Source organism: Hibiscus syriacus, unplaced genomic scaffold, assembly GCF_006381635.1.
Source record: "Hibiscus syriacus cultivar Baekdansim isolate YM2019G1 unplaced genomic scaffold, ASM638163v2 tig00111377_pilon, whole genome shotgun sequence".
Lineage (NCBI taxonomy): Eukaryota > Viridiplantae > Streptophyta > Magnoliopsida > Malvales > Malvaceae > Hibiscus > Hibiscus syriacus.
In genome coordinates this window covers 278250-349393 of record NW_024063073.1, presented here as the reverse complement: position 1 = coordinate 349393, position 71144 = coordinate 278250, and the positions used below count along the sequence as shown (strand labels likewise).

General features: G+C 34.0%; 7 protein-coding genes across 9 annotated transcripts; 3 read left to right on the top strand and 4 right to left on the bottom strand.

Moving 5' to 3' along the window:
* Positions 1–11959: 11959 nt before the first annotated feature.
* LOC120159833 (probable glutamate carboxypeptidase AMP1) lies at positions 11960–17138 on the top strand. 2 transcript variants are annotated; one of them, XM_039170367.1, is made up of 10 exons: positions 11960–12977; positions 14111–14353; positions 14866–15018; positions 15102–15170; positions 15485–15572; positions 15686–15769; positions 15893–15981; positions 16311–16424; positions 16534–16668; positions 16856–17138. In XM_039170367.1, exons 1-10 carry the CDS (start codon positions 12024–12026, stop codon positions 17036–17038), a joined length of 2112 nt encoding a protein of 703 aa, XP_039026298.1. In that variant the 5' UTR covers positions 11960–12023; the 3' UTR covers positions 17039–17138. The 2 variants fall into 2 exon arrangements, with proteins under 2 accessions (XP_039026298.1, XP_039026299.1); XM_039170368.1 differs by having other exon boundaries at positions 16534–16679; positions 16856–17008.
* Positions 17139–19161: 2023 nt separating this feature from the next.
* LOC120159838 (ubiquitin carboxyl-terminal hydrolase 12-like) lies at positions 19162–38993 on the bottom strand. The gene is made up of 33 exons (XM_039170371.1): positions 38800–38993; positions 38463–38526; positions 38137–38284; positions 37865–38022; positions 36448–36713; positions 36142–36360; positions 35955–36063; positions 35764–35879; positions 35374–35472; positions 33253–33362; positions 32902–32976; positions 32355–32433; positions 32131–32277; positions 31935–32015; positions 31685–31804; positions 30385–30507; positions 29906–29983; positions 27461–27465; positions 22985–23072; positions 22802–22906; positions 22644–22712; positions 22464–22571; positions 21514–21569; positions 21245–21422; positions 21054–21155; positions 20891–20962; positions 20578–20643; positions 20372–20437; positions 20077–20163; positions 19856–19972; positions 19662–19736; positions 19496–19579; positions 19162–19394 (listed from the first exon to the last, which is right to left on the bottom strand). Exons 1-33 carry the CDS (start codon positions 38827–38829, stop codon positions 19353–19355), a joined length of 3342 nt encoding a protein of 1113 aa, XP_039026302.1. The 5' UTR covers positions 38830–38993; the 3' UTR covers positions 19162–19352.
* Positions 38994–42371: 3378 nt separating this feature from the next.
* On the bottom strand, positions 42372–44183 carry LOC120159802 (40S ribosomal protein S5-like). Its single transcript, XM_039170345.1, has 4 exons — positions 44027–44183; positions 42969–43240; positions 42679–42882; positions 42372–42602 (listed from the first exon to the last, which is right to left on the bottom strand). Exons 1-4 carry the CDS (start codon positions 44129–44131, stop codon positions 42548–42550), a joined length of 636 nt encoding a protein of 211 aa, XP_039026276.1. The 5' UTR covers positions 44132–44183; the 3' UTR covers positions 42372–42547.
* Positions 44184–45061: 878 nt separating this feature from the next.
* On the bottom strand, positions 45062–45661 carry LOC120159819. Its single transcript, XM_039170356.1, has one exon. The coding sequence runs from the start codon at positions 45659–45661 to the stop codon at positions 45062–45064; it is 600 nt and encodes a 199-aa protein (XP_039026287.1).
* Positions 45662–47804: 2143 nt separating this feature from the next.
* Positions 47805–49016, bottom strand: LOC120159789 (40S ribosomal protein S28). Of its 2 annotated transcripts, none has more exons than XM_039170336.1 (2): positions 48924–49016; positions 47805–48186 (listed from the first exon to the last, which is right to left on the bottom strand). In XM_039170336.1, the coding sequence occupies exon 2, from the start codon at positions 48165–48167 to the stop codon at positions 47970–47972; it is 198 nt and encodes a 65-aa protein (XP_039026267.1). In that variant the 5' UTR covers positions 48168–48186; positions 48924–49016; the 3' UTR covers positions 47805–47969. The 2 variants fall into 2 exon arrangements, with proteins under 2 accessions (XP_039026267.1, XP_039026266.1); XM_039170335.1 differs by having other exon boundaries at positions 47805–48169; positions 48924–49000.
* A 3492-nt stretch (positions 49017–52508) lies between these two features.
* On the top strand, positions 52509–57215 carry LOC120159828 (homogentisate solanesyltransferase, chloroplastic-like). The gene is made up of 10 exons (XM_039170363.1): positions 52509–52805; positions 53350–53471; positions 53569–53715; positions 54084–54309; positions 54770–54843; positions 55255–55347; positions 55571–55688; positions 55861–55923; positions 56177–56209; positions 57064–57215. Exons 1-10 carry the CDS (start codon positions 52581–52583, stop codon positions 57136–57138), a joined length of 1176 nt encoding a protein of 391 aa, XP_039026294.1. The 5' UTR covers positions 52509–52580; the 3' UTR covers positions 57139–57215.
* A 4903-nt stretch (positions 57216–62118) lies between these two features.
* On the top strand, positions 62119–66111 carry LOC120159804 (eukaryotic translation initiation factor 3 subunit C-like). The gene is made up of 4 exons (XM_039170346.1): positions 62119–62176; positions 62506–62561; positions 62708–64492; positions 65046–66111. Exons 2-4 carry the CDS (start codon positions 62538–62540, stop codon positions 65979–65981), a joined length of 2745 nt encoding a protein of 914 aa, XP_039026277.1. The 5' UTR covers positions 62119–62176; positions 62506–62537; the 3' UTR covers positions 65982–66111.
* The last annotated feature ends 5033 nt before the right edge of the window (positions 66112–71144 follow it).

Below are 71144 nucleotides of genomic sequence, written 5' to 3'. Positions count from 1 at the left end.
CTGAATGGATCCAAGCTAGAGTTGATCAATTGAACCTTATTGAGGAGAAAAGATTGAAAGCTATTTGCCATGGACAGATGTATCAAAAACGGATGATGAAGTCTCATGACAAAAAAGTACATCCAAGAGCATTCCAAGAGGGTGATCTAGTACTAAAAAAGATCTTACCTATACATAAAGATTTCCGTGGGAAATGGATGCCTAATTGGGAAGGGCCATACGTTGTAAAAAAGGCCTTTTCCGGAGGAGCATTGATCTTAGCAGAAATGGATGGAAAAATTCTGAAAAATCCAATAAACTCGGATTCTGTCAAGAAATATTATGCTTGAAGAAAAAAATGAAGAAAAAAAAAGAAAAAAAAAGAGAAAAAAAAAGAAAAAAGGGGGGTCAAGGTGAAAACCCGCAAAGGGCATTTTGTAACCTAAGGAAGGATTTGAGTTGAAAACCTGAAAAGGCGGCTCAAATGAAGTTTGCTATTAGGCATCCGGCAATTGAACTCTCTTAAGATTTTGACAGTTTGGAAGAAACTTCACATCTACAAGCATTTCGACAACGTTTGAGATCTTTCAGACAAAAGCTTACATCATTTCTCTAAATTGTGTCAATGTGATTAATCTAGAAATACTTATGCTTATAATTTGTTGAGACATTTGAATTTTTATCATTCTTATGCTTGCCATAACTTTGAATACAATTCTATTTATTTCAAGTTCAATTTATTTGAGATTCAATTTATTTTTGAAAATTCAATTTATTCTGTTATATTGAATTAACATAATTTTGAAATAAGTTAAAGATTTCTGAATATCACTTTATGTTAATATTTTTAAATACATGGAATATGAAATAAGCAAATCATCATCATCTTAAAACCATGAACATTAAGATTGTTACACGGGATGCTACCGACAACAAGGTTGAATTTGACAAATCTACTCATCAATTGCTCCAACTAATCACCATTCAGTTCTTGCACATCTGTTTTTAAAGATATACTAAGACAGTAGAAGGCAACATTTGTAGCATTGATTCCAGCAAAAAAGAAACAAGACATTGATATCACTGGGAAACATGTCCCTATACAGATCCTTGTGTATGGTTTTTAAGGAAACTTAGAAGCATTTCCACCTCATCAGGTTCAAGTGAAGCAACTTTATTCCTTCCAACCCATACTAGATTCCATTTTCAGCACTCATCAAGAACATACTTCTGGACACTTGAAGGTGGCTCATTGTCATAAGCTTCAAGAGCATTACAGATCCTTTCTGTCAATTTGGCACTTCCTGTACATGTTTATAAACAGTTCAACTTTATTCTTGGATCACATGAAAGCCATCATTTCTTTGTCAATGGAAAAGCATCAGCACATGGAGGAAGCAAAATAAGAGAAAATCTGTTCTTAATTGGCAGAATTATGAATATAGCCCTTTTCAGTGTAGTAGCATGGAAATACTTCGAATCTACAAATTCTGGCTCTACATCAAATAAGTATTGTAATATCCTAGTCCAAACATTAACTGAAAGATGAATTTGCCAATAGCATCTTCCGGAAGTGTTCTTTGAGTTATCTGATCTGGTTGGACAGAACAATCATTGAATTTAGAAGATGAATTTGTTAATAGCATCTTCTGGAAGTGTTCTTTGAGTTATCTGATCTGGTTTAGCAGAACCAACCATTGAATTTAGAAGATGAATTTGTTAATAGCATCTTCTGGAAGTGTTCTTTGAGTTATCTGACCTGGTTTAGCAGAACCAATCATTGAATTGGGAAGATGAATGTGCTCATAGCATCTTCTGGAAGTGTTCTTTGAGTTATCTGATCTGGTTTAGCAGAACCAATCATTGAATTTAGAAGATGAATTTGTTAATAGCATCTTCTGGAAGTGTTCTTTGAGTTATCTGACCTGGTTTAGCAGAACCAATCATTGAATTAGGAAGATGAAGGTGCTCATAGCATCTTCTGGAAGTGTTCTTTGAGTTATCTGATCTGGTTGGACAGAACCAATCATTGAATTTAGAAGATGAATTTGTTAATAGCATTTTCTGGAAGTGTTCTTTGAGTTATCTGATCTGGTTTAGCAGAACCAATCATTAAATTTGGAAGATGAATGTGCTCATAGCATCTTCTGGAAGTGTTCTTTGAGTTATCTGATCTGGTTTGGTAAGAACTACAGAACCAATCATTAGAATTAAAAGATGAACTGCATGATCGTCTTCATTAAGAAGTTTCTTTTCAAGCTTCTTTTGCTTATTCCTTTCCCAAAAATCATAGCACAAGTTTCGCCTTTGCTTGTAACTGGGATCATCACATAATGGCTTCCCATCTTTTACCGGAAGAAAGCTATTTGAAGTTTCAACCTCTGAGAATCACATGTTTGTCAAGTATAACAGTTTATTCTCTTCATCAGAATCAGAAGTCAAGATTTCTCGGTATTAGAAGAACTATCGATATCTGTGAAATCATCTTGAAAGGTCACTTCATAATCAGATGAATTGTTATCAGAATCAACATGTTGCCTGAATACAAGCTTTTCAAGAGCCTATACTATTGAGTTTTATTCTCAAGAGGTTTTGTGACATTATATCTACATCTATATTTGTCAAAGATGATAGATTCTTTGTTTTGAAGAAGAAAGATCTATTGGGTTTTTACAATTGAAGAAATACTCAATTCACCAATCTGAAATCAAACAACTTAACATTCATGCATCATATTTAGGCATTTGCAAAAATAGATGCTTTTTCATTCATTTTTATTCTTGTTGAATTTTTAACAGGAATTTCAAAGATTTTAGCAAAGATTCAAATCTATCATTTGAAAGATTAGCTTTTCCAGAGAAAGTTCATAATGAGAAGAACTCATCTGAAGAATGAAGAAGAAGTTCATAATGAGAAGAATTTGTTCAACCTTTTACCTGAATCCATCATTTGAGGGATCAGCTTTTCCAGAGAAAGTTCATAATGAGAAGAACTCATCTGAAGAAGGAAGAAGAAGTTCATAATGAGAAGAATTTGTTCAACCTTTTACCTGAATCCATCATTTGATGGATCATCTTTTCCAGAGAAAGTTCATAATGAGAAGAACTCATCTGAAGAAGGAAGAAGAAGTTCATAATAAGAAGAATTTGTTCAACCTTTTACCTGAATTCATCAATTGATGGATTATCTTTTCCGGAGAAGTTCATAATGAGAAGAACTCATCTGAAGAAGAAAGAAGAAGTTCATAATAAGAAGAACTTGTTCAACTTTTTGCATAATTCTATCGCAGAAGGAGATAGATTAGCATCAGCCTTTCTAGAGAAAGTTCATAAGGAGAATAACTCATCAAGAGATTATTCAACCTTTTGAATGACTCTATCACAGAAAGAAAGAGGCCAGTATCATCCCCAGCAGAAAGTTCATAATGAGAAGAACTCATCTGAAGAAAGAGAAGAATTTATGCAATATCTCCATTATGATCAAGTGAAGCCAAATGGATAAAAAAATTTATTATCTTTTCATCTTTGCCATATTCTTGTTAACACAAGAATGAGCAAAGAGGGGCAGCTGAAGATACTAATTTTTTACCCATATCATTATCATTATTATTATTATTATTATTATTATTATTATTATTATTATTATTATTATTATTATTATTATTATTATTATTATTATTATTATTATTATCATTATTATTCTTATTATTAAATATATTAAATATATATATAAATAATAATTACAGACCAATTACAACTGGACCGGCCCAGTTACAAACAAACCAGAACCGGTTCAGATCAAACCAGAAACCCTAAACATTTGGGGTTCTAGTTAGGGTTTCCTAACCCTAATCTAGTCGGTCGCCTCATCACAGTCGTTGGATCTGAGAGATCCAACGGTCCAGATTGCCCCAGATGGAAACCCTAGGGTCTGATACCCTAGGGACACGCGGCCGCCGCTGCTATCTCGCCGCCTCCGCCGCTGCCACGTCCCAACCGAAGGCTCCAGAAGTTCCAACGCCAGCCGTCCACGCCATGGCTACGGGGTGAGTCACCACTGGTAGTCCGGTGACTCACCGAGACCCCATCTTCGGACCGGTCCGATGGCCACACCGGTGGTGGCTATAAAAGCCACCACCCCAACCTGAAAAAAGAGGACGAAAACAGAGACAGAAAAAAAAAACGGAGAGACAGAGAACACAGAGAGACGGAGAAAAAAAACAGAGAAAAAAAAAGATATACTAAAAAATATACCAACGATCTCAGTCAACATCAACGCAGCAAGAAAAAAAAAAGAAGAGAAGAGAGGAAAGAAGCTTACTCTGTCATCGGAGAACCCCAACCGTCGCCGGATACAACGAAAACCGAAGGTATTTTTGTAGATCTGCTCCGATTGGGAGCTTTTTAAGGAAAAAGAACACCGGAAACGGTTTTAGACCGTCCCGATCTATATTTTGGTGGATTTTTGTAATTTCCGGCCACCATTAACGGTGGCCGGCAGCGGTGGTCGGAGCCCGGTAGCGGTGGCTGACCAGGACGGCTTCTCTCATTTTAGAGAGAAGCCAGAGAACTCGTCTCTCTCTGTTTGAGAGAGAAAGGAAAAAAAAAGAAATGAGATAGCTGGCCCGAAGGGCCAGCCTGTTTGGGCATTAAATAACCCTTCCCAAACGACGCCGTTTTGGGGAGGGCTATTTGTGTAATTTTATAAATGTTAAACCCTTTCCGTAATCCCTATGTTTTATATGTTTTACATTTTAGTCATTAAATTGAATTTATAATATTTTTAATTCAGTCTTCGAATTTTAATTTCTTTTATTTTAGTCCTTTATATTAAAATAATATATTTAGGATAAATAACAGATTTAATCCCTTAATTTTAATAGATAATATTTTAATCCCTAGTTTATATTTTTAATTTATTTTAATCTTATATTCGAATTTTAAATAAGTTTATTTTAATCACTAAATTATTAAATAAGAAAATAGCATGTTTAATCCTCATAATTCTGATTAATTATGAATTGGTTTTTTTTATTTTTAATTTTACTATAATTTAGTCCTTTATTTTAAGTATTGTTTATTGCTTTTAAATATATGGCTATAATTGTATTTTTTATTTTACTTGTTTATATATATTTAAATATTTTTATTATAGTCATAAATATATATATATAATAAATAAATATTTATTTTAAATAAATTATTTTAATATTTATTTTTCAATATCGAAGAAAAGGACAGTCTTAATACAACTGGATGTCCTATTCTGGTATTTTAAAATAAAAAAATATATATATAAAAAAATATTATCAATATCAAAGAAAAGAGCTGTCTTAAGGCACCTAGAAGTTCTTTTCTGATATTTTAAAATAAATAATTTTTTTTTATATATAATTTTGAAATAATAAAATTATAAATTAAATATATTTTGAATTTTTAAATTTTAATAATAGAGACAATTTATAATTAAAAAGTACCAATTTTGGGCGTTGTAGGGGTGCTAATCTTTCCCTAAACGTAACCGACCACGAATCCCTTTTTATTATTAAAAAGAATGAATTTTTGGTTATAAACGCAGATCAGTTTATCTTTTAATTGATGTTTTCTTAAAAACTCTTTTAAAAGATATTTTTTAGGTATTCGACCTACCTGACCCAAAAGGCCGATGGCGACTCCCAAATTATTTTCAAAACCATTTATTCACATCAATTTCCCCGCCAAAATAAATATTTCGTGCCCGGACAAAAACCGGTTACGACAGGTTCAAGGGGACAGTTCAGTGTTCAAGTACGAGAGAAATTTCCTCAAATTGAATTGTTACACTCCAAATCTAGTTACGACCGAGTCTTTAAGATGCAAGAGGTTCCCTAAGTAGTAGGAAGCAGACTCGCCTAGAGTTTTTTCTGAGTCGTCACGACAGGTTAAAGACGTGGAAAGGGTGCAAGATATGAAAAAATAGTTTGTTGGGCGAATCCGGTAGCCTGAGCAGGAGGGCCTGTGTGCCAGTGGACCAATCTCAGTTAGTGACCGAGACGACCAAAGGTCTGCGAGAGCAAAGGAGAGTGACATCAGCTTTGCCACTCCAGCCAAGTCAGAGTGCAGGTGCAGGGTCTCGTAGGAGATCGTCAGCTTCCCCATCTATGGCAAGCTTTGAAGGTTCTAATAGAGCCATTAGGTATCCAGAGTGCGAGCCTTATGGCAAAGATCATCGAGGAAGATGTTTCAAGCTTTCTGATTTTGTGGTCTTATTGCAACAGATTGGCACGTGCTTGGTGTTAGTAATTACATTCCCGGTAATGGTTCATCTTATTTGTGAAATCATCAAAGGGAAGCCGAAGAAAAATCATTGGTTTCAGAAGCATCACAACGATAATGCCGAAAGTTCGATTACAAGTTCAGGGAAGTCCGGAATATACATCAGTAGAGCGGTTCTGGTGATCGGATTGGCGGCATTGGCGGCGTTCGTCCCTGGTTTCAGTGTTCTAGTCTCACTCGTCGGGAGTAGTGTATTGGTCTCTTTTGTTTTGCCAGCCTCGTTTCACCTAAGGTTGTTAGGTGCATCTTTGAGTTTGGCAAAAGAGTTTGGATGTTTTTATTTTGTTGTGCGGACTGCTTTTTGCAGTCTATGATACATATACCACCATAGTTGCAGTCTATGGTGCTTAGCGGTTTAAGAAGTATTGTTATCCCTAAAAGTCATAAGTTCAAATAGTTGTAACTGTAAGTCTGTGTATGTTGTCAATAACTAAAAAATATTATAAATATATAATATCTTTTAATCACCTAAACCATTAAAACACAACTTTTTTTAGCTTAGTATATTTTTAGGTGTCTAAACTATACTTCAAATTGACTTTTGGTGTCTAAAGAATTTTTAACTAAAAATAAGTGTCTAATGTTTTCTTCGTTACATTTTTAGAAACACATCATTATATTTTTTGAATTTTTAATAAAAAAATATTATTTTTTAAAAAAGAAAAATTCAAAAAAAAGTAAAACCCTATGTGTCGTCCCTCTCCTTCCCATCTCCCCACCTCTGGCGACGACGAAAGGTCACTACCGATTGAGTTTTGTTCAGAACAAGACGAGGAACACAATGGTGGTTGTCATGTAGCGTAAGACTAGTTGTAAAGTGGGTAGAGGATTGAGTTTTGGTCGTGGTGGCGAGACAATTTTGATGGTGTCAATGATGACAATCACTGATCAACGGTGGCCAATTGGCGATAGGATTTGAGGGGGTTTGTTTTTTAATTATATATTTTTTGAAAGTTTATATGTATGATATGTGTCAGATAATGGTCAAATTTAGCGGCTATTATGGTTCATACACCTAAAATTGTAACATTGAAAATATTAGGCACCTATTTTTAACATAAAAATTCTTTAGACACAAAAAATCAATTTGAGATATAATTTAAGAACCTAAAAATGTATTAAGCCATTTTTTTTCTAAAACAACTAATTTTACCCAAACTATTATCGTATCAAATAGTTTTTACCATTATGGTGTTTCCTAGATGTGGCAATGATGTTATTCGGATCGGGTTCGGGTTGAGTCATTTCAAATCATGTCATTTCAAGTTAGAATTGCATTTGGTTCGGGTCAGATCGAGTTCGGGTTTAGTTTGAGTCTATGGAAGTCAAGTACTGGGTCGGTTTGTTTTTAGGTCAGGTCAATATCGGATCGATTGATTTCGGTTCGGGTCAAGCTTTAAATTTTCAGGTCAATTCAGGTTGGTATCGGTTCAGATCAACCTTTAAATTTTCGGGTCAATTCGGGTTAGTTTAGGTTCGGATCAACCTTTAGATTTTCGATTACTTAATTGTATAATATAAAATGAGAATAAAATATATATCATTATGCTATTATTCTCATTATTAAAAATATATGATAATAATAATAATAAATTATTTCTTTATTAAGACTCGATTATCGGGTCAAAGTTCGGTTCGAATCGGGTATGAATAAATTAAATTAAGGTTGTTTTCGGTTCGAGTTATTTTTGGTTTAAGTTGCTTTTAATTCGGATTGATTTTGGTTAAACTATAATTTGAGTCGATTTCGGTTCGATTTATTTTGGGTTTCGAGTTAATTTTAGATTTTTATATTCGGGTCTGAATTGAATTTCAGTTCAGGTAATCGGATACTGTCAAATTTGACAGGTCTAGTGTTTCCGTTTTGCTTTTGAATGTAATATCAACGAACAATGATTGAATTTTATTTCTTTTTTCCTTTGGACGTAAATAGGAGGGGTAGAGGTAGTTGTCTTTTTTAAAAAGTTAAAATTATTATATATTTTAATATTTTTGTATGTATTTTCTATTGAAAATTAATTTTAATTTTCTTTAAATTTTTATAAGTTCAAGTTCATCATTTTAACATAAAATAAAATTATGCGATTGTTCCTATATTTTTCCATTACCTTACACTCTTCACAGACTACGTTTGAAAGTGCTACTCATGCTCGTTCGAACTAGCATGAATCATTGTGATTGAATATTGATATCATTTCTTTAAGGTTTAATATGAAAATAAGTGCTTAAATTATATTATTTTTTAAATTTAAGTATTTAAAAAAATCGTTTAAAGTAATATCTAACGTTTCGGACGTTATCTTTTTGAGTGATTGATCTGTCACAATCTTTAAAAAATATGTTATCTAACACATGTCATGCTTATAGAATTTTAAATTAAAAAACTTGTTATTATAATTTTATTTTAAAAAACCCCCAATTATTTTTTCAATCTAAAAAAAATCTAAAAACCCTAACTCCAAACTTCTTCACCCACGGTGGTTGTCGTCGATGTTCCCTTGGTCATCATTCTTTGTCGTCGGCCACTTCATCTAATCGAATTCCAACAAACGGTGAGAGAAGTTATCGCCCTTTGCTAAAATTATCTAACTGGAGTCGTCGTCTTGCAATCGTACATTTTTTATTACAATTGCCGCTTGAAGCATGGGGATTCAATTGGTGGGTGTTTGGGTGATTGCTTTTTGTCAGGGTTTCGGCCATTTGGTGGAGGTCGATGGTGGAAAGAGATTTGGAATTAGGATTTTTTTATGATTTTGAGGTCTTTTGGTAACTTTAAAAAAAGTTTAGGTTTTTAAAAGATAAAAAAAATTCAAAATTTTGTAAACAAGGCATGTGTCAGATAATGAATTTTTAAAGACCATATTACGATGTAGGCATTGAAAAGAATAGCGTCGGAAATATTAGATACTTATTTAAGTAAAAAAATTTATTTTAAGCACTTAAAGTTAATTTTACGTATGTTTCGAACACTTATTTTTACATTAATACTCTCCATGTGTGTTTGGAAAATAGATATCTTTGCAAAAGGGAAAAGCATCATCCATCGTACGGAAATCATCCACTAGATATAAAAGATGAAAAAGGAAGACGTTTAGTGCTGAGCCCCAATAATTGAGATCTGTACGGAAATCATGCTCCAAAAGTTTTAGATTAGGGATGGTAACAGACCGGGTTCAGGCCGGGTATTGGTTCCCTCGTCCCCGTTCCCGTTTAAAAAACTCGTACCCGTCCCTGTTTAAAAACTGCGGGGATTTAAACAGGGATCTCCATCGGTAATCGGGGAAAACCGCGGGGAAACGGGTATCCCCGTTTAGCATAAACGGTTATTTAAACGGGTATCGGGCCGGGTATATATATATATTTAAATTAAATATATAAATATTATATATATATTTTTTTAATTTAAATTAAATTTATTAAAATTATATATAATAATAATTATTTTTAATATTTATCGGGCCGGGTATCAGGCCGGGTATTGGGCCGGATAATCGGGACGGGGATTACTAAACCCGTCCCCGTCCCGTTCCCATTTAGCATAAACTGTTTTTCCCCGTTCCCGTTTAATTCGATTTTCCCCGTCGGGTTCGGATTTTTTTTCCATCCGTACTTTAGATCCTAATTACATCAATAGATTTTGAAAATCTAATACCCTAAACTAGTGGTAGTGGAGGAACAAGTAAAGGATTAGAGGAGAGGTTAGTGGTCTCCTTAATTTTTTTTTAAGGATTTTCGGTATATTTTATAAATTCGACTCCTAATATAAAATCTCGACGAGACCATAGGTTAATGCATGTAATGTCCCTAATCCATTCCACATGGTCCCATACCAAACCATCCAACACATTCATTCACCCATCCTATTATACTTTTTGATGCCGTATGATTTGTATTTGGGCCTAAAATCACTAAACCACAACCGAATTTTAACAAGAAAGTTCCGATTGCCTGCTCATATTTTGGTCCCGTCATTTCTTTTGTAAAGAAAAAGGTTTTAGGTGTAGTTGATGTGTGAAGTGGTCCTCTAAAATTCATAAAACAGATGGGCCAATGATGAACGCATAATTTTTCTTTTAAAGTACGAATTCTTAAATTACAATAAAATTTTACGATCACAATAATAGTTTCAGTACATAGTTAGAAATTTTTTTATAATTATTGAAATAAAATTAAAAATTTAAGATTACACAAATATCATACAATAAAATATTAAATCTAATCAAGAAACTCGAAAAAGATAGATACAAATAAATTTGATCACATCGACAAGCGAAATATAAAAAAAGATCAAACTATTGAAAGATTACGGATAAACAGTAAATCAGACTCGAGCGGCGTGAAAAACTATTCACAAACTTAAATCATGTATCCAAAATCAATCTGATGGTCCAAAATAAGAAGATCAATAAGATATCATTTTCATATTGATCAATCGTAACAATATCAAATCAACCTTTAAAATAAATAAAAGAAAAAATTGCCAAAGAACGATAAAAACGTACCAAAAAGTATACATCTTCTATCCATCTGTGGGCCCACCAAAAGCAGGGTTACAGTGTTGAGATGAGCCGAGTGCAGTTCCATTTCATGCATGAAATGACAACGCGTCTCACCATCACATCACACACGTTCAATTACATCTTCCACCTTGCATTATATAATAGGGTGAACTACAAGGTTAGTACTTAAAATATTATTTTTATTCATTTTAGTACATAAACTTTTAATATTTTCAAAATTATACCTAAAGTTTAATTTTTATTTTATTTTAGTATCCATCCGTTAAAAACTTAACGTGTTTAATATTTAAACTATCAATTTTGGACCATTTTAATTCCTAAACTTTAATTTTTAGTTGTGATAGAGAGACATAATGAAAGTACCCCAACTTAACACATTAGTTTTGATCGATTATCAGAATTAAATTATCTCTTTGTAAAAATAAAAGTTAATCTATTCGCCGTCTCGATTGAGTAGATATTACTGTTAAGCCTTGATTCAACTTTTTTGGGGACTAAAGCCAGAATGTGGGTTGGCATGGGTAAAAAAATTGCCAAATTAAGGTGTGATATAGAGATTAATTTCTGGTCTAATGTACATGTTATTCAACACGCCGGAAATCGACCAGAACACATGACGTCTTCGGAAAGTCGACCGAAGCACACTGTATTTTCAGGCTCCTCCGTTAACAAGAACCATCTCTAGTGCAGTTACCTCGCCGGTTGAGCGTCTTCGTTCCATCACTTTCCGTTTTCATTTGAACGGTCAAAACGTTTGGAGACTTATTTTCTAGACAAAATCACTCATTTCGATCAACATATAAACCGGATGACGGTCGGTCAAACATCTCTATGTTACCGGTGTCGAAGATGTCAGATGCTCCAACGACTTTTCAAAGATGTCAAATATCTAAACCGACTTTTGTCGTACACTGTTCATTTCGCCGTGGGTTAGCTATTCGACGGTTTAAAACTAAAGGATGGAACGTGGTCTCTCGTGGAATAGTCACGGAAACCGCATTTTTTTTCCGTCGAAGCAAACATGGCATAATCCGTTTGGGTGCTGAATTGACTGATTTATATAAAACCTGTTCAAAGTTTTGGCACCTTCTGTAAACCAATATATATACTTTTTAATTTTTATATTAAACCTGGGGAGTAGCCACCTTTGCTAATCAAAGCCCCCTGCTTTCTCATCGAATCCAAAGAAAAGAAAAGGAAAGAAAAGAAAATGTCTCAAAATCTTACAAAACCAAACAGCGGCTTCACTTCAAAGCGATTCCCGCTCTGTACTTCTGTCTTCCTCATAATCCTCGTCGTCGTAGGTTTCTACACCGTCCATCACCCGCCCAGAAACCCCAAAAATGCGCTCCTTTTCCAGCGATTGTTCCTCTCTTATGCCACCAACTACACAGTCTCCTCTTACCTCCGATCCCTCACCTCCCACCCTCATCTCGCCGGGACCAAGCCTTCCCTCGAAACCGTCCACTACGTCAAAACTCACTTCCAAAACCTTGGCTTCGAGACGCACACGGTGCCGTTTCGGACCCTTTTGTCCTACCCCCTCCATGCTTCCGTTTCAATGCGTTTCATTAACGGCACCGTCTTTGACTTGCCTTTGAACGAAATGGGTATTGCTGATTACGATGCATCTTCCGGCTTGATACGACCCTACCATGCGTTTTCTCCATCGGGAACGGCGCTGGGTGAGGTTGTTTTTGCCAACCACGGGACGGAGGATGACTACGATGCGCTTGGACGGATGGAGGTTAACGTTAGTGGCTGCATAGTGATGGTTAAAAAAGGTGGCGGTCTGGGTAGAGGGGCCGTCGTTGAAATAGCTGAAAAAATGGGCGCTTTGGGGGTGCTAATGTACGCTGAAGGGGATGTTTCGAGGGACAGCTTTGGGTCTGGAGTTGAAAGAGGGACAGTTATGAAGGGAGTTGGGGACCCCTTAACCCCTGGATGGGCTGGGGTTGAAGATGGGGAGAGGCTGGGGTTAGAGGACAATAGGGTTTCCCTGAGATTCCCTGGAATTCCATCTCTGCCCTTGCCTTTTAAGAGTGCTCAGCTTATCTTGGAGTCTCTTGGGGGTCCTTTGGCTCCCCAGGAATGGAGGGATTCCGGCCGGTCTAATTTGTCCCGGGTCGGACCGGGTCCGGTTACGGTGAATTTTACTTACCAGGTTGGTTTTGGCTGGCTGGTAGATTGTTGATGCTAATTTCTTTTGGTCTTATTTTTTGTCAGTGCACACTGTTGTTTGTTTTATTTCTGTGTATGCTATCTACAGTGGGAAAGTCGTTGACTTTTGTGCTCGATGTCAAATTGAATTTGCAAAGATTGCAATTTGAATTGGTATTGATTTCAATGTTAAATTTTGACTGAAAACAGAGCTTCTTTTGCCGGATTGCACATCTTGACCTGTGTTTTTAATTCGAAAAGCTAGTTCTGTAAATTAGAGTGGTTATTGATGCTTTTTGAAGAAGTTGGTGTGATCTAATTTTAGCAAGTTTCAAATCATTGGCAAGTGAATAGCCCTGTAATTCATGGCTTTTATTGAGTATCTAATTGTTTATGCATATTTGGTAATTGAAGGAAATTTGCATTGGTTGGGCCAGAGTTTGGTTTGTCTTTGCGTGGTGTATGAGTGCCCACTACCACTTGCATGTTTTTCTGTCTCCGGTTTCGTATCTTTTTCTTATTTTGTCATGGAAGCTAGTAATGTTTGACTGGAAAAATGAAGTTTTTATATGTTATATGCAATGAATTCAGATCAATCTGCTCCACTTGTCCTCACTAAGCTGAAATCTGAACGTATAATCTACTTCATTATGCTCAAGCGTTATGGATTTTGATTTGTTTCCAGAAGGGAAAGTACGTTGAGCGATATCAATGTGCTTTATTGATTCCTCACTTTGGACTTCCCACTATTGGAACTAGTTCATTCTACTTTGGTCGGAAAAAACACACTTCTAGTTGATTCTAGTTATACAAATTTAGCACAATCTACTTCATTATGCTCAAGCGTTACGGGTTTTGATTTGTTTCTATAAGGGGAAGTACTTTGAGCGATATCAACGTGCTTTATTGATGTCTCGCTTTGGACTTCCCACAATTGGAACTAGTTCATTCTTCTTTGGTCTAAAACACACACTTCTAGTTGATTCTAGTTATACATATTTAGTTATTTTTGATCATTTATTATTCATATTCTTCTTTGTGGAAAGCAGAAAGACCATTACCTTTTAAATTCTTTTCTCTGAAAAGATCTTCTACATCTATATATCTGGATTCTTACCTTTTGGTTTATTCTTCTAGGGAGAGAAAAAGTTGGCTACAATTTATAACGTATTCGCTGTCATAAGAGGGTCGGAAGAGCCTGATCGTTATGTGCTTATGGGAAATCATAGAGATGCATGGACGTATGGTGCCGTTGACCCCAACAGTGGGACTGCAGCACTTCTTGATATTGCTCGAAGATACGCCCTTTTGATGCGAAAGGGTTGGAACCCTCGTAGGACAATTATCTTTTGCAGTTGGGATGCTGAAGAGTTTGGAATGGTAGGTAATGTTCCTCTCTGTTTAATACTAGTTTGAAAAATGCTATGCATGTGGCGCAAATTTGGGCATCAAACACCAAAATATAGACCGAAAGAAAATCATTATATTTACCAGCGTCAAAAGTTTTAAACTCCAAAAGCTGGGTCAGAGGGGTTAGCTTATGTACTATTTGGGCATATTTATGAAAATTGATGAATGAATAGTTATTAAAAGGTTATATAGAAACCGTTTAACCTCACTTGCGGAGCTTAAATTTTTTTTGATGTCCTTGTATAGAATGATAATCCATCTTCCAGATTCTCTTTTTTCCTGATGACATAGGATTACTTGAGAGGAAATTATCTGGTTTAATTGTAGATGCGATATGTATAGTATTCCGGTTTTGAGAAGTATGCATTTTGCAGCATACTTGAACATGTTTCAATAGTCATCAACTTGATAAGGCTTATATTTTATTATTATTTGGCCCATTGGTTCTACAAAGTTAATTATCTGTTGCTATTTTTTTTCAGATCGGTTCTACAGAGTGGGTTGAGCAGAACCTTGTGAATCTTGGTGCTAAAGCTGTGGTGTATCTTAATGTTGATTGCGCAGTGCAAGGGCCTGGATTCTTTGCTGGGGCAACTCCTCAGCTAGATAATCTTATTTTTGAGGTCACAAAGAAGGTAGATAAGAGGTCGAAAAAAGTGGATTACTTGTTAAGACTTGGTTTATTATACCCTTCAATTGACGTTGAAACTAATTTCAGGTCAAGGATCCGGATTCGGAGGTTGCTACAATATATGACAAGTGGACAACCATGAATGGAAAAAGCAATGTAGGGCCACATAATCTGTCTTTCTAAATTTTGTGTTCGTTTATTTAGTTTTAAGTATACATTGAATTTCGTACTGATAGATCGACCTTTCCCATGCTCACAAGTTCAATTGTTTGATTATGCATTCTCTTCGGAAGTGCGTGTATATTCTGATAAAATTGCTTGGACCTTATCATGTCACAAGCTTCTATTATTTTCATGTGTTTTGTTTAGTTGAGGACTGACCACTTGCAATTGTACTTTATTCATGTATTCTGATATAAAATTGAAGTTTGACATATAGATTAAAAGAGATGGTCTTGATTGTTTAGCAGATTGAAAGACTCACTGGCGTGGATTCGGATTTTGCACCATTCTTACAACATGCCGGGATTCCTTCTGTTGACATATACTATGGAAGAGGTACATTGTTATAGCAACAGTCTTTGTTTGAAAGTTTGAACATAATGTATCTTTAGCCGTTCATAATTCATTAGTGCTACAATTTATACTACGAAATTCTTTCTTCTATCCAGATTTTCCCGTATATCATACTGCCTTTGATTCCTTCAGTTGGATGATAAATCACGCGGATCCATTCTTTTGGCGCCATGTGGCTGGTTAGCTTTCTTTTCCTCCGACACATCCCTTGACGAATTTCGAATATTCACTTGATAATCAAACCGTAAAAACTTTCTTATCAACTTCTCAAGATAACACTATTTTTTGTCCAACATGTCCAGTGGCTGGAGTTTGGGGTCTTTTAGGCCTTCGCCTTGCCGATGATCCAATTCTACCTCTTGATTACCTTTCATATGCTAAACAGTTGCAGGTAATGAGTTATTCTCTCGATATGTTTGTTCATATTTCCAAGTGTTTCATTTCTACGATACAAAGTTGTTAACTGTTAGTTTAAAATAACTTAAAATTTGGACCCTGGTGATTGGAATATATTCCCTCAAGTACTTCCATTTAAACTAACGGTTCACCCATTTGCACTCGGAAGCATCGAACATGAATAATATATGCTTTCTTTTAGATCGGTTGGCTTTTTTCCTTTTCCTTGCTGGCTTTTCAAAACTTTGTTGAGGTTAGTGTGTAAGCACCTAACCATCAAGGTCGAGTTAGATTCTGAAACTATTTTCTGACCATCTTGTATAGGGGTATAAAGATACCTTGAGCAGAGTTTTGGATGCTAGCATATCCCTCGAACCCTTAACTGCGTCGATTCAGGACCTTACATCTGCAGCTAAACAAGCTAACAATGAAACAAAGGTAAAAGGGCTAAGTTTATAGGAATTCTACTTGTATTAAGGAGGAAAGATATTTCAAGTTGTCATTTCTTATCGACTAATTCTGTGGTACCTTCCTTTGTGGATGGTAGAATCTAATGGCCGGAGAATCTACCGATGATCTCTTAGCTCTGAAGATCCGAGCATTGAACGATAGGCTGATGCTTGCCGAAAGAGGCTTCCTAGATACAGATGGAATTAAAGGAAAGGAGTGGTTCCAGCATCTTGTAAGCATCTTGTAATTCCGATATAGTAAATATGATTTGCTTCTTTGATTTATGGCTTTAACTTCCGCTGCAAGTTTGTATAGCTTGAAGTTTTGACATCGTATTTATCACCTTGAAACATTAAGGTTTCGATGGTGAATAAATCGACCGGTGCACATGGATATAACTCCTCTCCTGTTTGATTCAGATATACGGACCTCGCAGCAACCACAGGAGCGAATTTGATTTCTTCCCTGGAATATCAAACGCGATAGCGGAATCGACAAGACTGAGCGAAAGGGAAAGGGATGAAACAATTCAGCATGAAATCTGGAGAGTTGCCAGAGCCATCCAAAGAGCAGCAGCTGCACTGAGAGGAGAAGTCTTCTGAGAGCATGAAATAGAAGAGGAACAGAAAGGGAGGCACAAAGTTGTAGATATATGAGCGGTAGTGACCGTTTAGTTTATTGCTAATACGTTTTGAACATTTTGAGGAAAAATATATAGTGTTTGCTTCGTCAGTTTTTATTTTTATTTTTAATATTCTAAAATTATTTTTCTTTCATTTTTAAAATGTTACAAATTTGATGGTAATTTACAGTAGATGGTATTTTTCACGTTTTAAAAATGAAAAATTATCTGATCTAAATTATTTAGTATGAAAAACATAATATTTTCGGTTTCAATGAAAGTATTATTCTGTTCATCCTAAAAAGTTACATATCTGGTAATGATTTCAATTACAACCTATAATATAACATGAGTTTATCAATTGAATAAAATTTACGATTGATTACTGATTACTTTCAGTTTCAACAAAAAAATAATATTATCATGTCCATTATAAAAAAATTTATATATCGATAATAATTTCAATTATAATATATAAAATTACATGTCAATTAAATAAAATTTAATTCTAAAAATGGGTCAAAATATCTCTTGCTCCTCTTAATCCATAAACTCCAACATATGATCGAGAAAAAAATACATTATGCTTCGGCTGCCTGTTCTTCCTTAAATATCAGTTGCGTAGCTCTTTCCTCCACGGTGTGGGACTTTGTTCAGCTCCCGACAAAACAATCGCTATTTGAACCAACGGAAGATGGATTGGATATTTACCCTTTCAGAACATGAATGAGCTTAAATTATAATATTGTCATCTTCGTCTCAAAAGATTGATGACTCTGATTTATCCTTGGAGAGAACATGAATTTTTTTTTATTAAACTAAGGTGATTATAAAGTAGTATATGTTTTAAATATTCTCAATCATTTGATCATGAACGCTCAATCACCCTATTCCGGTCGCTGGTGCTTGAATTTATGATATTCAGGAACAACAACGATTCATTTAACCACTTAGGTAAGTTGATTCGTATAAAAAACATGAAGTTTTCCGAGTCTTGAATGTTGTTTATATTGATTGTAAAAATGACCACTTGATCTTTTGCTGTCCTTCACAAACTATCTCTGAGCCTAAATTGCAGGTACAGTGGAGACAAACCAAGCAACTTCAACGGTACAGATAAGCCAGACACCACTGAAGTAAATGGAGGTAGAAATCACCGAGTTTTACTACACTTTTAAGTTGCCCTCGACGGCTTGACCATCCATTTATTGGATTTATGACTGACTAGCAATAGCATGTTCTAAATAGGGTAAGTAAAACTCTATTCGATTCAAAAAATCAGTTTTTTTGACTTGATTCGAATTAATTTCGAGTTTTAATTTTATAAACTCGATTTGCTAATCAATATTATCATTTATCTTACACCATGTGACGTTGCAGAAGAGGAAAAGGACCCAAATCACGTTAAAGTTCAAGCTAAGAGGACAGTGTTATCACGAACATATACGCGATTCTGTGTTAAATGCAACTTATAAAATTTTAGCATACAAAATATATTATCAAATGAAAATACAAGATGATAATATATCACATATAAAAGATGTGAAGATATATATATATATTGTAAATTGCTATAAAAAATGCGTTAAATTAAAATCAAATAATATCATAATACTATAAATATTTATCATTAAATTTAAACAAAAAATCAAACATTTCAACTTGACTCGAATTTTTATAATTTGGACTAAAAAAATTCAAATAAAATCTAATTATAAAATAGAACTTATCAAATCAAATAACTTGAATTATTTTTACTAAACTCGATCGAACACTCGCCCCTAATTTTACTCGAATTTACATTATTGAGCCACATGAAAATTAGTCACCGGTTTATAGGGAATGTTAAAGAAAACAAATAAATCTTACATTCAGCTCAATTCTGGATTTCTTTTCACTGTACTTTTAACAAAAGGCCAATTGTTGTTTACTTGAGCTAGAGCTATCAAATGAACTGAACTAGCCAACCCACCTTTATTTTATTTTATTTCTTATTAGCAGTGAGAAATTTTAATCTAAATTACAATTCAAACACAAATACTAATGAAATCTTAAACAAAATCAAATTCATTTTTTATTTGTATAAGACGCTGCTAAAGAATCTTCACATGTGCTGCTAAATTACACAAGACCTCCAAGCAGAAACTGTATTAAAACTCCCAAAAAAAAGAACCACTATATCAAAGATAAATATCCCCTCAAATGTGCAAAAGTCCATACCTACAAAACAACGCCCATCATTTGAAGAATCTCCCCGCTTCAACTACGATGCTAACGGATAACTACCTGTTCTATTAGTTGTATATTTTAACAGGTTTCTCGAATGCGTGACGGTTCTGCAACAGTCGTGTGCAATACATAATTAGAACTCCAATATTGCAAAAATAAACAGAAAACGCGTTAATTTGCATGACATGTAACTGTAATTCTAGCATACCTGATTTACATAAGCTCTCCTAGGACTGTTATCACAGTGCTCTAACCCAAGGTATTGCTCCCAGGCACCATAAACATCTCTTCTCTGAAGAGTACACACAAATAAATACAACATTATATAGGGTGATCAAATGTGAGGACAAAACACCAAGGAAACCAAGACAAACCTGAAAACGATTGAATAAAATGTCGGAGTCCTCTAGGTACTCTGGTCGCCCCGAAGGCAAGAGTGCAAACTTCCACTAAACAAGGAGATGGTAAAGGCATCAGGAAAGGGAAGTCAAAAACTGATTTGCTTGAGGGGAAAGATAAAAGGAAATAAACGAACAGCATATGTGAGTAAAGATTAGCATAAAAATACCTTGGAAAACTCTTCCTCAGGAACCTGCAATTTCGCTTGTATCCGCGCTTTAACATCTGCCAGAGTTTCACCTTCATGAATGACCAAGAAAAAGGGCTCGCCAAAGTTTTGTACTTGCTGTTGAAAAAAGAGAAACAAAACAATAATTCTTAGAATATCCAAATTGTGCCAAGTAAAGTCATTACACATGAATATTTGCCAATTCATTCATAATTGGCTACCATATGATTTGGGCCAGTCTCTTTGGTAAAGTGGTAAACATGGATCAACCTATCCTGGGGACCAAGATTCTTCTCTTCTTCTGGGATCTGAAATTTGATAAAACGAAAAAAGTTTGTTATATTAATAGATGTTGCAAACATGCATGGTATATTATCGGAGATGCTGACTCCATTTTTGACTAATCACTTCCGAACTTATTCCCTTATAACTTCAATAAAAAAAAACAGTACAACATTGTCTATCATTTTAGACATGAAATTTCAGCTTCAACAGAGTAGAAAAAGGAAAACTTACCTCTTCAGCACGCAATGTCCAATACTGGTCATTTATGTTATCAATCTTTTCAATGGGAGAAAATATCTGAAAAACACGGGATAGGATATTAATCACATAAGAAAAGCATACACTCTCTCTCATTCCAAAATGACATTTAAAATTCATTTTGACTAAATTATATCTATAAACAATTGAAATTGCAACCAGAAATAACCAATATCAACCTTATAGATCTTGTGATGGAAGATTTCAAGCAGTCTAAGCTCTGCAGTTGGATGTGATAACTCTACCTGTTTGTAATCCAGTATTGATCAGCAAAACTGTTATTTACGGTTAAAGTTCTGTGACAAGAACAAAGAAATACTACTAAAGATGAACTCCTCAGGTGGGAGATTATACATTAAGACACAATAGCCTGAATATTTCAGTTAAATATCCATCAAATTTATGAGAAGGGAATATGTGCAAAATTCTAGTTGGTTCTCAAATGTGTATTCATAAGATAATTAGTTTAAAATAAAAGTAGAAAAAAGTTACCTTTGTCTTAAGGTCATCAATTACATCTCCTACAGTGCTCTGTTTAGGCAACCTAATACTGTGATCTACCACCTAAAAATCATATTAAATATTATTACAGAAAACCACATAACAAAATGATCCTAAAAAAAGGGTATTGTGAGGAGTAACTGGAGATATTTACTTCGTCCTTAGTAGCATGATAGAAAGCAACTTTTAGATTCTTCAGACCTTGCAATTCTGGCAAAGGAATATCCAAAACTTCATAATACAAAATGTCAGATGTCTGTAAAGGAAGAAAAAAACAAAATAAGCAGTCAGTATATTTTGCTTAAATGGAACAAATACAGAAATATCCAATTTCATATAGGCTACCTGGTTATGGTGGACCAACATATCCGACAGATGCTCTATGCCTCGGTATTTAATAGATTGAGGCTTAGGTTGTTGAGAGTAACAATTGTGAGATGTGAGTCTGATTTTGGATGGATACTCCACACCAAGTTTGCAAGCAACTCTTTCCACAACATCATCATAAGTATGTATCTTTGATCTTGCATGTTAGAGAGGAAACTTCACTATAAGTATTTGAAAACAATATGGGATAACTATACAGAAGAGAAGTTTGTATTTGGGGTTCTTACAGTTCTAAACAGAAGTCATCTTCCTTTGGTTTATCCAGAGATCGGAAACGAACAATCTAAGAACATCAAATCACAAGCAACTTAATTGATTTAAATCAATCTCACAACAAACTTTTTTTTTTATAAAAAGGAAGGCCTCGTTAAAAACCTCCTTCATAACAGTCAAACAACAAAGACTCAACGGACATTGAAAAGAGGAAAAGAGTGCCTTAGATATTTTATTGCATAAGAACCAAGTACAATAAGATCACACTACCACCCAAAAACGATGGCAGCCCACACAACACAGTGCAAAACAGCACTACCTACATGAATATGTTTATACCCTACAACAAACTACCTCATAGGTTAATCAACCAATTACAAACAATTATCATTCCCTAATGTTCCCGATATACCAATAATAGAAAAACAACAACCCAAATAATTCCCCAAATAATCTCACAGCAAACTGAACTAGACCTGGTGAAAATAAGGGGGAAATGCTTATTAGGAGAGAAAAACCAAGAATGCGGCTGCTACAAAATCAATCTAAAACATTTTGCAAAATGGAAGCCATGTTGTCAGGTTAAATTGCAGTTTCTAGTCTTCAACAATGCTTAATGATGATAGCTTTCTTGTCAACCAACCGATTAAATTAACCATAAAAAATTCACATTATGCTAGACCTTATTTCCCTTTTAAGATCCCACAGTTATCATAAAAAAAGATTTCATGTCAAGGAAAAGGGTATTCTAGGAACTCAGTTTAGATAACTCTTTTGCTCTCGATCACTAGATTCTAAACTTTTATTAGGATTTCTATTACGTCACATGAATGAGGACAGAGGGCATACAGCCGTAAATATGAACAGTATCAACCTTCCAGAATAAAATCAGATGACAAAAAAAAGCAAAAGATCAATAGCAGATTCAGAAAGTCAACAGAGACAAGAGTTCGGGAAACTGTACCTGGCGGTTGTGCACATATTCCAGAAATGAAGGCACATATGGATATTGGCATGCTTCTACCTTTTCAACTGGAGACTTCTGAAAGCATATGATATCCCCATCTGCTATCTGCAAGCAAAGACATGATCACTGGAAATTTACATTAAAGAAAAGAAGTTGACATTCTAAAGCAAAATATACCTGACTAGAGCGGAATGAGCATCTCTTATCCAGGTGCTCACACATCACACAAGGTTCAAACTTTATTTCCTAAAAGTTGCAAAATTGCAGGCAAGAGAAAGTGATTTAAAAAATTATTTTCGTGAGCATACAAACACAAGAGTTAAGCAGTAACAAACCTCATACAGTTCTACTTCTTCATCAGGAGTGAAGTCAGCCATTTTATTTATCTTTGCTATATATTCTATAGGCTTACCAGAAAGTTTTACCATAAGCCTACCTACGTAACTGAAAAAGAATAAAATGCAAGTCATAAAGAATGAGGAGAAGACATGATATACAAGATAAAATGGAAAACATAGATACCGTAATTCTCCTTTCATCGGTTCATAAAGCTTGAAGAAAAGCAGAATATCTTCCCTTGTTTTTTTTTTGATAGGAATAGGATGTCTCATTTAAAACCTCCTTCTAAGTAGTCCATTGCCGTAAGGCAAGAACCCTCTAGAAAAAGGAGGAAAAGAGAACATCAATTTATTAAAAATGAAACACTTACAAAAATAACATACAGAAGAAAACACACTCCTACAAAAATACTTAAGACAAGAAACACTCCTACAATACCTCACCACATAGAAAACACACTCCAACTAAAATACCAAAGACTAGAAACACTCAGCCAATACCCTCCTTAGCCAGCTTATCCGCCTCACAGTTACAACACCTAGGGATCCACCTGATAACGATCTGATTTCGAGAAACAGCAGACACTATCTCCTTCACAAAAATAGATAGGTACAAAGGGACAGAATTTTGATATTTAATCCATTCCACTGCTGTCTTTGAATCACTTTCAACAATAAGCCTACCCTTCGAAGCCCAAACAGATGAAACAAAGATGTCAATGCCTTTCTTGATAGCCTTTAATTCTGCTAGGATGGGAGTATTAGGACCAACATTTATCGAAAAAGAAGTCAGAATCACCCGATTCCAGTTCCTAAGAATACCCCCAATACCAGCCACCATCCCCAAACTACTCACCGCTCCATCAACATTCATTTTAAAATAATCCATAGGAGGAGGAATCCAGCAAGACCCAATGCTGTTCAAAACCTTGAAGTCTGGAAAGTTGTCTGCCACAGAGGGGTCACCAATTAAAAAATCAACTTGAGTTGAATACCGAGGAAACTTTGCAACAAACCACTTAGCTAGTCTGAAACGAACAGTAAAAGATAAAGAAATTCTGTCTAACTTTCCCTTGTCGAAAATGATCTCGTTCCTTAACTTCCAAATGGACCAAAAAACTGCCCCTGGAATGAACTTCCAAATAACTGATTTTGGCCTCAAAACAGCCCATGAACTGAGCAGTTTAGGGGGGTCTTGTGGAATAGCAAGCTGAATATCCCAGTACCCTATAATTTTCATCCATAATTCCCAAGAAACAGGACAAGAGACAAACAAATGTTGAACTGATTCTGCCCCTTGATTACACAACGGGCAGAGAATGATCCCCCCTACATCGATCCCCCTTCTCAGCAACTCCACTCTCACAGCAACCTTTTGATGAGACAACTGCCAAAGAAAAGTCTCCACTCTTGGTGGAACTAACCCCAGCCAAACAACTTTCTCCCACTGAACTGATTCATCAATAAAAACAGAAAAGGAATTCCTACACGCTTTAACAGAAAACTGCCCATCTTCCGAACCGACCCACAACAAGAATCCTCCAAAGACTGAACCAGATTGATGTTTTTAAGACTGTCCAATAACCCAACCAACTGCTCAACTTCCCAATCACACAGGTTTCTCCTGGTCATAATGTTCCAAACCCACCCAGACGAGCCGAAACTCCCAAAATCAGCTACCTTACCCAATTTATTTGAGGAAAGAGCAAATATTCTGGGAAACAAGAGTTTCAAAGGAAAATCCCCATTCCACGTATCACTCCAAAAGTAAATCGACTTACCATTACCTATTTGAAGCTTAGCGTGAGATCTAAGGCAGCTTCCAATGACATCATCCTTTAAATAGCTGTTCACAATACCCCTCCATATCCAAGAGTCCTTTAAAGAAAAACTCTATTGATATCCATCGAATGACAGCTTACATTATGTTTACTACATAAAAATTTCTTCCACATCGAATTCTTATCATTGGCAAACTTCCAAACCCACTTTCCCAACAAAGCTCTATTAGTAACCTTCAAATCCGCCACTCCCAATCCTCCTCCACTCAACGGCCTACATACATAATCCCAGCGCACCCAATGCATTCTCTTCTTGTCTTCCCTACTCCCCCATAAAAAATCCGACATCAATGAATTCAACTTTTGAGAAATAGTAGCAGGCATCTTAAACATAGATAGGAAAAAAATAGGTAATGATGATAATACCGACTTTATTAACACCAATCTACCAGCCAAAGATAAAGAAGTAACTTTCCAACCAGCCAATTTCTTATTAAAATTGGCAATAACCGGATCCCACAACTTTTCCGAATTCATTCTTGCCCCTAAAGGAAGGCCTAAGTACTCCGTTGGAAAAGAACCAATAGCACAGCCAATATTCGTAGCCCATTCTTCAAGGATGTCACTTTCCACATTAATTCCATAAAGTTTGCTTTTAACTAAATTTAAATGGAGCCCCGTCATTAAGCCGAAAATCCTCAAAATTCTTCTAACATTCTTAATCTGTGTAATAGACGCTCTACAGAAAATAATTAAGTCATCTGCAAACTGAAGGTGGGACAAAGAGAAGGGATTCTGATTTTTACCAAAAGAGAAACCTTGAAACAGACCCAAGTCCACTGCTTTAGACAGCATCCTATGAAGTAATTCCCCGACTAAATTGAACAGAAGAGGAGAAAGGCTACAACCTTGCCTCAAGCCTTTAGCAATAGAAAACTCTTTAGTAGGAGACCCGTTCACTAATACCGAGATAGAAGCTGTGGAGATACACTGTGATATCCAAGAACACCATCTCTCTCCAAAACCCATCTCCCTCATAAGCCTTTGAATAATATGCCATTCTATTGTATCATAAGCTCTACTGAAGTCCACCTTGAAAACTACCCCTTTAAGTCCTTGCTTCCTCCAAGAATCAATTCCTTCATTGGCTAGAAATGCACAATCCAACAATTGTCTACCCGGAATAAACGCGAACTGAGACGGACTAATGATATCCTTGACACAAGATATAAGTCTTTTTGAGAGAACCTTTGAAAGGATCTTATACATGCTGCCCACAAGACTAATGGGTCGAAAATCTTCAATGTTCTCGGGAATACATTTTTAGGAATCAAAGTTATAAACGTATGATTAACTCCATGATCCCACATCTTTCCTTGATAGAAATCAGAGAAAAACTCCATGATCTGCTCCTTTAGGCTTGCCCAATATTTCTTATAGAAACCCATGGTAAACCCATCCGGGCCCGGAGCTTTAGTACTATCCGAAGAAGAGATTACTTGCCATACTTCTTGCTCAGAAAATTCCACCTCCAAAGATGCACTCTGAATTGCAGTTAGTTGTGCAAATTCCAAGTTTAAGCCCTCAACCTCCATTGCTGATTTGGTGTTATACGTTGCCTTAAAAAAATTGAACACAGTACTTCTAATCATTCCTATATCCGAAATAAAATCTCCCTTAATTTTCAACGAATGAATAGTGTTGGCTCTATTCCTCGTCAAAGCACTCAAGTGAAAGAACCTTGTATTTCTGTCTCCATCCTTAATCCATCTACTCCTGGACTTCTGACACCAAATGCTCTCCTCAATCCTTAATAGCCTCCACAACTCCTTTTCCCTTCTACCATCTGGTCCCACTCCCCCTTGGACAGGATCCCACCTTGCGACTTCCTTTCCCAATTATCTATCTTCCCTTCAAGAGTCGCAATGGAGTCTGACAGCCCAACATTACTAATTCCCTGCCACCTTCTGATCTGATTTTGGCCATCTGTAACGTCCTAAAAATTCCCCCATAATCCCTCTTATTCTTCTCATCTCCCACAAGGTTTACAACAAAATCATCAAAGCCTTGTTCTTGTAAAAGATAATTGAAGAATCTAAAAGGTTTTGGGCCCCAGTTTATACAAAAATCTTTCAACAACACCGGTTTATGATCTGACACAAAATTCGAAAGGAGGTTCTGTGTAATCTTAGGAAAACAGTTGAGGAAAGTGTCACTTATTAAGAACCGATCAAGCCTAACCCATGTTGAAACTTCTCTGTTGCTACTCCATGTGAAAGTCCCTCCTGACATGGGCAAATCAATGAGCTTAGCTCGCTGCACAAAAGTTCTAAAGATGTTTATTGTGTGCCAGTTCTGAGCTTTCCCTAGCTTTTCTCCCGGATCAATATACGCATTAAAATCACCCCCTATACAAACCGGTAAATTCATCGAAACAACGAAACACAACAGCTCCTCAAAAAAGGCCTCCTTTTCATCCTCAATTGCAGGGCCATATACATTAATAAAACGAACTCCTTATGATCGTTTATAAATTTCCCTACAAGCGCCAAAAATCTGCTGTGCACATGCTGAAAAGTGACTTTGAACATATTCTCATTCCATAAACAGATCAATCCGCCCTTAGACCCCTGTGCTGGAGAAACCTTCACTCCCTTTAACAGATCCCCACCTAATCTCCGTACAATAGACCCCTTACAATGATCGAGCTTGGTTTCTTGAATAAAACCATTACTGGTTTGACCTTCTTAACCAGTCTAGCGCCAGAAACAATCTTCTCTCTCCTCCCTAAACCTCTAATATTCCACGACAGTATACTAAAATTCTGCATTAAAAATATCACTCCCAACCACCCAAACCAAACTCAACCGATCACAAAACCTAACCATCATAACCATCATCCTTTACAACCTCCGATCCCTTCTCAAGGCATAAAATCTTTTCAATAAATGTCTCCTTGCCATCCTTGAAAGATATGCCTAACAATATGCTCACTTCCCACGTGGCCATAGCTTCCTCCACCAGTTTAGAAAAAACAGGAGAGAAGGCAGTGTTAATACTGACCAACTCCAAGGCAAGATTAATTAAACCTCTTCTGTTCTTCCTGCTATTTCTCCTGAACTTTAAGGAGGAAGAGATATCCGCTTCCACGCACTCCACGTCTTCTAATGAAGGCTGATGAAAGTTTGTGCGGTCTGAACCCTTCTGATCTTGAATCGTAATAGCCTCTGAACCAGTAAAAACAGCATCATTACTCGAATTAAACCATATTCTTCTGTTCCTCGACCTTTTGTAAACTCTGGCATAATGACCTTTTTTCTTTTTTCCATCCTGTGCTGCACGCAGAGTCATACAAGTAGGAACTGGAAATCCTCTTTTCTTCCTCTTCACACTAATCTCCTTGTTTACCTCCTTCACCGATTGACTAACAACTTTCATCTGCATTCTATTTTCTTCCTCCTCCTGGACACCCTCACCTTCTTTATCTCTAAGACCACCACTGTCCACCTCTATTAATTCATGGAGAGACTGACACTTGTTATGCTCTTCTAAACCATCCCACTTCAACTTAACAGCCGGCCCCTTAGGAATAATTTTAGTTACTGGTGAAAAGGAATCCCAGTTAGAATCAGATTGGGCTGAGCAACTCTGATCCACAACATCTCTCAGCCCAAGACCCGCGTACTCCTTATTGGAAACTGGCTCCATTACACATTCCAGATTCCCTGACAGCCCATAACCATAGGATTTCGTGTAGGACGACTTTTCAAGAGAATGTTCCCCACCTTCCTCAAACCCCCACTTTCTACAACTTTTTGCCCCCACGTGCCCACCTCTGTCCCCACTACCTCTGCAGATTTTCCCCGACTGTCTACTTTCTTCCCTGAGCTATCACCGTTAACTGGAATTTCCTGTAACTCTTCTCCGGAAACATCTGTGGCTGCATAATAGCTACCTCCCAAAGAAATTTTAACCTTAAAAGATCTTCCATATGACCCTACTATGATGGACTCTTGAATGTCATAAGGACTAGCAGCCCTCAACAATAATCTCGCCGAAGAGAGATCTTCTTTATTTCTAGTCTCGTCCAATATACAAACAAGATCTCCCCACCTTCCCGCTAGTTTTTCCAGAAATGGTACATTCCAGCAAAGCAGTGGTAACCCTACCAACTCTACCAAGCCATACGCCAATGGAACACCATCCTCACTCATCACCGGTGATAACCATTGAAACCAGGAAAACAATTTGTCTCGGTAATTCGACCACGCCTTAACGAAGTCTTCATTTGACTTGAACATAACAATGACAGCATTCGTTACGAATCCCCAGCTTACAATCTTTACCTGGAACCCCTCCTTTGCCATAGCCTTCTTCACCATGTTCGGCTGCAGGGGATATTTGACAACCCCTGTTAATGAATACTTCACCCAACCATAATCATCATTGGGAATGTGCATATCCCATACATTCCTCACTTCATTATCTTTCAAACCCTTACCTCCTTCACTCTCCACTATTACTTGCTCCATGTTCTTCGAACTATCCCCCATCAACACCTCATCGTACGTTCTGCCATTCCTCAAACTACTCGCTTTTTTCGTTTTCACCTGTTGCCAACCCCTGTCCCCTATGACTTGCTTGTTACCTGCTGATTGAAGCTTATTTCCCACTGTTCCTCCTCTACTATTTTTCTTGTACTTTGCCACCCCCACTGACACTCGCTTCCCATCAATCAGCGTTCCATTCACGTTCTGAACTGCTCTACTACAGCTTTTCTCTAACGCAAATTGCACAAAGGCAAACGTGGATGATTTGTAGTTCGGTTTAAAAATAACATTTGGAATATAGACCCTAACTACTTTACCATACTGGATGAAAATCTCTCTAAGCTCACTTCTCGTAACTCTCTTACTAAGGTTATCAACAAAAACAGTCCATTCCTCATCGGAGGATGGACGACCCAACTCTCTCGCCATTGTGTATAGACCAGTGAACACCAGGAATCCAGGTCAGAATTGTGGTTCTTGGAATATTATGAAGCCCTGCTCATTCTTTCTATCAATATCCTCTGCTAATTGGTTGTTAGACTACAATGGAATTTGGGAATTTGATCACTAAATTGCAAAGAATCACCTTCTCCTAATTTCTGTGAAGGACTGAAGTCTTCGGTGGCAGCTTTCAACTCAGAATAACTAAATGTGTTTGGCCTAGGGCTGATGCCAAGAAGCACTGTAGAGTCAAATGATGTAAATCCTGAAGTTAAACATGATAAGACAACAAACAAAAGTTACTATTTTAAAAACTTAACACAATATACCTGGTCGCGCTCAACTTCCAAGAATAATTTTAATTCTGCATTCTGTGCCTTGTTTGACACTTCCCTCAACTGTCCAACCTAAAGTAACCAAACAAAAAGCATTAACCCACAGGATTAATCAAAGGCCAAAAATTTAGGACAAACAGTGTTCACCAACTACTGCATCCTATAACAGAGTTCTATTTATATAATTGAATATCTTCTACGAAGAATTCCTATTATAGACTTCTCTAAATAAGTAATTTTTTTAAAGAAAACAGTACTACTGATAAGGGACTAATGTGTACTGTTATTTTAGTCGTCATACTTTCTTTATACTCAGGCCAAAAGAATTGAAAATCACATCTTTTTTGCATTCCCATGGAAAAAAACCCCGCACTAGATTTCCCTTCTATTACATAGTTCAGAAAGTATATTTACACATAACAGTGAAAAAGATTAGATGCAAAGAAGGAAGACTAAAAAGGGCAATTACTTACAGATTGAGCCTCCTCCTGAGGGGTTAACGGTCTATTTGGACGATATGTATGGTTCTGCCGCTTAGCCCAAATCCAAAAACGCTGATACTGAACTGGAATGCCAAACTCTTTGGCAGCTTCCTCCTGTGAACCAACCCAGAATTAAATATTTAAGAAACTGAACTCAAATAATAAATTCCAGAGATATAAACAAAGTCATTTGTTTATTAGTATGGTAAAAAAGAAAAAAAAACAATATCTGACATAGGAATTTGGTGTAAGCTTCTTTTTTTTATGAATTGGAGGTATCATTAAAAAACCACTTCATAATTACCAAAAACCGATGAGGTTTTCAGTAAAAAGTGGGAGGAGGAAAAGAGTACCTCAAAGTTTTATTAATGAAAGGGTTTTAAATACCCCAAATTACAAAGTACTAAAACCTTACACAGTAGTAACCCAAATAAGCACAAACACCCAAAAATATTCCTAAATTTACCCAATCCCCTTTTTAACTAATTCATCCACTTCCCAATTTGCACTTCTATTGATAACCCTTAACATAATTCCATTACTGCTTATCATCGAAACAATCTCCTTGACTAAGGATTCATATAACGGAGGGCACACTAACGTGTCCTTAATCCAATCAACAATATTCCTACAATCACATTCCAAAATTAGCCGACCCTTTTCCCCCCAGTTGGAAGCTAAACAAAGAAGAATCCCAGCTCTGACAGCCTTTCCTTCTGTTAAAACTGGTGGATCAGGGCCAGGGGGTTCGGAAAAAGAACCAAAAATATGAGCACTTAGGTCCTCTAACTAAACCCCCAATACCACCCTTATTCCAATCCAGGTTTACCGCTTCATCTACATTTCTCTTCAGGAAGCCTAGAGGAGGGGGAGACCAAACATCAGTAAGCTTTCAAACACTGACTTCAGATTGCAATACTATATTCTAAAGGTGAAACTTTTTTTATTAACATCTTATTAAGTATTCCAACTAATAGTACCATTAAATTGCATCAGGTCGATATGACTAATATTCAAATGCCAAGGTCCACAGAAACTCCCCTAGCAACACCACTGTCCCCATAACCTATCATAATAACTCCATTGTAGATCAGAGCTCCATATGCGATTCAGAATATGCTGTTGGATGACAGGATAAAGAAAATAAAAAAGTAAAGTTCAAGACAGACAATCAGAAGTATGATGCTAAGCGTTGATTACAAATTAACAACCAATCACATCACATATTTTGATTAAACGGCATTTTAAATACAATATACGAGTACAAGCAAAAGAACATTGTAAATGGTACCTTAAAAACATGGAAGGGGGTCTGCTTCTGAATGTGGAAACTCCTAACTTTGTCATGATCCACAAGATCAAAATATATGCCCTTTCCAATCTGTTCTAGAAGATCTTCGTCTCTTGCAACCTAAATGCATAAAAGATATTCACGAATGCGATTATTAGAGGGAAAAAAAGTCTGAAAATGCCATAATCTTGATTGAAATAGATAGATAGATAGATAGGTCCAAAAATGAATAATATTGATTGTAATGGACCTTTATAATGGTATAAAGGTGGGCCTGTGCTTTATATTTCCTTTTTTCTTCCTTCTCTTCCTGTTCTTTCTTTAATCTTATCTGAGACCAGACATTGAATACATCAGTCTAGATGATCAACAAAGTCTACATTAGAAAGAGCGTAAAGTCAAAACTTAGATGTTTCTCGTCAGATTCATGTAAATAAAGAAATTACCCTCAAGTGTTCAGCAATGTCCTTCTCATCAACATTGCAAATTATTTTGTCCTTGTCACTTTCGCGAATATAGACAAGCATGTATGCATTTGAGTATTTTGTAAATTTGAAAGGTGTGTTATTGAATCCAGGATTGGTAGGTGGCAACTGTCGAATATAACAGAACACAACAAATAAAGTTTACATACTTTACAAAAAAAATTAGTAGAACATAGATACATTACCTCTTCCTCACCACCATATTGCTCATCCAATGCCCTCTTCAGATCTTCTTTTGTTACCCGTTCATCATCAAATTTATACCTAACAAAATGAAAGATCTTTCAAAGGTTCCAGCCTGTCTTTTACTCCATTTATGAACATGAACTAAAGCCAACATTAAATTGAAAAGTGCCTAACAATAAATCCGAATCATCTTTAGATATGATAACATAATCTACAATTAATACTCCATAAAATGTATCATCTAAAGATAGTAATGATCTGATCAACTAAGATGTGCTTTAGTTAAAACACAAACTTTAAAACATGTCTCACGAAACTTCATGGTACTGCTGTCATTCCAATGTTCACAGAAACGAAGCACTTAAATTGCAAAGCAAATGCAAAATGGAACACTAAAATGTAATAACAAAAGAAATGTGATCTTAAATTAATCACTTCTATTCTTAAAAATTCTTCATATAGTTCGATAAGAAAATAGGAAAATATACAAGCTTAGTCAGATTGTAATCAATTTATTCAATTATCAAGTCAAAATATCATGCTCACCACTGGTCAGAAAGAGTTGGCCTGATAAAAGCATAGTAATGTCCACCATGCACTCCTCCGCTATGAACTAAGACACTGTGAGAGAAAACAGGACATGGAAAACATAAGTTCCCCTAAGCAAGGATAGTAAAGCAGGGGAAAAAACTAGTGCAGTTTCTTACCAACCTGCATAACTTAAGAACAGAATAAAAGTGCAAGAAAACAGGACATGCAAAAAAAAAGTTCCTCAAAACAAGGGTAGTAAAGCTGGGAAACAACTAGTACTGTGTCTTACCAACTTGCATAACTTACATACAGAATAAAGTGCGGGTTAGTGATACAAATTATAGAAAATCCTGAGGCAAGTAATACCTGTGAAGTGTGTAAAGGTTGCGAACAGTCCTATCTGCTTCAGGCGATAAGTACTTCCTGTTTTCTCTATCAAGGTCAAGTTGAAGAGGAAATTCATAGCGGTCATTTATCTACAAAATGAAATCAAGTATTAAAACAATAGCCAATGCTAACATGCAAATTGCCTAAATTCACATTTAGTATCTTTACTTATTACCAATTGATTTTAGGTTGGATGCTTATCATGGTATCAAACCTTAGGTTTTCTTATGTTCTTTCTACATAACCCTATGTGAGGTTGACAACCATTGGTGAGGTTGTCCACATGTAGGCCCAGTGTTGTCAAGGGTGCACTCAAGGCGCTAGAGCCCTTATATTTCCTCAAGCACAAGGCACAAAAACCCACTAGCCTGATTGAAGTAAAGAGTCGTGTGTATGTGTATAAAACATATAATAAACTCTAAGGTGTGGTCTAATTTATCTACAGAACATGAAAATTTTAATTTGTCAGAGATTTTTTTGATAGGAATGGTAGGCCTCGTTAAAAACCCCCTTCATGATTGAGGATCACAATGTGCTCCTTAATCAGCGGAAGGGGGAAAAGAGTGCCTAAATAATTCATTGATAACCACAAATTACAAAACTTAAAAACAACCATACAATCTCTCTTACAAATAACCTACCCAAAGCCTAACAGATAACCCAACCAACCTAACGAAAACATTGTATCTATCCAATACCAGCCTTAGCTAATCTATCAGCCTCAACATTGGCTGACCTAGCAACCCATTTAATACTTCCATTCAAACCTCTAATCATATCGACAATAGCTGTCACAATGTCTGAGTACACATAGGGACAGCGGTCGATATTCTTGACCCATTCTACTGCTAATTTACTGTCTGATTCAACTAATAACCTATCCTTAAAACTCTGCTGAATCGAAGCAAAGAAGGATAACCCTTTCTTAATTTGTCAGAGATTAGTTACCTAAGTTACGAAGATTGAGTTGGATTTGTAAATATTCTATCTAGTTAGTATCCCTAAATCTAAGGGATTCTTTTTATTACTAGAATTAGTCTCTTACCTAGTTTAGAAGTTACCTAAGATAAGGCTTAGGCTTGTATATAAAATTGTAAGTTTCCTACACGTTTAATGAGAGTGAATTACAATAAAATTCATGGCTTTTGTCATAAGTCAACATGCATGATTTCCTTACAGTCCACGTCTATGGTTGAATACTCAAATATTGTGAAGTGTAGAGTGTGATGCTTCCCTTTCTTACTAGTAAAGGTCTATCTAGTGAAAAAGTGGAAATTAAATAAATTAAGGAGAACTTCAATCGGGCAGGCTTTTTTCATGCCTATCACGTCGCCAAAAGAATGCACCTAGGTGCACCAGGCGTGTGCTGATCAAATGGGCCTCACTCAAAAGGGTCTGAGTTACATTTTTTGTCTAGTGATAAGGCACAGATGTGCCTAAGGATACGCCTTGACAACGTTATGAAGGTTCTATGAGCTAAACTCGAGGGAAAGTGTTAAGTGGTATCTGTTGAGTATCAGCCATTAGGCTCCAAATGGTTATATATTAAATTGAGTCCCTCCGTCTATTACAAATTGGTTTTAGGTTGGATGTTACCAATATTGATCACAGGAAACCAGGTTCATAAAAGTAACATATTTGGCAAAAATATGAAACAAGATTGGATAGTAATACCATAGTCAACCACACAAAGAAAATATAGAACAGGCATCACCATAAATAGAAAATTGTAAAAAGAAATATAGCTATTTATCTATTTTTTCCCATCAATAGCAGAGCAATATGGTTGTAGCATGTCTTGTTTTTTACATAAAGAGAAGAGTTTGTCAATATTTTGCGAAAACCTCACTATATGTTTAATCAATATTTAAGAAAGGGGATAGAAGGAATCTTGACAAGGAAATAATGTTTAACTGACAGAAAGGAATTTGAATATATATCAGATTCCGTGCATCAAGGAAAGGAGTCATTAGAAGTGTTTTTCTCACGTCATATAAGATAGTCTGAATCCTTGGAATTACAAAATATACTAAAATGCAAGTTAGAAGAGCAATCCAATTATACAGTGCACTCGACAATATACTGATTTTCAGCACTGACCTTCACCATCGTATCCCGCATAAAATCATATTCAAATCGCTTTAGCTGAAGTTGAAGAACAGGGGGGAAGTCGATAAACAAGACACCTTTCTTTGCATCCTGAAAAGAACAGAATTCCGGCACAATATTAAGAAATGTCATCTGAAATAGATTAGCTTTGTTGTACCAGAGGAAAGGTTATCACATTGATCCCGATGAGTCAAACTCAAACCTGTAGTCCAGATTTCAAACCAAAAAATATATATTTGCAGATAAACTCTAGCCATAGAATAAATTGTCAAGCATGGCCTTGTCTATCATTCATTCTAACCCTAAATGGTCCTTTATTGAAACAACATTTCCATCAAGTAAATTCTCATCCCCTCCAAAAAAACTAAAAGAATAACTAACCTGTAAGCCATGCTCGTCAGCATGATATTTGTTGTCACCCTCAAGGCCTTCAACTTCCACATACTTGTCAAAAGAAGCATAAACGTCCCGACAGCCTTTCACATCAAGCTGAAGGTCTGCCACTCAAATATCACATTCACTTTCAGTGTTCCAAACTAATATTGGTACACATATCAATAAAGAGTAAATACCATAATATGATTCCTTTCTTGTAGACTTGTAATCCACGTTGATGCATTCAATATAATTCATATTATGACCCTCAAACAACTGCTGTATCGTCCCCTCTACAACAGTTCCCTGAAATTGAAAAGGGGTGTAAAACATAACAAAATTTGTTATGCAAACACCAAAATAGAACTCGGTTAAGTTGAGTACCTTCATTTTATCTTCAAGCTTTTCACAGAGTACCCTGTTGAGCTCTTGAACATCATGTTGCATAAAAGAATCATATGTATCCCATCCAAAGGATTTGGTCAACTCCTTTGTTGAAACACTAGTGTCATTATATTGAAGCTTATAAAATAAACGCTGCAGAGCCAAAGGAATACTTCCCACAGGCATGTCAATTTCAGTTGTTGGCATGTGGTATACAGCCTAAAATAGAAAATTAAAAATGAGACATTTCACACCAAGTCAAACGTGCAAGCTGAACGGAAATGAAAAATTATCAAAATCTCACACCTTTCTGATGTACGGTATGTGGTATAGAGTCTGTAGGAGTGAGTTCATGTAACAAGTTGCTCCTTGATTCTTAAGGCCAACATATCCAGTTTCTTTCTTTGAATCATATGACCAATAATCCAGTATCTTACGAACAGCAACCTCAGCTTCAATAACAACAATATCATTCACAAGATATCCTCTACTAGGGTCATAAAAATCGCTAAGAGGCATAAATGATGTGAAACCCCAGTCACTCTCTCTTGCATTGAACTGGTGTTGGGTATCTGCAAATGAAAGTTAAAAACAAGGCACTAAATAAGTTCCACCGAACACCAGGTTGCTATATAATAATGATGGAAAAAAAATCCAAACTATCACAAAGGTTTCTTTATCCCGGGAACATAACAACTAACTAAACATCAGACTTGCTGCAATAAAAATAACAAAAATGATTTTATCAAGAGGGGAAAGGGTCTAAAGATTACTCTATCCAGGAAGGTTACATTACCTTATCCTGGAACAAGTGATCGGCATTCAGCAATATTTCAATTTTATAACCCATTCATGCTAATTTTATTTATTAAATTAACAATGTGATATTGTGCCAGTTTTGCAATATTACTGTCACATAAAACAGGAAATATAGGAATTTGTTGGTTGTTTAAAAAAAACAATTAGAACATAATACATATTTTCAACAAGATATAGAATAAAACAGTGATGATGAAAACTAGAATTGAAGCAAAAGCCGATCAAACAAGTTATCAATTTAGGAAAATATTTCATTATGTTAAAAGCTTGCTGTGAAAAAAAATCTAAATATAATTCAATGAAAGGTTGTAGAGATAGAATGCAAAAAAAGGATGTAGCTATCTTATTGAGAAGAGTAACAGATTTGAAGAGTAACAGATTTGAGTACCAATAATCTTTCACTATCTTCAAAAGGAAGACCCAAATATCTTGCGCAATGGGACAGTTTTGCGCACCACAAATCAAAATCTCCCTAATTTTGGAATTTAATATATCTTACAAGAGGTTCTCTTCAACATCCTATTTCTTCTAGTAAACTCCTCTAAACATTCAAGTGAAATAAATTATAGATAAATAAATAGATAGATGAAATCAAAAATTTAATCTCTCATTATTATTCCTAATCCCCCAGGTAGAAAAAGAACATAGTTGGAGCTGAAACAAGTTCAACGGATAAACCATTATCTATTGTGAGAAGGCCATCAAATGAACACCATATATCAAAATACACGGTTAAGCATAGATGACAAGTGCAAGAAATGGATTCTTTGTAGGCAATGCAAGATTCAATTGAATTGAAGGCTCCATATATAGGAATGAAAAGTTTAGGGTTTTCCCAATTAAGCTATTTTCATAAAGTATTACTCAAGACATTGAGAGAAATTAAGTAACAGTAAGAATATACCCTTTCTTATTGAATATTTGTGATTGATTTGATTAACCACTGCCAATCTAAATTGAGCATATCTACTCCAACCATATGGCAGTGAGGAAGAATCTGCAACATCTAAATACATTGACAAGTGATCGACATTGTTTCCCTTTGGAAAAATTAGTATACGCCTGCACAGAAGAATCAATGGCACATCCAAATATCAATCACATGACAATCTGCAGCAGGACCAGACGAAATCAAATATAGTGATAATAACCAAACATCAAAAAGGAACCCGTTACCATTTATAACCACCAACAATAAATATATCTGAATAGTGCTTCTTGGTGTTGAGCCTAGAAAAATTGTCAATTGTCCAAGTGAATTTCATTGATGGGGGCTCCTCCTCTTGCTGTTTCTCAACTGTACTAGTTGGATCGACTTGACCAACTAAATTAATCAAATTTAACAAATGAACAAAAATGTCAAAACCCTAACAACCAAAATAATAAAATTATTATAACAGATTAAACCACATCATAATTGCACCGGGGGAGGGGACAACCTGATGTTATCAAATAATTAATATAAATTGGAGCATATTTAAAACTCTACGAAAAAGATAAACCTTCCATTGGCTGAGGTCCTTCAACTATATCCGAAGGCGGCACGAGCAACTCTTCATCTTGTTGCTGTTTCAAAATCCAAACTTCAAAACAATCAAAGATCTGATAAACCAAAATCTACCCTAAACTCCGCCATACAAAACCTAATTGGCGTACACTAAATGTATTAAGAAAAGCAAACCCAAATCCACGAAGTTCACGTCTAATGAATCACTTCTTAATTTAGAAACAAATAAAGTCTCAAAAAAAGAGGATTAACTAAGCAACTCCATAAGTAAAAGAAATAAAGAAAATGTAAAGCATCCATTGAGAGCAAAGAGATGCAAGAGAGGTGCGTACATCTAACGGCGGAGTAGTCATCATAGTCATGAGGTTAAGATGGAATTGAACCGTCCGATCAGAAATCGGATAAAAAAAGGAAATGAAAAAGAGAATCAGAGAGGAAAACAATGAATAAAAATAATATGAAGGGGAAGGAGAAGAAGCGCGTAGTGCAAAGCGAAGCGAGTTCGATCCTAAGAGCAATGCGAGTTTGAGAGTCCAAAATATCTGAAAAACATAAATTTCTCTTTTCTCCACTTATAAGTGTATAACAAAAACATAAATTAATAATTAGTAGGGTAAACTAAATAAGTTGTCACTCATGTTTAAGTAAATTTCTCTTTTCTCCACTTATATTTCAAAACTAACGATTTGATCATTAACATTATCGATTTATAATAAACTAGTCATTTGACGTTAATCGCTGATATGGTAGATAATGGAGTGATAATGTGGAACGTTAATTGACTGACATGAAAATTGTGCTGGCACACGAGACGGCCATTTGATTCCCCTATATTGAGTCGAATGACTTGTTCTCTATAAACACGATCACTCCACTTTCGACTCGAACGGTAAAACTTTTCTTGGCGAATACATTCTTTTTCTTATAGAAAAAACTGATTTCATTAAATTCAGTTTGAATTTCGTTCTTTTATAAGTCTTTTTTAGATAATCTCTCAATAATAAAGTAATTTTTTCGTCGGAGATTAACGTCACGTAATAATCGAAAATCAGTTTAAGTCCACTTGCGAATTTATTCGAGTGGATATCCCAATAAACATCAACCGATTTGCCTTCTACTTCAAACGATTATCCCTTTCTCGATCCAAAAATGTAATGATTTGAGCTTCTTCTTATAATTGAGGGTTCAACTTCAAACACCAATTGGTGAAATAAACGAGGGTAAATGGATAATTTTGTCCAAAATGTTTTCATGAAAAATGTTGTACAAAGTGCGGTTTAAAATTTAACCGTTTGAGATTTCTATTAAAAAGTGAGTTCGAAAAGATTAAATGATATTATGTTGTAAATTAAAAATATAGCATTTAAATTATATTTATACATATATATAAATCATATCAATTTAAACTCTAATAAATTCAAAAAAATATTATTATATATGAATTATATCAATTTAAATTATAATAAAAATATAAAAAGTACAAATAAAAAAATATAATTATAACAAAAATATATTTTATATCAATTCATGATTCCTATCAAAGGTAGGGTTTTGGTGGAAGGATAATGCAATTGTCGAAGAGGAATTTATTGAAGGAGAGCTTGAAACGACATCGGATTTGAGATTGGCGAAGAGCATTTTGTCTAAGAGGATGGGATTAAGAATGAATAATCAATTAATCAATTATTGAATGATATTAAAAGCACGACCGGCTTTCTTTTATCGGGTGATGTTTTCTTTCCATCCAGATTCCAAATCTCTGTCTTGGTTAATTCGGATCGATCCACGTCGCACGTTTGACTTTCGTATGTGAGTTTCCCAACAGAGATTATCTACACACATAAAGACTTGAACTCGAGATATTGCTTAAATAATATTAAGTTGCTTATCACTTAAATCGACCTCTGTTGATATTGGCTGATGTTTTACAACCCTCGATCAGAAAATAAAACATTTTTAATGAAATCTCTATGTTCTAAAATGACGGTTTAGTTTAATTTGAGCAACTAACTACAATAATTTGAATACGCAGAGATCGCACAAGCATACGCCTATAAGCACATGCACACATAGTAGTCAGCTCCATTATATGCCTCTTGCCAACCATATAAACTTGGCCAAATCTGATGCCAGATTTTTTCTAAGTTAAGAGTATTTTTTTCTCATATAAAGACAACTAAAAATTCAAAACTAAAATAGCGAGTGTCTAACAATAATTCTTGTGCATGTGTGAGATCTTGATATTGAAACCAACAACCCTAAGTGGGATGAACATGCAAATTTCTCTTTTGAAGAGGCATTCAACCATAATCAATGACCAAGACAACACATAAACCTGTCAAGCTTAATAATACGAAGTGATTGCCTACCTAGTATAAGGATATCAGCTTGCCTGTTAGCCTGATAATACAAGTTTAACACTGAGTTGAAAAGCATATCGTTTTATGTCAAATAGGATTAATGAGATCCTAAACCGACTAAAATCTGATTGAAGATAAGCAATTCAAAAGGCATAGTAAAGAAAAATCCATTGTTGTTACCCGCCAGTTCATCAAAATACTTGCAAGCCATGATGAGGATTCAATGGCAGCGTAAAAGAATGGTCCAGGAATTAGGAAGCATCAACTATTATATTGAACCTTACAGATGAAACTTTAGCACCAAGCTTCTGAAGATGCAAGAGACAAGTGTTTAACATTCATCTGCATCATAGACATAGTTGATCATGCAATGCATGTAAATGCAACAAGATGCTCAGTGTGCAGGAACAAGCTACTTCTAATGCATTTGCCTCTAGCACATAGTGGGCAGAAAAGTCGACATGATTTTCATTTTTTCTTTAATTTAAAAATAAAGGTAGAATGAAAAATAATGAAACTAGTCCAGAAAATTTGTTCCATGGTGGCTATTAAGAAACTAACCTCCTAGACTGAACTCCACTCAGACTTGTCTCTATAACAATCATAGAAAATAAGATTCCAGAGAAGCCTATTGCACACTAATTCACGAGAGGGTCACAAGGATGGAAAGGATTATGGGCTACCGCCAAAGCGATAATGAGATGAAATCCCATGTTTTGTTTCTGCATCGGAGCAAAGGGCCTAAAACAATAGCAGCAACCTCAAGTGAAATAAGTAGAACTGAACGCAGATTAACCGTATTCAATGGAAGATGAAGAAGTTTCCGAGAGTCGTTAAACTTTCGGATTTTGTTTTCCGTTTCTGGCATTTTCTTAGCAACCGGAAAGAAGAATGTAAGAAATGTGGATCGGATCTTACCTCTGAAACAATGTTAGGTCTCATTGTTGTTTTTGGCGTAAAAAAAAGTTAAAATTTCTTCATATCATATGAGAGAGTGATGATTTTATCTGACGACGTTTATGTGCCCGGATATGTCCTTTTTTCCTTGTTTTTATCAGATGGTGTCACCGACTTTTTTATTCACTTATCTTTCGTATATGTACAATGTTCCCCATCAATTTTAATTATCATTTTACTACGTTGGCGTAACAATAAAATTTAAAAAATAATCATTTTGACCCTTTTTATTTTTTCAATACTTCAACCCCGATGTTGCATTTCGAGCAAAATGATGTCATGACATGTCCACATGAGATGTTACGTCAACAAAAAATATTCCTGATGGTGGATTGTTTGTATACATCTTCAATCTCAGGCTCATCATGATCTTGTTTCTGCATGAACACTCTGGATGATGAATTTGAGAGGAAGCCAATGATAAGATCTGAGAAAACCCAAATGCTAAGATTGAAGGATTGTTTTTCTACAATAAGTTATCCTGATTTTTCATCTTAGTTATAAACTGCGTAGCCTATTCCTAGCAATCAGAAACCACAAAAGAAATTGCATGATAGTTTTTACCACAAGATAAGTTATCCAGATTTTTCATGCATGAAAACATGCCTACCACAAAATCAATAAGCAAAATTCAATAACATCTACCGAACTTGTCGATTACTCGAATAAAAAGCAACACATTCATAGCTTGTCCCGGATACAAAACAACTTGTAATGAACTCATTCAGAAAACAAAGCAGGTGTGTACCATTCTTCAAATACCTCAACGGTTGGCCTTGGCAACTCTTTCGATTTCGTCCTTTTTCTTGATGGCATAGCTGCAAGAACAAGACTATTGTCAATATCAACTGAAATGTTGAAAGCCAAAATCCGAAAGGATTGTACCCAGCTTACCTGTTAGATGATCCCTTGGCAGCATTAATTAGCTCATCAGCCAAACATTCAGCAATGGTTTTGATGTTTCTGAATGCAGACTCACGTGCGCCAGTGGTCAGGAGATAGATGGCCTGATTCACCCGGCGAAGAGGAGAAATATCAACAGCCTGACGTCTAACAACACCGGCGGAACCAATTCGAGTAGCATCTTCACGAGGTCCACTGTCACATCAATCAAAAGCAACAAACAGTATTAAAATTTAAACTAACAATAGAGAAAACACCAACCTTTATATTATATAGTTTACCTATTGATAATAGCATCAACAATTACTTGAATTGGGTTCTGGTCAGTCAGGAGATATATGATTTCCATGGCATGCTTTATAATCCTGGTTGCCATAAGTTTCTTGCCGTTGTTTCGACCATGCATCATGAGTGAGTTTGTAAGCCTTTCAACAATCGGGCACTGAGCCTTCCTGAATCGCTTAACTGCGTACCTCCCAGCAGTGTGAGGCACGTAGGTGGCATGCTTGGAAGCTTGGACACCAATGTAATCACTCAAGGAGATATCAGCAACCTGAATCAGATAAATCATTTGTGTCAATGATCAATGCCACCAAGTATCGTAACCATCAAAGGGGGCACTAAAACCAGAGGATAATTCTTCACAAACAAGAGTCTTAAAGACATATGGAAAGACAATCTAAAACAATTGTTCATATTCGATTCGACACAGATAGAGAGAAGTAAAAAACATATTATCAATAGAAAATACAAAGAAAATATCTAAAATATATGCTAAATTGACATTTTCAAGGGCGTTCCATCCCTGATCTGACAAATATTTTACGTGAAGAGAAATTTATATGAAAACCAAAAACATCGTTTATGAGCTACCATTTACCATTAAATTCACCACAAAACTACAACCGTATCAAGACACAGAATGCCGGTAAAAATGAAATCAATATCCCATCTGTTGATATAATGGTGGATATTGGTTGACAAGTAAATACAAAAAATTATAACCCATCCATAAAACCAAATCCCGAAGTTCTAACATTGAAACTACACCAGAAACGCACAAATCAGCATCTACTTCACATGAATAAATATTCGAAATGCAATAAGATTCCTTCGTTACAACTATCTAGTTCACTTATCCAGTATACTTGAGAACACTAGAAATATCTTTGCAGTTCAACTTATATATCATTTAATGGAGAGCAAAAACAATAGCCCAAAAGACGTGAAGATTAAAATAATACATTTCACTCAAAAACTATGAAACAAAAAAAGAAAGAAAATGCAGATCCGCAGTAACAAATAGAAGGGGGGAAAGAGGGAAAAGAAGAAGTAAAACCTGAACTTCCTCGAAGCTCCAGCGGTTGAAGAGCTTGACTTCCAAGTGAGGTTGGGATGGGTCTTGCGGCCCGGTGGTGGCGGGAGCTGCCACTGCTGTCGCCATGCCTGATGTAATAGATAGAGAGAAAAGAGGGAGAGAGCGGCAGACAAAGAGATGGTGGGTAAAGGGGATGAGAAGACCCTAGCCTTAGGATTTTATAGTCATTCTGTGACTAGGGTTTTGCCTATTTTTGGTCTAACAATTAAACTAATAATAAAACGATCATTAGCGTATTATACCAGATTAATTAATCAATAGATTAGTGATTTATTTTTTACTATAAATATTATTTTGTGACTAATGTTTTGCGTATTTTCGGATTAAAAATATTTGAGAGGATCACCATTGTCTTTGTAATATTAAATATGAATTAATCGATCAATAGATCGAATACCGACGATTATACAAAATAAAAACACATGTCTAACCCGTAGTGTGTAGAACTCAACTTAATTAAAAATATATATATCTTCTTAAAATGACCCAAAATTAAAATATTTAATTCCATTTAACTCAACTCATGATTTTATAAATTTGTGATTTTTTAATTTTTAGTGTATTAATTTTTAAATTTGAGTTGAGTATATATATATATATGAAGAAATATATAATATATATTGTATATAAATACAAAAAGTTGTTTAAATTATAATTAATTAGATTCATAACATTATAAATATTTATAATTAAATTTAAGTAAAAACTCAAGAAAATCAATTATTTTATTTTATAAACTCAACTCAACTTAAAAAAATAAAATTTAAATTATAAAAAACAATTTATCAACTCAACTAACTCAAAGAATACTCATTCGGATATCCAAACCACCTCATTTATTTTCTTTAGAAGCCATTTACAGCCACCAACGCCAATTTCACATAATTTCATGCTTTTTTAGGTTTAATTAATTTTTTTTTTGGGATAAGTAATTTAAATTCCATTCAAGAAAGCAGCCTAGTTGCAACAACCAACAAAGTAACCTCAAGACAGGCCCTAGTTCAAGTATAAATGCATGTTAACATCATCAATCCTAGGATAACCAAATCTACACAACTTGACTCTAACAGCCTCTTTTATGCAATTTACAACTACATCAACCGAGTGAGTCGAGCCTCGAAAGAGTCTATGATTATGCTCTTCCCAGATAGAATACAGCAGACCAGTCCAAGCAAGCTTCATGATACGAACTCTAAGGGATATGCCCTTCAAATTTGCAATCAGCCAGTTGAAAACATCATCCCAACTGTTCAGGTCATAACGAACATCACAAGAAATTAGAACAATACCCCACACTTCCTTTGCAAAAGGGCATTTAGCAAAAAGGTGATCTCGAGATTCAATGCCAGAGCCACACAAACCACACACGTTATCAATAACCAAACCAAACCGGACAAGCCTATCTTTAGTAGGCAATCTATCAAAAATGACCATCCATGAGATAAGAGATAATTTAGGGATGTGAGAAGGGAACCAGATCAGTCTGTGCCAGATTACCTTCGCCATGCAATCCCGGATATTGTCCCGGATCCATTTACCTTTAATAAGACTCCAGTTGGTACAAGGGAGGAATAAACGTCTAGCCTCCTCACGCATACTCAGAAGCTTGCTCAGGATCCAACTGAAGTGAGCTTTACACTCAACATCCCAAAAGCTAACTGTCTTAAGACGGTATTCATTGTCCACAGAGAGCCTTCATTAGCCAAAATGTTTTTTATAAGGAGCAAACAACAAGCTTTATTCCACACCACAAGGCTTCGAAGACCTAAACCACCCTCAGACTTCAAGGAGCAGATCTAGCTCCATCCCACACGAGTTCCTTTTGTTGATGAATCACTGCCTTTCTAGAAAAAACGCATACAAAGGCGTTCAATATCCCTAATAATTCCCTTGGGCAGAACCAACTACCTACTCCAATAGTTAAAAATGCTGAATAGAACATATTTAATCAATTGGAGCCTACCACCATAACTCAGGTTCTTGTTAGGTTTAATTAATATTTATATTGGTATAAGTATTTAAATTTGATATTTTTAAAAGAAAAAGAGTACTTACACTAAAAACTAATATGTACACAAATTGTAATTTAGATATCCTTTTAAATTCAATTTAAATTATAAACATTAATAAAAATTTAGTATTATATATTGTAAATTTTAATTTAATTAATTTAATTTAATATATTTTAAAATCAGTTTTAAAAAATATTTTGGGTAAACTACCAACGTGGTCACCTATGTTTCATATTTATACACTTTTGATCACCAAGTTCAAAACAATTATGTTTCCGTCACTTATATTATCATTTTATTAAATTTTGGTCATTTAGATGGTGAATGTTAATAAAATTTGGTCATTTAGATGGTGAATGTTAATAAAATTTGGTCATTTAGATGGTGAATGTCATTAGTTTGATAATGTGACACGTTAATAAAATGATTTAATTCTTATTTTAACCCTTGAATTATAAACCCAAAATAATCTAAGGACAATTTTTTTTATTTTTTTGTGTGTGAAAACGATATGATTAAAGAAGATCATACACAGGAAGAATTGTGGATGTCTCGTTAAAAACCTCTCTAATCCTAATTGGAGGAAAAGAGTACACCCGAATCCTTAAATCTAAGCACAAAATTTTAATTTATCTTTATTTAATATGCTTTTCATCTTCTTCGCTGGAATACTACCTTCCCCTGGCACCGGCTTCTAGCTGTTCATCTTTTCCATCTTGTATCGGCTTCTAGTTGTTCATCTTTTCCATCTTGTATCGGCTTCTAGTTGTTCATCTTCTCCATCGTTGGTAACCTTTATCCAACTTTAAAACACTTTTCATGAACATATTCGTACACGGAAAATCTCATTTCTTCTCCTACCACCTTCGTTCCGGCATGGGGTGGGGGAGGGGGAAGAGTTAAGTTTAGGCAAAGCTATCGAAAAGTAGATGATAAAAAGGATAATTTAAAATTGTCTTTAAACTACTTTGGAATTATAAAAAAAACAAATAATTAATATTTTATTTAAAATCCAGTGGTTAAAATAAAAATTAAATCCATTTATTAGTGTGTCACACCATCAAACTATCAACATTCAACATCTCATGAACCAAAACTTAATAAAACAATAACGTAAATGATCAAAACTTGATTTTTTTTTTAATTTGGTGAGTAACAGTGCATAAATATGAAATATAAGCAACCATTCCATTAGTTTACCCTAACAACTTTTTAAAAATCACTTATAGAAATCGATATTTTATCTTCTCAATGCATTAAAGGCACTATACATGATGGAGCAGACCAACATTTCTATTGCTTACCTCCAGTTGTATTAGATTTCACTTAACCCATCTGAAGCAACATAACAATAGGCCATTTACCACTTTATTTTGGCTGCCTCCGATGGCCTGAACTTTCGAGTCAAGCGATGTGATGAAGATTGGGTGATTCAAAACATTTTACTAATGACTCCAACTACTAGATATTGTACCAAATACAAATTTTTCAGGAAATAGAAAATCCCCTTACCAGTAGCATCAGGAGACATTATGGAAGTAAAAGAGTACCAAGCAATTACTCCCAACCAGGGTTTCAAATCGCGGTCGCGTTTTCGGTTATTTCAGATTTACCGTGATTGCGGCCGTCGCGGGTAACTCGAACAGCGACGAAACCGCTATATCGCGGTCGCGGACCGTTTTTTGAAACCCTGCTCCCAACATTTCTTAAGATAGCAAAAGTTATTGTAGATAAATATCATAACCTCAACCAACTTAGTTCACTTCTAAGCTTTAGAAACAACCGCAGTCTCCACAAAATCAAGTCTTGATTAGAAATTTTGGATACCTTTCAGAAATGACAAAATTAAGAACATAATAGCTAGCTACTTGCAACAAAACAGAGGCATCTGTTCAACGAAGTCTCCTGGCTTCCCTCTCGGACTCGAGCAAGGTGAGAATATCTCCCTCCCTGACCGGTCCCTTAACATTCCTCATAATGAAACGGTTCTGATCATCCAAAAACTTGACTCTCACTTGAGTCACCTGACCTCTGGACCCTGTTCTTCCCATAATTTTCACCACCACAGCAAACTTGATTTGGGAATCCATCTCAGAAAACAATCAAACACTGTTTCAACACCATGGCCCAAAACTTTGAATATAAGATTCATCGAAAGCTAATCTTGTTGCTAACTTGATATGGAGATTAGATCAGATTATTGATAGTAATTGTGAAAACCCGTTTCACCAACTTTGATAGAAAAACAAGAAAAGTAGCAATGGCTCATTAAAATTTCCTAACATCAAGCTTCAACATATAATCATATATTTGATAATCCATTGTACCTCATTTTATAGAATGGAAAGGCTCTAGCAAAACAAAAAATTTCCTATTAAGGATCCATAGACTTCAATTTTAGCAACTTAACAGCTTACTTCAACAGGCATCAAAGCAATCTAGCTCTAGAAAGCAGATTACAAAGGACTATTACTATTCGAATTTAACCAAAAACTTCAAAAGGTACCTTAAAACAAGATTACTAATCGTAAATTTGATAACCCATTTCACCAAGCTGAACAGAAAAACACTTCAGCAAACGCAGGAAGGGTTCATTAGGATCCATACACTTGCATTTTCGAACTTATCAGCACAGTTTAACAGATGATCAAGCAATCTACTCTTGAAAACAACTTAAACAATAACATTACTGATTAAACTTGACCAAAAACAATACTTACATATCTTCAAAATAACAAAAAAAAAGAAGCGAAAACAAATTCAAAATCAGAAAACAAACAGAAGATCTAACGCTAAACATAACTAAACAAAACCACGAGAATTTGAAACAGAACATAAAAACTGACCTAAATTTAGCTTGATAAGTATCAAGGGGAGCGGCTGCTGCTTCTCTTCTGATTTTCAGAGCGAGGGAAAGAGAAAACCCTAAGATTAGTAATTATAGGCAGTATTTTGAAATGACGCTTATGGTCAGCAGATTAAGAGTTGTAAATTGAGGTATTATGGTCATTGTGGTGGTATTCATATTGGGCTTTAGAGGATACGTAGGTGGGTAGAATTGGTCGGGTTAAAAAAATTAAGGGTAAATTACGTGTTTAGTACCTAACGTTTTACTATTGGTACGTTTTAGTATTTGAACTTTCAATTTTTACAAAATCATAGTTTAGTTTTTGTTTCATTTTAGTACCTACCATTAGTTTTTTTTTCATTTTAGTATACATCGTTAAAAACTTAACGGAAGAGCTAATATGAGATTTTTTAATTTTTAAATTATTATGTATATTATTATTTAAATTACCATATGAGCTAATAGAGGTAATTGGTTTAAAATTTCAAAGTATATATTTAACTTATACCAAACTATCATTATAAAATGAAAGAAATTTGTTAGGTCTATGATTCCAACTTAGAACATCTCACAAAATATTCAAACATTTAATCACTAAATAAGATTAAGAGTTAATTTAATAAATACCAAAAATATTGTTTAACATAAAAATATTAAATTAAAATAAATAATTTATCATTTTAATTTAAAATAAAAAAATTAAATAATTATTTAAATATTTTATAAAATCAATATTATTTTATTTTAAAAATTACATGTATTGTATCAAAAGTAGTTTAAAATATATGTATTTAAATATTTAAATTTTAAAAATTTAAAAATATAAACTTCTATTTTATAATTATTTATTAAAATAAATAAATAATTTATATTTAAAATTACTTAAATAGTTTAAGGATGGAATATAAATTTTTTAATTTAATATTATTTATTAACTATTTAATTAAATAAATAAATATAAATGATAATTTTAAATAGTTAATTGATTATTTTCTTATTTCTAAATAATATTTTACTTCAGATATTATTTATTTTAATTTAAATTTTTATAAGTTAAATAATAATTTTGATATGTATTGAATTAATTCTTAATATTATTTAGTGATTAAATGTTTGAATATTTTGTGAGATATTCTATGTTGAAATCGTAGTTCTAACAAATTTCTTTCATTTTATAATGATTGTTTGGTATAAGTTAATTATATACTTTGGGCTTATGACGGTTGAGTGCTTCATTTCCTCCCAGGAGACCCAGGATCGATTCCTGTTGAGTACTCATTTTGGGGTCTGTTTCATGGTTGTTTCTAATAATGTGGTGACATAGTTGAATAAAATCAATTAAATAATAATATAAAAAATAATTAAAAAATTTAAAAATGTCATGTCATAAATTTGTAATGGCGGAGTACTAAAATAAAAATTAATATGATTTTGTAAAAATTAAAAATTTAAATAGTAAAACATACAAATAGTGAAATTTTAGGTATTAAACACGTAACTTACCCAAAAATTAATTCATTAGGTCATTTTTAAAATTAACTTGGAATCTACTGTATTTATTATAGTGATTTAGAACTTATTAACATCGATGGGACGAGTTATAATAAAATATATTTTTTATTAAAATTTATTTTTAGGTATTAAACACGTAATTTATCCAAAAATTAATTCATTAGGTCATTTTTAAAATTAATTTGGAATTTAAATAAAAATATTATTATAGCAAACTCGTCAGGTAGGCGAGTTTGTTCTACACTATACTATTTCCAGTAGATCTCAAAATAAAATCCAAGTCGATCTAATGAATTAATTTTTTTAATCCGCTTGATTTATTGGGCAATTTTACCTGGGTGTGGATGACGTCCACGGTTGCCTAATGGTACGACCTTGATTTGATATCTTTAAGCCGTCGGATTGTCATGCTTTAAAAATCTTAATTTATGTTTTTCTTTCCTATTTTATTTCACAACTTCAAAAAATTTATACTTTGTGCTTCTTTTATCACACAATTTTATTGGTAAAACTTAATTACTTCAATATTTAAAAGTTATTATGGTTCGTTTTCTTTAATACTATGAGATTTACAAAATAATATTTATTCACAAAGTGTTACTTAATTTTGATTCGGGTTCACAAAACGGGTACGATATTGTATTTCGTTAATGTTACTTTGTAGTTTGTTGAGGCTAGAATTATTTAGAACGAATTTTGGGATAATGATTTGTGATGATATTTTATTTTGGTTCGCTGCTAATTTTTTTAAAGGTAAACTACACCACATATCACAAATCTTTAGGTGATATATCGTTTACACCACTGAATTTTAAATTTTACCAATCATAGCATCGAACTTTGTTTTTAGTTTCAATTATATCATTTGACCGTTAAATCATTAACAGTCGAATCAAAATGAAGTCTTTTTAGTGAAGTGTCTACGTTTACAACCATCAGGCATAACTCATGTCAGCAATCGTCAGCCATATTATCGTGACGTTAACAATTTAATGATTAAGTTGTATAATTGAAACAAAAACCAGAGTTTAGTATTATAATTGAAAAAAATTAAAAATTTCGTGATATAAACGGTACAAAACCTAAAATTTAATGGTATCGGATATAGCTTACTCTTTTTTTAATAATTTATCTATATGTTAAATAGTGAAAAATGATAATTTTAATAATTCTTAAACTATTATAAAATTAAAGGACTAAATTTATAATTAAACCAAATTATCTTAAATAGTAAAAACGCAATAATAAAAATAATTGTTCTTTAGATGGTTCTGTGAGATCTCAATTATATTTTTCTCTCTTCCCTCACCTGCACTCTTCCCCGTCTTCCTTTCTTTTTCTTCGTACAGTCTTAATATACATTTAAAAAAAAAGTGCTGTAAAAAATATTATTATTTTTTAATATTTTAATAAAACGTAATCTAAAATATTATTAAAATATTATTTTTTCTATCAAAAATATTAATATTGGATTCTACCATAAATTAATTAGAAAAAATAACATTTTCGGTAAAAATATAATATTTTAGGTAACGTTTTGCATGAAATGTTAAAAAAACAATAACATTTCCGGTAGGACATTTATTTAGTTATATATTAAGGCTGTCGTATAACATAACTGCCCTCTTTTTTTTCCTTTACCAAAATACCAAAATGCATATATGTTAAAACTTTTAGTTTTTGTGTCATTTTAGTATCTCGTTTAAAATTTATTATTAAGTATTAAACAGTTTGAAAGTTTAGGTGCTAAAATTGATAAAAAGTAATAATTTAGGGATTAAACGTGTTAAATTCTTAATGGATATATACTAAAATTAAATAAAAACTAAATGTTATATATGATTTTAAAAAATTAAAAATTTATGTATTAAAATAGATAAAAACTGAGAGTTCATCAGATACTAAATGCGTAGTTTACCCAAAAATTATACTTAACTACGTTAAAGACCAAAAAAGAAAATAAACTACAGTCAAGGACTGAAAAAGAAAATAAGCTAAAAGGGGTTTAAACCGTGAAATCCTGAACCTTTAAAGACCAGAAGTTTAATTCTTAGTTGTCCGAAGTCCAAGCTTTTATTTCTCCCTTTCATCTCTGTTTCAACTCTCAACAATTTTACTATTTTTTTTTTTTTGGAAATCTTGTATGGAGCTCTCACTCTCCCACTGTTCTTCCCTTGGAATTTCAGCTGTAAATCCTCATTACAAGGCCGTATGTTGTCCGCCGAAGGCGATACCCAGTAAGCTCAATGCCAGACGTTTTGATTCGTCTTTGAAATGTTTCAAATATGGGGTCTCAGTTGGGCTCTACAATCGTTCAAGTTGCTCAACATATGTTCCAGCTAGGAATTACAAGCGTAATTCAATCTGGGTATAACTTGTTCCCTCAAACTCTTACTTTAAGTTCTTGTTGTTTTCCTGGTTTCTTGTTGGTTATGCCTGCGAATCTGCGAATGAGAATCCAAAATTTGAATTTTAGTTGAGAATTGAGTTCTGTTTGATAACTTGAACTTATTGGAGTTATCAATTTATCTTCGAGAATAAGCTTGCTGCAGATTATCCAGTTAAGTATAAATCAAAAGCAACATCCAAAATTTGTTAAAATGTATTCTTTGTTTGTTGTTTTCAAACACATCTTTTTTTAAAAAAAATAGAAAGCAAGTATTAAAGCAACATCCAAAATTTGCCTAATTTGATTTGAACTGAAAATTTAGTTTCAAGTCCATTGATGCTGCTAACGACTTTCTTTTACAAGATTTGAAACCCTTTTTCATTGAATAGAGATCTAATAGTGAATGACATGAGCTTGTCAGCTCAAAACAGCTTTTTCATATTTATTGTTGTTAACTATGAGCCGACGAGAATCAACGAGTCTATACGTGCCATTAATGTAATGTGAATGTGGCTTATACCAGGCTTGCAGTCAAGTTGGTGCTGCTGGGTCTGATCCAATGCTTAACAAAGTATCAACTTTCAGAGATGTGTGCTGGAGGTTCTTAAGGCCCCATACAATACGTGGAACGGCTCTAGGATCAGTGTAAGAACTTATGATTGAAGTACTGGTTATATGTGGTGAGTTAATTAAATGTTTCTTGTTTATTTTAAGTGAAGTTTGTTGTCAAATTCATTGGCAGTGCTTTGGTGGGAAGAGCATTGATTGAGAACTCAAATTTGATAAAGTGGTCTCTGCTGCTGAAGGCATTCTCCGGTCTTATAGCTCTAATATGTGGAAATGGTTATATAGTTGGCATCAATCAGATCTACGATATCGGAATTGACAAGTATGTGGCATTTCTTTGTAAAAACAATTTACTTCTCAAGTGAAAATGTAAGTAGTGACTTATTTAACATCCTTGAATTTTAAATTAGAGCTGCCAATACACAAATACGGGTCTTTGTCATCTAACACATATAAATATATATTTATCATTCAACATTTTTCTTTTAATTTTTTTGGCTTTGTTAAAATGTTTTTTGATTGTATATCTGTTTTATAGTTTTCATCTTGGATTGTAGATCATGCAGGAACTGTAAGACTGCGTAGCTTCTTAGACAAAATTTGAGGTTTCAAGATTATGCTTATGGGGTATATACTAGTGACATTAAGGGATGAGAATGTAACTAACCTTTTTTCCTCTCCACTTTGCAGGGTAAATAAACCCTACTTACCCGTAGCTGCAGGGGATCTCTCTGTTCAGTCAGCATGGTTCTTGGTGAAATTTTTTGCAGTGACAGGCCTTCTGATTGTTGGATACAACTTTGGCCCATTTATCACATCTCTTTACTCTCTTGGTCTTTTCCTGGGCACCATTTATTCTGTTCCCCCATTTAGAATGAAGAGATTTCCGGTTGCAGCATTTATCATAATTGCCACGGTACTTTGTTGTGAAGAACATATTGTTTAAACTTTATTCAATGATGGAACTATTTAGCTGACAACATCGGTTGCTTGAAACTGATTCCATGTTAGGTGTGGACAAAATTTTTTTCTTGATAGAAGAAAATGAAGCAACTTATTTCAGAAGTCATTAGAGAGAAGTTTATATCATATTTTTATCCTTGTTACTGGTGCATTGGTTGATTGAATGTTATGCAGAACAACTGTTAATTGATTTGATTTTAGAATTGGTTGTAAAATGGAAATGGAAGTATGATCAGTGACTGGACCAGCGTAGTACACGGATATTAATAGTTGATTTTTGTAATAATTACTGTAGCCTATATGAAAATGACACCCTTTGCATGAATTGGCACCCTCATTTACTACTGAAAGCATTTTCATGTTTGTTTCTAACTGTCATTATTGGAGAAAATTTAAGAAATTGACATTTGCAGGTGCGGGGTTTCCTTCTGAATTTTGGGGTTTATTATGCCACAAGAGCTGCTCTTGGACTTCCGTTTCAGTGGAGGTGGGTAACCATTCTTTTAATGCTTAACTTCTTAATATTGGTCAATATTTGAGTGGAGTTGGGTGACGTCCATTCCTCTCGATATTTATATCCTTGACCACAAACAAATGGAAAAGGAAAAGTTATCAATCACTTCCATTGTATTTCTAACCTAGTATTGCGAATTGATAAAAGCATGTGCTATTAATTCATGAACTTGACCCCTGATCATCCATGAAGTGCCTCTGAGTTCTTTTCCATCATTGAGTACAGTGGAACCTTTCTTGTACGTTCATCCATCTAATTTCAACTCCCAAGATTTGCACTCGCTTTTATAATCAGACATCAATGACTAAGGTTTCACTTTTATGAACACATGTTTGAAAACTGTTGAGAGACCTAAACATGTAACTTGACTCATTCTGTCTGCAGTGCACCTGTGGCATTTATCACAACTTTCGTGACATTGTTTGCACTGGTTATTGCCATAACCAAGGATCTTCCCGATGTAGAAGGAGATCGCAAGTATGTTTTTGACCAATTTAGCAATTTTTTTTGTTCTGTTCTTCTCCAGTTGACATTGATGATATCAAGTTTCCCTGCCACCCAGTCGAGTTTCCTTCATGAGTTGTGAAATATTGATTGATTGTTCAAACTATAGCTATTCGATTTTAAACCTATACTACTGTTTTGGTCACTAAAATTTTCTATATTTGCATCTGAGATCTGTTTGTGCAACCATATACAGATTTCAAATATCAACATTAGCAACAAAGCTTGGAGTTAGAAATATTGCACTTCTTGGTACCGGACTTCTACTGGTGAATTATGTTGCTGCTGTGGTTGCTGCAATATACATGCCTCAGGTGAACGAGTACCTCTAAAAATCTGTCTTATCATTCCCTAGTATTTGTTCCTGAATTTATTGCTTACTTTTTGTGGCTCACTGAAGCATTTGAGCATTGTTTTGATTTCTTTAATCTATCTTCGAGAGAGATTATCCAAAAATAGTAAATTCTTCAATTGCATATGTTACAGGCTTTCAGGCGTATTTTAATGATACCTGCTCATATCTTCTTGGGAGCATGCTTGGTTTTCCAGGTGCGTTACCTGGATTTTTGACTTTTGCAAATATAATAGTGGCCTGGAATCTATTATTCTTTATTATTTGCTTCCAGAAACGGACATTCTTGAAAGAATCTGCCTTTCAAATTTCAATAACAGTTGCTCCTTTATCAAAAACCTAATCCTTGGAGTATTATTTTGACTTTGTAATGTCAGTTCAGTTTGTGACTGATTGTTGTTTCTTCCTCAATTTTGATCTCTGATGCAATTTTTCTTAACATTGGTTCAGGCATGGGTGTTGGAACAAGCAAATTACACTAAGGTAAGGCCTATCTTCACATAGATCATATCACATTAGCGCATTTGACATGTTATATACTTCAGTTGAATGAATTTTTCAATTTTGGGGATTATGGATAACCATATAGCAAATAGATATCTAGAGTCGCCATCCTACTGGGAGTTATGGTATTGATAAGTTAAGGCCACCTTTGGCTGTTAGTTTGAATAAATGACCATATTTGGTATGAACCTATGGTGCTCCGACTTCTTGTTTTTCTTAAAAGTATTGGTGCCCAACACATTTGCACATTATGGGGGCATGTGATACAAAACCACCTTTAAGGTCCGGCTTTAGATAGCCACGTAAGGAAGTAATGGCAGCTAAAAAAACATGGTTTGTCTTTGTCGAAGATCCTATTGAAAAGCTAGTTGCTAATACCTTATCGATTTAATAATTGCAATCATGTTTGATATTGAAAATACTACTACTTATTATATCATTCTCTTAACTATAGTCTAGTTGCTACGTCTCCGCCTGTTACTGTTTGCAGAAGGTCTAGATTGGTTGATTCATAGAAAGACCATATTATGTTCCCCTAAGTGCACCGGCTGCTCTTTGGTTAAACTTGTGGAATGATCATTCCTGTATGACTGCATCGATATGTTTGACAACCTATGGCAGCAAACAGTCTATTGATCTATTTCAGCCACTCAGCTCTCTAATATTTTCATTGTTAACAACTGCGTGATGTTTGAACATTTTTAAGTCAAGTGACAAGTATTTGTAAGATTCATATGTGAGGGTTTTCGTTTATTTATTTTTCTTTAATTAACTTAATCACAACTTCAAGCCGCATTCGATGCCGGATGTTATATTTGATTGAAATTTTGCAGGAAGCAATCTCAGGGTTCTATCGCTTCATATGGAATCTTTTCTACGCGGAGTATGCGATCTTCCCTTTCGTGTAGAACCCTAATCTTTACTCTCCATACTTTTGTTTATGGTATTTTCATTTTGACAGAGGGGTAGTAGTTATGTACATATCTTCATGATTTTGCCATCCATTGCCTCTTTTGACAACACTATCTTGAATTACTTCTTATTCAAAGAAATTAAAAAAAGAGAGGGTTCAATCTTAGTTATCCCTGTAATTTACACACTTTTTTTTATTAGTATGAGGTAGTTATAAAGTAGTATTTATTCATAATTTTTTTAAGGGTAAAGTATAGTAATGGTCACTGAACATTTCAGAAGCTTGCATTTAGGTCCCCTAACATTTAAAACTTGCAATACAGTCCCCCAACATTTATTCCGTTTGCAATATGGTCCCCCAACTTAAACCACAGTTAGAAAATTAGGATAAATTATATAAATGGTCATTGAACTTTTCAGTCACTTGAATTTAGGTCCCCCAACTTTTAAAACTTGCAAAACAATCATCAATTTCATTCTAAACCCCAATTTCCAAAGTAATTCAATTTTATTCTAAACCCTAAATTCCAAAATACTTAAATTAAATTCAATTATGTCAAAGTTATTATTATTTAATTTCATCTTATTTCATGTGATACGTATTTTTTATATAAATATAATAGTATAATTCTTATCTGTTGAAGAAATTTTTTAATTAAAAAAAGTAGTTAGGATATAAAAGAGGTTGAAAATAATTTGAATTTTAAATTTATAAAATGTTATTTTGGCGTATAAATAAAAGTGTAAACTACTCGGTTGACAACTTAACTATCTAGCCCTTTTTACTTTTGTCATCGATCTTTTAAATTTATCAATCATACCACATAATTATTTAACTGTTTCAACTAAGCCACTAGTCGTTACCAATTGATAAAAATGATGATGTGGCAGTTAAAAGGAATTGACATTATTATACATTCAGTCTTTATTATTTATATAATCAATTTGGTCCTAAATTAAATAAAATTTAATAAATTAATCATTTAATTAGGATCTGATATGTGTTAGCACATGATCATGACACGTGTCATTGGTGACACGTGTTACCACCTAATTATTTATATATGCTATCAATTTGGTCCTAAATTAAATAAAATTTAATAAATTAATCATTTAATCAGGATCTGACATGTGTTAACACATGATCATGATATGTGTTATTGGTGACACATGTCACCTCCTAATTAGAAGAAAATTAAGTTACAAAGAAGTAAAATTTTGGTCTTGGGCAAACTCAAACCTGAGTCACACAAATGAAAGATATAGGGTGGAGCTACTAAGCTAACACCATCGTTTGTGTTAAGAGATATACAATAGTACATATACTAATAGTATGACCAATGCCAGAAAAAAAGAATATAATGTAAAATGGAAATAATGAGATTTGAACTTCGGCAAAAAATTTGAAAGCAATAAATGATGAGAAAATATTATATTTTTTACAATAAAAAATATTATATTTGATAAATTGTTTGATAGATTTAATATATTTTTAAATATTAGTTGATACAATATTTTAAAAGAATAAATTTAAGATTTATATTTTTAAACTAAATTTAATAATTATTTTTCATATTTATAATTCATGATTATATATATAATCTTTAGTTGAGTATTTCTAATATAATTAATAATTTTAATTTCTTATTAAAAATAAAATATTCAAAAAATATAAATGATTCATACATTAATATATGAATATATTTTTTATTTATACATCTAAATATAAATATACATTTATATAAATATATTTTTATTCGTTGTGTATGTGCCTTGAACTCTTTCTTCAAGCCTATATTACCTTAAATTGAAGTATTTTAGAATTTAATTGAAGTATTTTAGAATTTAGGGTTTAGAATAAAATTGAATTACTTTGGAAATTGGGGTTTATAATGAAATTGATGACTGTTTTGCAAGTTTTAAAAGTTGGGGGACCGAAATTCGAGTGACTGAAAAGTTCAATGACCGTTTATATAATTTATCCTAATTTTCTAACTGTGGTTTAAGTTGGGGGATCATATTGCAAACGGAATAAATGTTGGGGGACTGTATTGCAAGTTTTAAATGTTGGGGGACCTAAATGCAAGTTTCAGAAATGTTCGGTGACCATTACTATACTTTACCCTTTTTTTAATCTATGGACAATGCGCATACACTCTGCATACATGCGATATATTCAGCGCGAAAATTCATTAATTTGTCTTCCAAATGCCAATTTTAACTTGTAAATTACTTGCTCTTCCTCCTTGAATCCAAGTAAACTCTCTCTCTCTCTCTCTCAAAATGACCATTTCCAAGATAAAAAGAGAAATCCAAGCTGAGATTCAATTAATGAATATGAAGAACTGTGATTAATTTTTTAAAGGGTAAAGTATACAAATAGTCCCTGACTATAGATATCATTTTGTTAAGTCTCTCGACTATTAAAAGTTACAAAATGATTATTCGACTATAGAATGTTACTTTGTTTAGTCCCTCGACTATTAAAAATTATAAAATGGTCACCCGACTATTCTTTATGTTCTAAACTCGTCATTTCCTGTTAAAAAATTGGCGGTAGTTTGAGCTGGACGTTAACATGATGATTGAGATATGATAGTCGTTTGAGATTACGTGATCAGATTTTATCATATCACAATCATTTAACGGAAAATGAAGGGTTTGGAACATGAAATAAGTTCACACAACCAACAAGCAATTCCTCACCATCACACAACCAATAAGCTAAAGCCGGCGACTTTCCTACCAGAAATTTATGGAGATCCAAAATTTGAATATTATTTTCTTAAAATATGAGTATGCAAAATTTTTAATTTTTTATTTTTTATTTCATTTTCCTTAACATATTAAACTTTTAATTTTTTCCGTAAATAATGGATGCACTTGGCCCCTTATTTTCTACTATTCTCGTTATTGTTTAAATTAGAAATGGACGCGAGATTTTATATTAAGGGTGAATTTATAAAATTTTAGTGAGAATCAAATATATTATTAATATAAAATATAAAAAAATACACTTTTACACATGAAAAATAGTAAAGAAACAACCTTAAAATTCCAAGTTTTTACTTGATAGAATAGAATGAAAATTGGAATGATGACAAATAAAAAAGAAAAGAAAAAATCTTTCAATCCAACGTGCTTCGTAGGAAGGATGGATTTTTTTTAATAAATATTTTATTTCCATTTATTAATTAGTAGTATTGTGTAGATATTGATTTTCGTTCGGGCTTATTTAGTATATATTAATATTATATTTTATCTTTGTATTTTAATTTCAAAAGATGTTAGTATTTCAATTAAGATCTAGGATATTATTTTAAATATTATTTTATTTTATCTTTGTTTTAAGTATTTTAGTTTAAATAGTTTTAAGTGTTTTAATTAGGATAAAAGATATTATTTTTGGAATTATCTTTAGTTTGTTTTTAGAGACTTAAAGACTATAAATATTCTCTTAGGGTGAACCTAGAAACACAACAGACATAGATCTGAGAATAAAATCTTCTTTTTCTCTCTAGCTTTCTCTCTATTTTTTTCGCACACTTTTTTATTTTCTTTTAAATTTCGTTTTCAACAATTATGCTAATAATGACTTTGGTCATATTTAGTTAATTTTCTTTTAAGCCGAAGGCTCAGTCCCAAACGTGAGAATTCATATTTGACTTTTTGAGAACACACGTAGCAAAATCTTTTGGTAAGAGGAAACTGAGATCGGAACAAGTTATTGTTGAAACAACATAATCCGAGTCGGCATCGAAGAATTGACCTTGTAAGCCAACGTGAATTTTGAAGTAAATATCCGTTTCGATAATCCGATGAATTTGAGGCAAAGTTGAAGTCTGAGGTTGCTTTCACTGTAAGTTTCTCTTTATCTCAATCTCTTTAGATTATTTATTTAATTTTATTTAATTCTTATCTTTTATTTTAAAAACAACTTTTAAAAACTCATTTTTATCTTTTATGCTATTATTTATTATTTTATTATATTTCCCCTTTTTATCTTATTTTTGTTTCATCTTTATTTTTTCACTTTTTTAGTTTATTTTGTTTTACTTTTATTTTATCTTTTAACATTTTTTATTTTTTTTCTTTCTGAAATTTAATTTATTTATTTATTTTTTTCTTTTAACATTTTTTATATAATATTTTTTAAATTTAATATTTCCTTCTTTGATTTATTTTTTAGATTTAATTTTTATTTAATATTTCTTTTATTTTATAACCTAACGTTTTCAACGTTTTGGAGGTAATTTCAATTGATCAAAGGTAAGTAATTCAAATTGAGTCTGTAAGTTTTAATTTCAATTTCAATTTTAGCAATTAAGACAACCAATAAATTAAATGATATCGAAAGGGCAATTCAAGGGTGCTAAACCAACTCTCGAATCCGACATATTTATGGTAAAACGTAGATCAGGTAAGATGGTGTCTAATTAACCTAAATATTTTTTAAATGATCAGTGTTAAATTCTAACCAACTTATTTAAGTCGAAGCCCAATTACAGGTCTACCCAAAAGATGGCCGCGACACATTAAAAAAATAAGAGAAAAAAAGATTATTTTTTGAAAAATATATAATTTTAAAAATAATTTAAATTTATCTCGCATTTTTCCATTTTCTTTTCCATCAAATGACAAAGACACCTAAAATTTTATTTTCTTTTGACCTTTTCACTCTCTCCTTTAATATTTTCATTATTTCCACCTAATCAAATAAGTAAATACTCTTAATAAAGTATCAATTATTAATTATTTTTTTAAAATTTAAGATCTAAATTCTAATAATTTAATAATTTAAAATTGGGCCAATTGTCATATCAGCCCTTCAATTTGGTCGATAAATAAATGGCCCAAATATTCCAAGAATTACAAAAAAAGCCCAATAAGATAAAAAAAATCATAGATCCAGTCCAATCTATCTTTATTTTTCAATATATAAAAGACTCTAAAACCTAGCCGACTCACTCACCGATCCTTATCTTTTAGAACCCATTTGCAGCTACTGCCCTGCGATTCAACTTTAAGATCCAGGTAAACCTGTTCTCTCCGTTGAAAAACTGGTGTTTCAACTGTTAACGGCTTCTGTATCTTTATTTTATTCCCTTTTTTTTTCTTTTTTAGCTAGGATGCGGTTTTATGTTTCATGGGCGATTGTGTTTTTCAGATCGGCTCTGATAAACAAATTAACCGAAAATAGTGAAAATATCTATTTTATCTCGTGAATGTGTAAAAAATCGAATACTTTCTTGAGCCGCTGTGTCGGATTAATAGATTTAATTTTATGCTCACGCGTTCATCTAGATTCTGCTATTGATTTTATTTAATTCAAAAGTCTGATTTTTTTTATATTTTTTTTGCAGCTTTCAAATTTAATTTAAGAAAGGAAAAGGCAATGGCATCCAAGTTCTGGACCCAGGTGTGATTTAATTTATTTAATTATATTTTTATTACGTGTGAATTAAAAAACATATATAGCCTTTACATAGTATTCTAATGAAGAACTTGGAGTATTGGACATTTTGTAAGATTTCTGAATTCTACAACTTTACCAATTTATGACAGGGTGGTAGTGACACTGAGGAAGAGGAGACTGATATTGAAGATGAAATTGAGGATGGCGGAGCCGGTGAAACCACAGCTGCTGCTGGAAGCAGATATCTTCAAGCTAATGCAAGCGACAGCGATGATTCTGATGGGCAAAAGAGGGTGGTTAGATCTGCCAAAGATAAGAGGTTTGAGGAGATGGCAAGTACGGTTGATCAGATGAAAAATGCAATGAAAATCAATGACTGGGTTAGTTTGCAGGAGAGTTTTGACAAGATTAATAAGCAGCTGGAGAAGGTTATGCGTGTTACTGAGTCGGACAAAGTTCCGAGTCTTTATATCAAGTGTCTTGTGATGTTGGAGGATTTCTTAGCAGAAGCTTTGGCTAATAAGGAGGCGAAAAAGAAAATGAGTAGTAGTAATCACAAGGCTTTGAATGCAATGAAACAGAAACTCAAGAAGAATAATAAGCAGTATGAGGAATTGATTAATAAGTATAAGGAAAATCCTGAGAGTGAAGAAGAGAAGTTTGAAGACGAGGAAGAAGATGAGGATGAAGATGAATCTGGCTCTGAGGTGGAGGATCCATCACAAATTGCTGAGCTCAGTGATGAGGATGATGAGGGAGAAGAACTGGACGATGCTGCTGCTGACGGGGCCTGGGAGAAGAAACTTAGCAAAAAAGAGAAACTGATGGATCGGGAGTTCAAGAAGGATCCTAGTGAGATCACCTGGGATACTGTTAACAAGAAGTTTAAAGAGGTTGTGGCTGCTAGGGGAAGGAAGGGAACTGGAAAATTTGAACAGGTTGAGCAACTTACCTTCTTGACAAAGGTTGCCAAGACTCCCGCTCAGAAGCTTGAGATCCTTTTCAGTGTTATATCTGCGCAGTTTGATGTTAATCCAGGTCTTAGTGGGCACATGCCTATAAATGTCTGGAAGAAGTGTGTACAGAATATGCTTGTTATATTGGACATCCTTATTCAGTACCCGAACATTGTGGTTGATGATATGGTTGAGCCTGATGAGAATGAAACCCAGAAAGGAGCAGACTATGATGGCACAATCCGTGTTTGGGGAAATTTGGTTGCCTTCCTTGAGAGAATAGATAATGAGTTTTTCAAGAGCTTGCAGTGCATTGATCCACACACACGTGAGTACGTTGAGAGATTGAGAGATGAACCTTTGTTTTTGGTCCTTGCTCAAAACGTCCAGGAGTATTTGGAGCGAATTGGCGATTTGAAGTCTGCTGCTAAGGTTGCTTTAAGGCTTGTTGAACTTGTGTATTACAAGCCTCAAGAGGTGTATGACGCAATGAGGAAACTTGCTGAGCTATCGGAAGATGGAGAAAATGATGGCGATGAGGCTAAAGTTGAGGAAACTCGGGGTTCATCCTCATTTGTTGTTACTCCAGAGCTTGTGCCTCGGAAGTCCACATTCCCTGATAATAGCAGAGCATTAATGGATACCCTAGTGACACTCATTTACAAAAGTGGAGATGAGAGGACCAAAGCCCGTGCCATGCTTTGTGATATTTATCACCATGCCCTTTTTGATGAGTTTCCAATAGCTCGTGATTTGTTGCTGATGAGTCATTTGCAGGATAATATTCAGCATATGGATGTTTCAACACAGATACTCTTTAACCGGGCAATGGCACAAGTTGGACTCTGTGCCTTCCGCGCTGGACTAATTTCTGAAGCTCATGGGTGCCTTTCTGAACTCTATTCGGGTGGCAGGGTGAAGGAATTGCTTGCACAAGGTGTTTCACAAAGTCGATATCATGAGAAAACCCCAGAACAGGTATTGATCATTATATAATTCTGTAACAGATCATAATCCTGAATAGCTTTAATTAATAATCCTGTAATTTCCACAGTATTGTTGTTTTTTTTTACTGTCTGTGCAATGTTTTTGCATGCTAATATTTTGTTGTTGTGAAGTTTTAGTAAATAGTTTTTAATTAGTTGGTTAGATGTTTTTTTTTCTTTGGGATTGAAAGGATCTCTCTTTTTACATGATGTTTCTGTTAGGCAGTGGATGTTTGAGTTATGGAAACAAATATAGTAGCGAGGGTTACAAGACGACAAACTTGTATGAAACTCTAGTTGAAGGATATTCTCCACTGACCAGTTCCTTTTGGAAATAAATACTATATATCTAACTATTAATGTTGATCTATGAATATGATAGAGCAAAAAAATATTGTTGATCTATGAACCTTCATGGCAAACCTTAAATGCCTGCAAGTCATACCCTTCATTAGTATACGTCTAAACATTGTGATGTTACAAGCTCTTCCTGCTATCATGCAATTATTTGAGGACTTACCCTCTTTAACATTGGATTATATCAGGAAAGGTTGGAAAGGAGACGCCAGATGCCTTACCATATGCACATAAACCCTGAGCTTCTAGAGGCTGTGCATTTGATATGTGCCATGCTTCTTGAGGTTCCTAACATGGCGGCCAACTCCCATGATGCCAAGCGCAAGGTGATAAGTAAGACATTCAGGCGGTTGCTTGAGGTGAGTGAGAGGCAGGCATTTACAGGTCCCCCAGAAAATGTGCGGGATCATGTGATGGCTGCCACCAGGGCCCTTTGCAATGGAGATTTTCAGAAGGCCTTCGACGTCATTAATTCTCTTGATGTTTGGAAGCTCCTTAGAAATCGGGAGAGTGTGCTTGAAATGATGAAAGCTAAGATCAAGGAAGAGGCTTTGAGAACTTACCTTTTTACTTACTGTTCATCGTATGATACACTAAGCTTGGATCAGCTCACCAAAATGTTTGGCCTCTCGGAGGCCCAGGTTCATAGCATAGTTAGCAAGATGTTGATAAATGAAGAACTCCATGCAAGTTGGGACCAGCCAACACGGTGCATTGTCTTCCATGATGTTGAATACTCAAGGTTGCAGGCATTGGCATTCCAATTGACTGAAAAGCTTTCAATACTTGCCGAGAGCAATGAAAGGGCAGTAGAGGCAAGAATTGGTGGTGGCGGATTGGATCTGCCACTAAGGCGACGAGATAACCAGGAATATGCAGGTGGCGGTGGTGGCAGGTGGCCTGACTTGTCCTACAACAATCAGGGTAGACAAGGTGGTTCTGGACGTACATCATACGCTGGCGGGGGCAGACCAATGGCCATGGGACAGGCTGCTTCAAGGGATCGGTCAGGGCAGTCACGAGGAACAGGTGGGTATTCTGGGAGAAGTGGTTCAGGAATGAGAGGTTCCCAGATGGATGCTTCAGCTCGCATGGTCAGTCTCAACAGAGGTGTTCGTGGTTAGCTCTTAATGAGCCTAATTTTGTTGGGTCTCATGAACCGAAATTTGTCTTCTATTTTAAGTTTTTTACTTGCAAAACTTTGAGAATGCGGTTGAACTTTCATTAATGAATTTTGTAGTGTATTTTTCCTTTTATGGATGTTTTTAGAGGTGATCAAAACTCGATTCGAAAAAAAAATCAATTTCGAATTATTAGAGTCGAGTTATTTGAGCCAACTAGAATTATAAATTTGGTTTTTGAGTTTAAGTTGAGTTAAATTTTGGAGTTTTGAGTTATTCGAAAAATAAAAAATTTGAATAATTATTTTGATAGTGTTATGATTTAGTCCTTAATTTCATTATTCTTTCAATTCTTTTATTTTAAGTTTATTTTTTTACCAAATTTTAATCGTATGCTCATAAACCATCATAGATTATATATATACTTCCAATTTCCCTTTTTGATAACTTTTTTATTTTATTTTTGAATTTAGTCTTTTACTATTTAATAATTACTTTATTTCTTAGATTCATCTTTTATTTTAAGTTTTTTTTTACCAAATTTGAACAACATGTTTATATACCACAATATAATACTTATATTATTTCAATTTTTCTTTTTGATAATAATTTTTTATTTTTTAATTTATTCCCTCAATTTTTTATAATTTCCTTATTTCTTCAATTCATTCTTTATTTTAAGTATGTTTTTACCAAATTTGAATCATATACTCATATACACAACCTATATAATTTCAATTTCTACATTTTTACTAAAAATGTACTTTTTTTTATTTATTCCCTTAAATTTGCATTTTACTCAATTTTTATCTTTTGACTACAATTCGAGTTACTCTATGTACTAATTTTATTATAATTATTTATAATGTTATGACAATGATTTGTTTCGATTTTTTTGACTTTATTAACCATAATATATATTATATTCTTTCATATTATAATGTTATTTAATATATCAAATATAATCTATAATTATGAAATATATTCATAATATTATATTTTAAATAAATTATTTTGAGGATAAAATATTGATGAGAATATAAATGAGTCAAAAAATTATGAGAATAAAGAATTTGTAAACAATTGTAGTCAAAAGATTAAATTGAGTAAAGTTAAGGACCAAATAAAAAAGAGAGTACATATTTAGTAAGAAAAATAAAAATTGAAGTTACATACGTATTCTATTGTGGTGTATGAGCATGTGGTTCAAATTTGGTAAAAAGAGACTTAAAAATAAATAACAAATTGAAGGAATAAGGAGATTATGAAAAATTGAATGACTAAATTAAAAAATAAAAAATTAGTTATCAAAAATAGGAATTGAAAGTACACATGTATTTTACTATGGTTTAGGAGCATGTGGCTCAAATTTGGTAAAAAAACAGACTTAAAATAAATGACGAATTGAAGAAATAAGGAAATTACGAAAAATCGAATGACTGAATTGAAAAATAAAAAAAATTTATCAAAATGAGGAATTGAAAGTAAACATGTATTCTATTATGGTTTATGAGCATGCGGGTTCAAATTTGGTAAAAATGGACTTAAAATGAAGGAGAAATTGAAGAAATAATGAAATCAATGACTAAATCGTAAAACTGTCAAAATACTTAGACAAAATTTTATTTTTTCGAGTAACTCGAAAATTCAAAATTTCAACTCCACTCGAACTTGAAAATCGAATTATAATTCGAGTTGACTCGAATATCTCAAACAATTCGAAATTAAACAAAAAGGCAATTTTTTGGGTTTTAATTTCACTTGACTGTTGAAAATCCAAAGGATCCCAATATCAATTACTTCCGAAGGCGTTGAATTTATGAATTGGCCCCTAATGTTTTCAAGTTTTTCGGTTCTCACCCCAGCTAATTTATTGGTTCTGGAGTCTTTACTTTCGATATGGACGATGAACTTAAAAGGACTAAACGATGTAGTTTTGGGTTCCAAAAACGTGGGAGGCAATGTTTTCTTTTGATATGGGGATTAGGGGTGTAAACGAGCAGAGTCGAGTTCTAGTATCGCTGGACATGTCTCTTCGTGTCTTTCGTTGCAATTCTGCCTACCATTTTAATATTCTAGTGAATTAAAAGGCTTAATACAAGAAAAAGTGTTCAAATTATACCTCTTTTCCTGAAGTAATTCTTAAATATTTTTCGATCAATTTATGCGTCTAACGTTATCATTTTTGATGTCCTGATCATAACGGTCGTTAAAAAATCCACTGAAGAAACATATGTCACTTTTTGGTAATTTTGAAATTTTATTAAAATATTATATATATATATATTAGAAAAACTATAGTTTTTTTTTAAATTATAAAAAAGCACCAAATCACTGAAAATCTCAAATCTCTAACCCTAACTTAGCCTCTCTTATTAACCATGACCACCAAAGTCGATGTCGCCTGTCATTATTAGTTTTGCTATCGATATGGTTGTTAGAGTCGTCGTGTGTTGCGAATCACATGGGTGTCGTGGTTTGAAAAGCCAAACATTTAAATTGAATTGGTGTCGGGATTTGTCAGGTTCTAAGTTTTGGGTGGCCGGAATCATCTTGTCGTTAGCTTGAGGTTTGATTGGGTTGGGGTTTGACTTTAACGGCAGCCCAAACGATGGCCGACGTTGGTATAGGATTGAAATTAAGATTTTTCAAAGTCTTTAGGTTTTTCTTAAGATTTTTTTTAAATTGGGATTTTTTAAATAAATAATAATAATCTTTTAAATAAAATTCTAGAAATTACCAGAGCATGATACGTGTCACTTAATGAAGTTTTTTAACGGCCGTTTAGGTCGAGACTCCCATAGTGATAACGTTTGTAACGTCAAACATCTAAATGCATCTAAATAAAATCTAAACACCACTTTAAAAAAGTGATGTAGCTTGAACACTTATTTCTAATTAAGCCAAATCAAAATAAACGACGATACATCATGGGTTCGGAATAAAAATACAAAGAACGATAAATCCAAATGGTACAATCTGTTTTTTGGTTTATTTTAGTTATAAAAATAGATTTAAGTGTTGAGGGTGGAGTAAAAAATATTCTGATGATTTATCTTTTTTAGAATTAAAATAATATGTAAATATTAAAGGTTATGTTTTGTATTGCTTGTCCAGCTCAGTTGGTAGAGCACAAGGCTTTTAACCTTTTGGTCATGTGATCGAGTCCCACGGTGGGTAATTCATAATTATCGGAGGTCTTCCGCGGAAGTTGCTCACAACCTAGCGTTGGAGCAACCTACTACCTACCTCTCCCTTACCCCATTACATATGGGAATAGGGTAAACTAATTTTATTAAAGGTTATGTTTACTTATAAAAAATTACTAACGTCACACGCTTCTTGTGTTAAAAATTAAATAAAATAGATTATTTTACAATTTTCAATTAGTTAAATGGTTAATTTCATAATATTTTTATAATCAGATAACCCAATAATAAAATACTCTATAGTTACGAAACTATTTTTATAGTTCACCTAAATTATTTTATTTGTCTAGAGAATGTTTGCGAACTTTATATATATTTCGGTGTGGAGTCAAATAGGGGTACAAAGAAACAAGTTCGAGGCATTAAAGAAAGAAAACATTTCGGAAGACAAATGGTATAACAAAAAAATTTCTTTATTAGTATGAAGTAATTATAAAATAATATCTAGTCAAAGAATTTCAAATCATTGGACAATAAACATTTAAATACTTGTATAGAAGTGTGTTTAAACTTGTTCACACACAAAATGAACATCCAGGTCTAGATGCTTAATTTTCACATGCAAAATCGGATTGGCTGCCATAGCAACTGTATTAGTGCTGTCACACCAAACAATGACCATATGAGAACTGGATAATTGCATATCCTATAGAAGAGCTTTGACCCAGATGATTTCGAATGTAGCATTAGCTAAGCTCAATACTCAGCCTCAGCAATAAATCTAGACACAAATCTTTGCTTCCTTGAGATGCATGATAACAAGTGTTGTCCCAAAAATATGCAGTAACCAGAAATAGAATGTAGATCATTAGGGCCACTCCCTAAATCAACATTAGAGAATCCTACTAAACTAAATTTTTTTTTGTGTTGAGGATCTATCCATAAGCCAAAATCCATAGTCCCTTTTGAGTAGGGTAGAATACGTTTAACAGCCGGTCAATGTACCTCAAAAGATTCTTACATTACGTTTAACTCGAAAAAAGACATTTACACCCTATGATCTTACGATTAGAGGAAAGAGAAACAAACTCCCACATAAAATCATCATGTTTGTCGAATAAGTTCGATTCAACATCTTCAATTTTTCAATAAAGATAACAATCATCACTTCAACCACTAATACAATAAAAATGTTTAAATATATATTTGAAATTTAAATTGTACATAATTCTTTTAAGTTGGTATTTAAAGAATTCTTACAGAAGTTATAATTCAAACTTTAATTCTATTAAATGTTTTGATATTTTTATTAGGGTAAATTACAAATTTAATAACTAAACTCTTATATGATTTTTATTTTACTAATTGTATTTTCAAAATTTTTAATTTACTCACTTAATTTTATGAATTAAACTTTTTTTTGTCATATCACTAATAGCTTGTTGATGTAAAATATTTTAATATTAACATGCCACTTCGTATTTCCACATAATAATAATAATAATTAAAATACCTAAATCCATAGCCTAACCCCCGATTCCCACTCGGCCCCATTTAGATTCTGGACTGAGTGCCACTCCATTTTCCGACGATATGCAAGCCGAAAACCTTCCCTTGCTTCGCTCGTTCGGACGCCGGTAAGAGCAACCGAAAAGCATGCCTTGGAAACTTGTCGCCGTTGACGAAAGGCTGCATCATGGAAACAAAAATGAATCACTCGGCATCGGTAAACTCGTCGTCAAAGGCATCGCCGGTGGGAAAACTTTTGTATGTTCTGGTTCTTTCCATGTTTGTTTTCTGGAAATCGTATTGAAACTTTATGAAATTGCTCATTGTTGCACTGCCTTTTTTTTAAATGATATTTATGTTCAAAATCCATAACCCTTATCGTGAAAGGAAAAGTGGATGAAGAGGAATCCAGTAACATGGAAGAAGATGAACAGATTTTGGGGAAATAGGTTGAAGAAGGTAAAGGGTTGGAGCCGTGACAGGGGCTTGGAGTTGAGGTTAAGTTTTT

Coding starts and splice junctions, on each gene's coding strand:
- LOC120159833 (XM_039170367.1), top strand. CDS start 12,024: ATGTCTCAAAATCTTACAAAACCAAACAGCGGCTTCACTTCAAAGCGA. Junction 15,770..15,892: donor CTTTTGGCGCCATGTGGCTG/GTTAGCTTTCTT, acceptor CAACATGTCCAG/TGGCTGGAGTTTGGGGTCTT. Junction 16,669..16,855: donor AGGAGTGGTTCCAGCATCTT/GTAAGCATCTTG, acceptor TGTTTGATTCAG/ATATACGGACCTCGCAGCAA.
- LOC120159838 (XM_039170371.1), bottom strand. CDS start 38,829: ATGACTATGATGACTACTCCGCCGTTAGAT. Junction 32,278..32,354: donor AATATGGTGGTGAGGAAGAG/GTAATGTATCTA, acceptor TATATTCGACAG/TTGCCACCTACCAATCCTGG. Junction 19,580..19,661: donor TTTTATTCAATCGTTTTCAG/GTTTGTCTTGGT, acceptor TGTACTCTTCAG/AGAAGAGATGTTTATGGTGC.
- LOC120159802 (XM_039170345.1), bottom strand. CDS start 44,131: ATGGCGACAGCAGTGGCAGCTCCCGCCACCACCGGGCCGCAAGACCCA. Junction 43,241..44,026: donor GGAGCTTCGAGGAAGTTCAG/GTTTTACTTCTT, acceptor TATCTGATTCAG/GTTGCTGATATCTCCTTGAG. Junction 42,883..42,968: donor GTTGATGCTATTATCAATAG/GTAAACTATATA, acceptor TTGATGTGACAG/TGGACCTCGTGAAGATGCTA.
- LOC120159819 (XM_039170356.1), bottom strand. CDS start 45,661: ATGCGTGAGGAGGCTAGACGTTTATTCCTCCCTTGTACCAACTGGAGT.
- LOC120159789 (XM_039170336.1), bottom strand. CDS start 48,167: ATGGATTCCCAAATCAAGTTTGCTGTGGTGGTGAAAATTATGGGAAGA.
- LOC120159828 (XM_039170363.1), top strand. CDS start 52,581: ATGGAGCTCTCACTCTCCCACTGTTCTTCCCTTGGAATTTCAGCTGTA. Junction 52,806..53,349: donor ACAAGCGTAATTCAATCTGG/GTATAACTTGTT, acceptor GGCTTATACCAG/GCTTGCAGTCAAGTTGGTGC. Junction 54,844..55,254: donor GGACTTCCGTTTCAGTGGAG/GTGGGTAACCAT, acceptor TTCTGTCTGCAG/TGCACCTGTGGCATTTATCA.
- LOC120159804 (XM_039170346.1), top strand. CDS start 62,538: ATGGCATCCAAGTTCTGGACCCAG. Junction 62,562..62,707: donor CATCCAAGTTCTGGACCCAG/GTGTGATTTAAT, acceptor AATTTATGACAG/GGTGGTAGTGACACTGAGGA. Junction 64,493..65,045: donor ATGAGAAAACCCCAGAACAG/GTATTGATCATT, acceptor GGATTATATCAG/GAAAGGTTGGAAAGGAGACG.